Here is a 70837-nt window from a genome sequence, read left to right on the forward strand (position 1 = left end):
TTTATTTTATTTTTTTATAAACATATAATGTATTCTTATCCCCAGGGGTACAGGTCTGTGAATCGCCAGGTTTACACACTTCACAGCACTCACCATAGCACATACCCTCCCCAATGTCCATAACCCCACCCCCCCTCTCCCTCCCCCCCTCCCCGCAGCAATCCTCAGTTTGTTTTGTGAGATTAAGAGTCACTTATGGTTTGTCTCCCTCTCAATCCCATCTTGTTTCATTTATTCTTTTCCTACCTCCCAAAACCCCCATATTGCATCTCCACTTCCTCATATCAGGGAGATCATATGATAGTTGTCTTTCTCTGATTGACTTATTTCACTAAGCATAATACCCTCTAGTTCCATCCACGTCATCGCAAATGGTAAGATTTCATTTCCTTTGATGGCTGCATAGTGTTCCATTGTGTATATATACCACATCTTCTTTATCCATTCATCTGTTGATGGACATCTAGGTTCTTTCCATAGTTTGGCTATAGTGGACATTGCTGCTATAAACATTCAGGTGCATGTACCCCTTCGGATCACTACATTTGTATCTCCAGGGTAAATACCCAGTAGTGCAATTGCTGGGTCATAGGGTAGCTCTAGTTTCAACTTTTTGAGGAACCTCCATACTGTTTTCCAGAGTGGTTGCACCAGCTTGCAGTCCCACCAATAGTGTAGGAGGGTTCCCCTTTCTCTGCATCCTCGCCAGCATCTGTCATTTCCTGACTTGTTAATTTTAGCCATTCTGACTGGTGTGAGGTGATATCTCATTGTGGTTTTGATTTGTATTTCCCTGATGCTGAGTGATGTGGAGCATTTTTTCATGTGTCTGCTGGCCATCTGGATGTCTTCTTTGCAGAAATGTCTGTTCATGTCCTCTGCCCATTTCTTGATTGGATTATTTTTCTTTGGGTGTTGAGTTTGCTAAGCTCTTTATAGATTTTGGACACTAGCCTCTTCTATCGTTTTGAGTTTTCTGTCATTTATTTCTGCTCTAATCTTTATTATTTCCTTTCTTCTGCTAACTTGGGACTCAATTTATTCTTCCTTTTCTTGTCCTTAAGGGGTAGAGTTAGCTTGTTTATTTGTGATCTTTCTTGCTTCTTAATGTAGGTGTTTATTGCTATGAAATTCCCTCAGAATTGCTTTTGCTGCATCCCACAAGTTCTGGTAAGCTGTGTTCCCACTTTTGTTTGTCCTAGGAAATTTTAAAATTTCCCCTTTAATTTCTTTTTTTGACCCATTGGTTGTTCAGGAGTGCTGTTCAATTTCCATATGTTCATGAATTTTCCTCTTTTCCTCTTGTTTTGATTTCTAGCTTCATGCCATTGATGTCAGAGAAGATAAATGGTGTGATTTTAATTTTCTTGGATTTTCTAAGACTTCTTTGTATCCACACCTATGGTCTATCCTAGAATGTGCACTTGAGAAGAAAGTGTGTTCTACTGTTGCTCTAGTGTCTTTTTTCATCTACAGAATGGGCTGGGGAACACTCTGACCAGGGGACTCGGTGAGATCCATATCTGCCTGAATTGGATCCTTAAACAAGTTTTGTGTCTTTGTTCATAAAGGATATTCATCTGTGGTTTTCTTTTTTTAATGATGTCTTTTCTTGATTTTGATATCAAGGTAACGCTGGCCTTGAACAATAAATTGGGAAGTATCCTTCCTCTTCCAGTTTTTTTAAAGAGTTTTTGAAGAAAAGTTATTGAATCTTTTGTCTTCCTCTTCCAGCTTTTTTTTAAAGAAGTTTTGAAGAGGGGTTATTGAATCTTTTTAAAATGCTTAATACAATCACCAGTGAAACCATATGGGCCTGGTCTTTTCTTTATAGGAAATTTTTAATTTCCTAATTTAAATGCTTGTTATAGGTCTATATAGCTTTTGTGTTTCTTCTTCCATCAGTTTCATTAGTATCTCTACAAGACTTTAACTGTGTCATCTAAGTTATCTCATTTATTGGCATATAGTTATTCATAGTAATCTATAAATTTTACAATTTTTTTTTCTGTAAGGTTGGTTATCATGTTGACTTCATTCCTGATTTTGGTAATTTCTTCTTACAATTCTTCTTGTTGAGTCTAGCTAATGATTTTCCAGTTTTGTTGATCTTTTCAAAGAATACCCCATTCCAAGTATTCATTGTTGTTGTGGCTATTTGTCATTGCTGTGTTGTTGTTGTTGTTGTTGTTGATCTGCCAGATCTCTTCTGTGAAGTCTATATTCTGTGTAATCTGTGCATATTAGAATTTCTGTTTGATTCAGTTTAGTGGTCAGCTACTGATTTAACAGATATCTTTAAGAGCCTCCTCCCCCTAATAAGTCTCCTTCCATTTTGTCTTAAGTCATGTGCGTGTGCACACATTGAGCAAACTTTAATACTCTGGTAGTTTATGACTCTGTATTTCCTTTCTCTATAGCCTTTCCTTCTTCCTTGCACAGAGTCCTGAGATAAGCCATAGTTGAGGAAGTAGGAACTTCTCAGGTCTTTCCTGGGCACACATACAATATATACATATATGGCCTTCTAGATTCCCAGGGATATATTAAGAATTTTTCAAGATCCTTGCAGAAATCTCATTCCCGTTTTTTTCTTTTAACTATTTTTTTAATCCAGCTTTTTTTTTTTTAACTCCAACTGTATCACTGCGTCAGGAAGCTATGAATTAAACAATTTCTGATAATTGCTTTTGACAAACACGTTGGGGTTAAGGCTGCCATCACTGAATGAGCCTTGAGTCATACATATCAAGTAAAGACAAGATCTATGAGTAGAGCTTTTCCAGATGTTTTCCAAACAGGTCAAGTAGTGACAATTTCCTGGAGATGGGGTTTGTTAAGGATTTCCAATTTTATTTTAACCCCTTCACAGACTGTTAAGGGGCCAGTTTCTGTAGCTGCCATGGTTCTAAGGCTTCTAGTTTTCAGGGCTACCACAGAATTGGGAGAGGGTGATAGGAGTAGGATTAAGTTAAAACAACAATAGAGAAAATTGATGAAACCAAGAGTTTGTTCTTTGAAAACTATGAACAATTGTTTCCCAAAAACTTGGATAACCTAAATGAAATGGACAAATTCATAGAAAGACACAGCCTACCTAGACTTACTCATGAAGAAATTAGAAAGTCTGAAGAGGCCCATAATTAGAAAGTATATTGAATAAATAATTAAAAACCTCCCCAAAAAGAAAAACCAAGGACCAGGTAGCTTCACTGGTGAAATCTACCAAACATTTAAAGAAAAATTAACACCAATCTTTATCAACTTTTCCAAAACATTCAAGGGGAGAGGAAACACACCATAAGTCATTCCATGAGGTGAGCATTACCTTGTTACCAAAGCCAGATAAAGACATGACAAGAAAACTACAGAGCACTATCCCTTATAATTATTGACACCAATATCTTCAACAAAGAACTAAAAACCAAATTTGACAGTCTATTAAAAGGATTATATACCATGACCAGGTGAGACTTATACCTAGAATGCAAGGATAGTCCAATATATAAAAATGGATTAGTTAATATGCCACATTAACAGAATGACCTAAATAGTCACACATGATAATCTGAATTGATGCAGAAAAAGCATTTGACAAAATTCAACATCCTTTCCTGACAAAAACACTCAGAAAACTAGAAATAGAAGGAAGCTCCCTTAACATAATAAAGGCCATATGTAAAAAGTTTACAGTCAACATTGTACTTAATGTTAAAAAAAGAATGAAACCTTTTCCTCTAAGATTAGGAACAAAGCAAGGACCTGCTTTTGCCACTTTTATTCAGCATAGAAACAGAAGTCCCCGTCAGAGAAATTAGGCAAGCTAAAGTAATAAGAGGCATCATCAACATTGTAAAGGAAGAAGTAAAATTATCTCTGTTGGCAAGATGACATGCTTTTATATATAGAAAACCCTAAAGATCACACACACACAGCTGTTAGAACTAATAAATAAATTCAGGAAAAGTTGCAGGACACAGAATCAACACACAAAAATCGCCTGCATTTCTCTATACTAACAATGAACAACCTGAGAAGAAAATAAAGAAAACCAATTTATAATAGCATTGAAATAATAAAAGATTTCAGCTTAAACTTAACCAAGGAGATGAGACTTTCAATGCTGAAAACTACAAAATATTCCTCAAGGAAACTGAAGATAACACAAATAAATGGAAAGACATTCCATGTTCATGGACTAAAATTGCTAAGATGTAAGTATTGAAGAGAATTAATGCAATACTCAGACAAAGAAAATATTTTATACATATAATAGAATACTATTCAGCCTTAAAAGGAAAAGAAGTTTTGGCACCCGGCTAAACATGAGTGAAATAAGACATTTTGTTAAGTGAAATAAACTAGTCATCAAAGAACAGTATTGCATCATTCTCCTTATAGGAGTTTCCTGCAGTAGTTCAGTTCATGAAGACAGAAAGTAGAACGTTTGCCAGGAGAGGTGGAAATGGGAGTTTCAGTACAGAGTTTCAGCTGAGAAAATAGAAAAAGTTTTGGCGATGTATAGTGGTAATGCTTGCACAACAATGTGAATGGACTTAAAGCAACTATTACACTTAAAACTAGTTTAAATGGTAAATTATATCCTGTGAATCTTTGTGACAAAGAAAAAGTGACAAAGTTCAATATGCTTATCAAAATTCAACAATTGTCTTTGAATAAATGTTTTTGATTGTTACAAGATCTTGGTTAATGTCTAGAGTTCCAGGAAAGTTGATTTTCACCATTTTCCCAGTGTGATCTCAATGCTTTTAAAGAAGAGTGGATTTTCAGATGCCCTCAAACAATTTTGGAGGTGATTAGTCCTCTACGATAGTTTTTGCTTTCTGTCTGTCTCGCTTATTTTTCTGTTCATTTTATCTCCTTTCTTGCCTTTTTGGTGGATAGATTACATTTTTTTTCTTCATTTTCTCGTAACATTTTCCCTTCTTTATTGAAAAAAATTACATAACCATTTCTTATCTTTATCAGTAACTCTTGTTTTTTTCACCCTTATTGAATGGTGAGCCTGGTGATGGGTATTAAGGAAGGCATGTATTGCATGGAGCATTGGGTGTGGTACATAAACAATGAATTTTGGAACACTGAAAAAATAAAAAAGAAAAAGAAAAAGGTAAAAAAAAGAAAAGAAAGGAAAAGAAAGAAATCTAAAGTTACTATCTTCACCCATCTCCCAAAGAGCACAAGGACATTAGAAGACCAATTCTTATCATCCCAATCCTAAATTTTGCTTTTTGGGGAGTCCGGTGTTTTCTATTTTGCCCTTATGTTTCACCTAATGAATCAAATATTGTTGGTCTTATTTTGTACAAACAATACATATGCATACGTGTTTACCAATTTCTTTGCTAACCATTCCTTCTTGCATCAAAAAACAACCTTCTGGGACTCATGTTTCTCATTTTTTAAGTACATCATTTGAAAGTTCTATTTAGTGAATATTCTATTTGGTGGATGTTTGCCAGTGCTGGTAAACACCATCAAGGGTTTACTTATCTGAAAATGTCTTCATGTCACCCTTGATCTCGAAGCCCAGTTTTAGTGCACATAACAAAATTCTAGGTCTATCATTGTTTCCTCTCAGGTTTTTGAAAAATGTTTTTCTATGGTTTCCTGGCTTACGTTGTAATCAGTCTAATTGCTCTCACTTTGCACGGGATTGGACTTTTCGTTTTTACTACTCTTTAGATCATCTTTGCCTTTTGCTATCTTGTAAGTTTACCATGATGTGTTTGGATATAAATTTTTGAAATAAAACTGCTTGGTGTATGTTATGTGATCTGTGTCTGTGAGTTTCACATATTGCTAATTTCACCTATCCGCCATTTGTTGTCTCCTCTTTTTATAGGAGTCTATACACATCTCAAATTTTTAGTTTTGTACTTCTAATCTTTTTACATCTCTTCTCCTATGTCCATTTCTTTGTCTGTGTGACTTCTAGGTCATTTTTCCAGATTTATCTTCCAGTTCACAGATTCCCTTTTCTGTGTCCATTGCTGTGTAACACATTAACCAAGTATTTTTTTTTAATGTCGACATTGTTTTCTTTACATTTGAAATTTGTCACGTCACTTCAGCACTTTACCTATGTTTTCTCATTTTTGCATTTCTATTTTTATTTGAACATTTTGTCAATACTTATTACACATTGTATTTGATTATCATAATATCTGAAGCATTTGTTGTTCCTCATAACTAAATCTCTTGGTTTTTGTATACTTGGTGATCTTTGATTATGATGATATACTCAGATGATTCCAATCTGTAGGATTTCTTGGAGATTTTTGGCAAGAAGACTTGCTTCCTCCTTTGCAGACTCCAGTGTAAGAATTATTCAGAGACAGATGGCTTCCTACAAAAGTGGCTTTTTTGATGTGTTTTCTCTGCTATTCCCACCTTTTATGTCTCAGAACTATACTTGCCCAGGGAAGCTGCAGCTGTCAGCTGGTGTATTCATTCTCCGGATTATAAATAAGAGCATGTGTTTTATACCTCAGCGAGACTCTCGCCTTTGAAAAGTGTATGCTGAAATCTGTGGCGTAGTGTCCTGCTTCTTTGATACCCCTTCTGAATTTCCCCCAAATTTTTCTTCATGCAGTCTTCATTGCTTTTAACAAATACTTCATCTGAATTATGGTAATTTTTGTTGTGTCCCAGTTTCAAAATGGAGTTCTAATTTTCTCTGTATTACTTTTGGAAATATTCTAGAACAGAAGAAGAAACACTGACTTTTTGGTTATATCCTTTTATTTACTTCCTCATCTTAACTGTTTTATTCTCCTTCATATTATGTATTCCTTATGAATTACCAATTATATTTTTCTGTCATCTTATTTTTAAAGTTTTTGCTTTACTTATTATTTTATGATTTACGATTTTGTACTTTTCATTTTATTGCTTTCCAGAACTTTGAATACATTTGTTACTAAAATTAAATTAATGTTTTAAAATGATTAATATTTATTTTCATTTGGGTTGTTTACCCTTGCCTGTCTCTGAGATGGATTCATTTTTTTTTTCTTATCTTGGCCAGGTTTTTTTTTTTTTTCTAGATAACTAATAATGTAGTTCCCTTAGCCTATGGAGTATAAATATAGGTTAGTAATCCTTTCCTGAGAAAAATGGATTCTTTCCCAATACCAGAAAAATGTGTGTTGCTGAAACATTCTTTGATCTTGTGCTACCAATGAAAGAGCACATATCTCCAAACTGGAGGCTTTGACGGAGCCTCACCGAACCATGAATGGAATCAGAATTGATTGTGGCTTTGCAAAGTCTTAAGTTTCACTTCTGTCAAAATTTATGGATGTGAGCCATGCAACATCTGAACATGGATTCAAATGAGTAGATAAAGTGTTCCGGTGCTTTAAACTCACTTCCATATAACCTGACTGGGGTTACTAGATTGACGAGAGAAAGTGGCACAAGAGTATTATGTTTGTGCTTTGAGCCTCAAAAAAAAAAAAAATTTATGTGTCCTTGTCATGCATTGACAAGTCAGGTTTTAAAATATTTAAATGAGACAAGAGATTTAAATTCTCAGTGCCAGGATTACGACTCAGGATCATAAATTCCATCCACAAAGTCCAAAGTTTATAGGATAAAATCCAAGATTAAAAGAATTTATTAAGATGAACCTGGAGGAGTTTTCCAGCTCTGAGAATATAACTCTGCTCCAACTAGAAAAGGGAGACCATAAAACACTTTTACGATCAATGGGAACAGAGATGATTCTGTGTAGTTTATTCCTATTATAAAAGTTATCTTTCAAAGGGGAAATGGTGGGACGCCTAGGTGGCTCAGTGGGTTAAACGTAAGCTCAGGTCATAATCCCAGGGTCTTGGGATCGAGTCCCTCATGGGGTTCCTTACTCAGCAGGGAACCTGTTTCTCTCTCTTCCTCTTACCCTGCTTGTGCTCTCTCTGACAAATAAATAAATAAAATCTTAAAAAAAAAAAACCCAAAGGGGAAATGGCTATAATCAGAGAGATAATATGTGAGCACAAACTTCATATATTTGAGGGACCCAGCATATTCACCTCAATTCTATCTAGATTTCCTCTCTTCAGTACTTTCTAGCATCTTTTTTTTTTTTTTAAGATTTTATTTATTTATTTGACAGAGAGAGATCACAAGTAGATGGAGAGGCAGGCAGAGAGAGAGAGAGAGAGGGAAGCAGGCTCCCTGCTGAGCAGAGAGCCAGATGCGGGACTCGATCCCAAGGACCTGAGATCATGACCTGAGCCGAAGGCAGTAGCTTAACCCACTGAGCCACCCAGGCGCCCCAAGTACTTTCTAGCATCTTGATGACACATAGCATTTCTTTCTCTCTGTTTCTCTCCTTAAGTTGTTTCTTCCACTTTCCTGGCTGATGTTTGCAATAACTACATTTTGCAAAGATGTTCTAATAGCTGTTATAATAAAACTAGGGAATGTAGACCATAGTTTGTCCTGTCATTAACAGGACCTCATCCTAAATTACATTTCTTATTGTAGCTCCTTTTCTGCTGCCATGGCAACCACACAAGGACTAGAAGGGACCACAGGGGCTGGCCCTGATGTGCACCAGCCAGAGAAGTCTGTGGTTCTATACCCACATCAGTGGAAATGGATGCCAGAGAAGTTCTTGAAGGGGGAACCTAAAGTCCTCGGGGTAAGTCAGTTGCAGATCCGGAAGTAGACCAGTTGTATTGTAAACTCACAGCTGATCAGTTTTAATGACAAATACTTTGTCCCATTAACCTTATAATACATCAGCCTGCCCAAGGGACATTGGTATCTGACACTCAGGCCCTATTAGTCAAAATGGTACAATATTCTATTACATCATGCTTCTAATCTCATTGTATTTAAAACATAGTGACTTCAGATCTATTCTAAGTTTGTGGATCATCCATGATAACTTTAACTTCAGCAGGGAATAGCAGCAAAAGAAAAGGCCACATGTACACTAGCTGGTGTCCATCCAACAGTTTTTTCTGAAAGCTGATTACCCCACATTGTTACTGTCTCTGGGAAATTTTCTCAGACTGCTCCTCAGAGGATGAAAATTCTTTTATTCTCTGTGCATTTCTGTTCAGAGTCTCAGGTGAGTGTGCCTAAAAGAAATGGACAGTTTAAAGAAAGACAGATTAGTGCAGGTGGAAGGAGAGTGAATACAGACATTGATCTCTAGCCCAAGCTTTAAACCAATGGGACCAAATCATTATGACACTTTGTATCCTTTTTATGCCATGGGATAACTGTAATCTAATGCCTCTATTTTCAGATCCTAGATGCCGAGAAAAGCTCATATTGCTCTTTTCTTTTGCTTCACCTATACACATGCTCCTTCCTTCACATTATTTTTCCTTGCTTCCTAATTCCTGAGTCACTCCCATCTGAGCAAAGGAGAGCAAGAGCTGCTGTAGGAGTAACACCACAGGGGTCAGTAAAGCACCTCTGGGTAGGTCCTGGTTCATTCTTTTTACCTTGAAAATGACTGGGACATTTGGGATGGATATCCCAAGAGACAGTTTTAGTAATATACCCATAGATCTTTATATGAAAGAAAAATGACAGGAAAATATCAAAACCATCTATCATATCAGAAGATGGAGAAGAGGGGGAACTTAGTGGTTGGAAAGAGGGTGACAGATAATCAGTCTTTACTTTCTTCATCATTTCTAGGTTGTGCAGATCCTGATTGCCCTGATGAACCTCAGCCTGGGAATAATAAACATTAATGTCACATTTCCATTCAATGAGTATCATTATTTGTTAGAGCATGAGGTGTACAAAATTGTGGGGTCGCTCACCTTTTGATATCGTTGGAGACAACATAACTTTGTTGTTAATGTCTTGAGCTTTAGAATCATATCTAACTCTCTTTTGCTGTTCTATAACTTTGAGAAAGGTATCTAATCTCCTTTTGACTCCATTTTCTCACATTTAAAATAGGAATAATAATAAAAGACTCATAGAAAGCTGGGAAGATTAAATGTTTAGTATGGTATATTACAGCAGCATATAGCAAAAGACCCAAACAGAATGTATTAAACATTGAAAGCATTGATTTTTCACAACTAGAAACCCAGTGGCTAGTCATTACCAGGGTTGGTTAGTTCAGGAGTGCAAGAACCTCATTGAGGATGGCTGGCATATCGTGTCAGACTGGATACATCTCATTGTTCATAAATGTTTTGTGTGCATAAATCCTTTATATTCCCAAACCAACTCTGGGCAAAGGTAATGGATTTGCCATTGTTGGCTTGGACTAATTGAAATTTACTTCTCAGTTAGGCTGGGAAGGGCTCACTGACCTCATGAACAAAATGAGGATTTCATTAACAAGAAAGAAGAGACATGGCTGGTATGCAGGCAATTTATAATCAGCTATCAAATCTTAACAAATGGAGCTGCTATTAGATAAATTGTTTCATAAATTTAACAAAAATAACTGTAAGATTAAGTGAAAATTTAAGAAAGTTTTAAATTTTTTTCCCTTAACATAAAATGCAAGGGAGTTTCTCTGCAAATTAAGAATGTAAACAGAACGCAAAATATCAAGAGACAAGAGGAAAATAAGTTTATGTTAGAACCAGAAAACCCTGTTCAAGTATTGTAGGGTTTCCATTCATCTACAACGTTGAGAATGAGAGAGTTTAGAGTTTTATTACAGAGTTGGCTTTTTGTTCATCTTTGCCTGTTTACAGAAGAAGTGCAAGATTTAAAGAACAGCATACACTGTGTTACTCCTGGGCATTTGTACCATGCTTTACACGTCTGATGATACTAATGTCAATAATGGCTTTTATTCAAACTTACCATAATCTGGGCACTATTTTAAGTGAATTATGTATTCAGTTCCATTTGTGCAACCATCACAGACTTCTGAGAAAAGATTTACCATTGTCCTCATTTTGTGGATGAAGAAACTGGGACTTGGAGAAATTAAATGATTTGCTCAAGATCATGCTTTTATTTGGTATAGGAATCAGGGCTCAAACAGGGTCGTTCTGATTTCAGTCTTGCAGACATCAGCCACTCACACGTTCTGCTTCCCCTTTACTTTCCCTTTTTTTTTTTAAGATTTTATTTCCTTATTTGACACAGAGAGAGAGATCTCAAGTAGGCAGAGAAGCAGGTGGGGGGTGGGGGGGAAGCAGGCAGAGAGCCTGATGCAGGGCTCAGTCCCAGGACCCTGAGATCATGACCTGAGCCAAAGGCAGAGGCTTAACCCACTGAGCCACCCAGGCACCCCTAATTTCCTTTTCAACACTCCTTTGGAAACCAGTTCTCATAATTTATGTCCTCTACACAGGTTCCATAAATTTCCAGGAACTGCAGGAGCTATGTTTGTCAATTGAGCTATCACTCAAACCATCATAGGAATCCCACTAGATCAGTCTTTATTTAATTGGTGGAATATTTTTGCTGCGACCTTCCATTATTCTTTCAACCTTATTTTCCCTTTACTCTCTTATACAGTACAACAACCAATACCAAGAACGAATCACAAATATCTCTTATCTTTGACAATTTAGTTTCCAGTACAGCTGTATGTCTTTTTTCAGAATGCTATAAAATTATTCCCTCATGAGTCTATCTGTTCAAGTTTTCTTCTGTGGACTTTTGGAACACCGTAAAGTTTTACTCATATACACTGTTCACAGTCTTTTAAGTTTTTTTTTTTTTCTCTTGGAAACTTAATATATTTTTTGCTGTGATATTAAATTCTGTGTTTTAAACACAGAAATACAAGGGCACCTGGGGGACTTAGTCATTTAGGCATCAGACTCCTGATTTCAGCTCAGGTCATGATCTCATAGTCATAGTCATGAGACTGAGCCCTACATCAGGCTCTGCCTTCAGTGAGGAGACCACTTGAGATTCTCTCTCTCTCTCCCTCTCCCTCTGCCCCTCCCCCCCCTTTTTTTAGAATTATTAGATTTTATTTTTCCCTAGTACTTTTAAAAGCTCAGCTTCACCATGTAACAGGCCAGACTTTTGGAATAACAACTCTTTCCCAGGCTATAACCCTTTTGAGGAGAATTTATCAAGTATGATGGTTCCAGGATGTTTCCACCCCAGAATTCTAAACCGGTTACAGAATCTGCATCTTCTTAGGTCTTAATTGTAATTAATAACCTAGACACATGTAACATAATGAAAATAGCACATACCAAAGTTTTTCTTCCCTTGTGGAAGGCACTTCCCCCAATTTTCCCCAAAGGGTTTGATATGAAGAGATGTTTTAAGTATCACACTTTCCAAAAAATCTGTCTACCAACCAGTTCTAATTATTGGCTCAGAGAAAGGTACCCCTTATTCAAGAAAATAAATATTCTGAGCTAACTGATCTCAGCCACGGACAAATTAAAATTATTTTACTTTACACCTGACAAACCTTTGCTTTCAATACCTCCTATTTGCAAAACTCAAACCTTATCTTTAAAACACAGTTGTCATTATGACTTGGGAGAGCAGGGAAGGTTTAGGAAGGGAGCTGGCTTCTATTTTGCAGGAGGACATTCTGAAAAGGGCAGATACTTATTTCTGAAGTCATTAAGTGGAGAAATGGCAAATGTTCCTCTTATTCTGATACTGAAAACACTTGTAAGGCCAGGACCTTTCTAGTAAATGTAATTAAATTACATTGTATGTAATTTATGTAATTAAATTACATTAAAATGTAAATAAATTACATTGTTTTAAGTACATTCAAAATTTATATTACTCTGTAATTTCTTTTCCCTGAGTTTGGGTTCACAGTTTGGTAGAGATACTTTCAAGAGGTAGTTGGGTGGGGGGTGAAGAGGAAATCGTTTATGTCTAGCAGCACCTAGGGATAATATGAAACATCTACATTTTGATCTCAGTTAACATTTATCTTTCCCCCTTGAATCTGCAAATGTAAAAGAAGGAGATGATCATTTTCCTATTTTTTTTTCTTATCTGTATGGACCCTCTCTCCTATTATGTTCATGCCAGTACTGTCACTATTTATAAAAATAGTTCCGCCAAAGACATGCTAAAAAATAAAGCCTTCAAAGGTGGGATTGTTTAAGATTTAGAAGAGAGAGGCTCAGCTGAGTAACTTTTATTCCTACAGTCATTAGGGCAACTGAGCAAACCTTCCAGCACCCCCAACCACTGCCTTTTCTCCCTGGACCAGGTTTATTTAAACCATTCCTATCAATGTTGGAGCTGACTCTAAGTTCTGGGCTCTAGGAGATCCTGACATCTAACACGGGTGGAGACACTGGTCCAGGTCTCGGCTTCCAGTCTTACGATGGGCTGGTGGAATACTGTCTCATCAGATGCTCGTGGCAGGGATTGCAGGACTCGCTCAGGCTTGATACTTGAAGGAAGAGGCAGTTCGTTTGTTGAGCAGGCATTACAGAAGATCCCTCTGCAGTTCTTACACACATTCTTGGTTCGGCTGCCGTCTTCCCAGCATAGCTGACACGTCTGTGGCTTCTCAGAGAGCAGCAGCTGATTCTGTTCATCCACAGGGTGAGACGGCAGCCTGTGGCTTTCGTCCAGGGCCTCTTTTGGTTTAACATTTTCCTCTTGAATTCTGTGCTTCCCGTCCATTTTGGGTTGTGGCTTCTGAGGACCCTTTCCTGGGATGCTCCTGTTGTTCTGTAACCTTCTTTCTCTTTCCAGTTTTAGTTCTAACTCAAGCTGGTGCCGCTGCCTGGTGAGCTGGTCCACTTGCAGCTGCAGACTGTTTATCTTGTCTCCGAAGTCCTGCTTGAAGAGCCAGTTTTCTGACTCGGCCGACTGGCGGCCCCGCTCAGCCTGGCGCAATCTTTGCTTGAGTTGTTTGATGGTAGCAGCCATCTGATTAGTCTTCTCTTCCAAACGACTGTTTAGTTCACTTTTCTGTTTTACTCCTAAGTCTGAACTCTGCAGCTTGAAGGCAAGTTCATGCTTGAGAGCCCTGAGGTCATCCAGCTGCTGCCGCAGAGACACCAGGGCGTCCTGCTTCTCGCAGACATCCTTCTCCAGCATCTTCATAGCCAACTCCATCTCCTGTCTCATGCTGATCTGGATCTCCAGTTCCTTCTCCACATCCAGTCGCAATTGTGTCTCCTCCTTCAAATGCTTTCTGGCTTCACTCAGTGCTTGCCCTTCTGCAGTTCTGTCCTGCTTAGGACCCTTCCGACTGGATTCCAGTATGTAGGAGCTTTCCTCTTTAACTCGTTCCATTTCTTCTTGTAAGGTAATAATCCTGTTGTTTGCAACTGCAAGCTCCTCTGTCAGTTTAGTGTTGGATTTTTCTAACGCATCCACTTTTGCCTGAAGATTGTTTACCGTAGCATTTAGGTGTCTGTTGAGTTCTTCTACATAGTTCTTCTGATCCAGAATTGCAGTAATCTGGCCATCTCCTTCACTACCTTTACTGCTGTTCCCATCCTTGAGATACATTGAAAAATCTATAACTCCAAACTGAGAGTCCAAGTCTTCTCCTTTCATGCAAAAATTGGCATCAATGACATTCAGACCCACCAAGAGACCAGCAATTATGGCTCCTTCTTCTTCCATCATGAGGGCATTGGGTTCGTAGAATTCACTGAGAAGTTCCTTCTTATTGATCAAAGCTTTCATATATTCTGAGAGCTTCTTTTGCATTAATGCCAAACGAAGCCAGGCTCTTCCTCTGCCTACTGGTGTCTTAAGTCCTGGAAGATCTTTAACACTTGCTGTTATCTCTGCAGCTTCTGGAACAAGCTTTTTTTACCAATTCTAGAGGCCCCCAGAAGGATTTATTTTGTCCAAGAAAGGTTTTCTTAGCCTTCAGGCCGTGTTTCAGGCAGTGCTCCATCACCACGAAGAACTGCTGGAGGGGAGCGTAGTCGGAGTCCAGAGTTCTCCCCAGGTTCAGAGCGGATTCAATCTTTCTCCCTCTTTCTCTCTCAAATAGTTAAATCTTTACACACACACACACACACACACACACACACACACACACACACACACACAAATACATATGTATTTATATATAATTTCTGTATATAATGTTCTTCCCATATACCTTACTAATTTTTCTTAAAGTTTATAGTAGCCTTTAGTTGATATTCTTGGAGATCCTCAGCATAACGCATTCACATGTAAACAGCTGTAACTGTAAACATTTTCCTCAAATATTTTTCTTACATAGTTATTTTGGTTAATATACTAAGAAGAGTAATATCTGTTCATCTACACTTTTATCTTTTATCTTGATTTTGACTTTAATAGAGATGGCCCTAGTGTTTCCTCATTAAATATGATAAAGACTTCCAGACCAAGACAAATGTTCCATTATGTATGGAAGATGAAACTCTTTATATCTTATAAATTAAAAATAGAGCTTCCCTATGACCCTGCAATTACACTACTGGGTATTTACCCCAAAGATACAGATGTAGTGAAAAGAAGGGCCATCTGTACCACAATGTTTATAGCAGCAATGGCCACGGTCACCAAACTGGAAAGAACCAAGATGCCCTTCAACAGACGAATGGATAAGGAAGATGTGGTCCATATGCACTATGGAATATTATGCCTCCATCAGAAAGGATGAATACCCAACTTTTGTAGCAACATGGACGGGACTGGAAGAGATTATGCTATAGTGAAATAAGTCAAGCAGAGAGAGTCAATTATCATATGGTTTCACTTATTTGTGGAGCATAACAAATAACATGGAGGACAAGGGGAGATGGAGAGGAGAAGAACTCGCTCAGGCTTGATACTTGAAGGAAGAGGCAGTTCGTTTGTTGAGCAGGCATTACAGAAGATCCCTCTGCAGTTCTTACACACATTCTTGGTTCGGCTGCCGTCTTCCCAGCATAGCTGACACGTCTGTGGCTTCTCAGAGAGCAGCAGCTGATTCTGTTCATCCACAGGGTGAGACGGCAGCCTGTGGCTTTCGTCCAGGGCCTCTTTTGGTTTAACATTTTCCTCTTGAATTCTGTGCTTCCCGTCCATTTTGGGTTGTGGCTTCTGAGGACCCTTTCCTGGGATGCTCCTGTTGTTCTGTAACCTTCTTTCTCTTTCCAGTTTTAGTTCTAACTCAAGCTGGTGCCGCTGCCTGGTGAGCTGGTCCACTTGCAGCTGCAGACTGTTTATCTTGTCTCCGAAGTCCTGCTTGAAGAGCCAGTTTTCTGACTCGGCCGACTGGCGGCCCCGCTCAGCCTGGCGCAATCTTTGCTTGAGTTGTTTGATGGTAGCAGCCATCTGATTAGTCTTCTCTTCCAAACGACTGTTTAGTTCACTTTTCTGTTTTACTCCTAAGTCTGAACTCTGCAGCTTGAAGGCAAGTTCATGCTTGAGAGCCCTGAGGTCATCCAGCTGCTGCCGCAGAGACACCAGGGCGTCCTGCTTCTCGCAGACATCCTTCTCCAGCATCTTCATAGCCAACTCCATCTCCTGTCTCATGCTGATCTGGATCTCCAGTTCCTTCTCCACATCCAGTCGCAATTGTGTCTCCTCCTTCAAATGCTTTCTGGCTTCACTCAGTGCTTGCCCTTCTGCAGTTCTGTCCTGCTTAGGACCCTTCCGACTGGATTCCAGTATGTAGGAGCTTTCCTCTTTAACTCGTTCCATTTCTTCTTGTAAGGTAATAATCCTGTTGTTTGCAACTGCAAGCTCCTCTGTCAGTTTAGTGTTGGATTTTTCTAACGCATCCACTTTTGCCTGAAGATTGTTTACCGTAGCATTTAGGTGTCTGTTGAGTTCTTCTACATAGTTCTTCTGATCCAGAATTGCAGTAATCTGGCCATCTCCTTCACTACCTTTACTGCTGTTCCCATCCTTGAGATACATTGAAAAATCTATAACTCCAAACTGAGAGTCCAAGTCTTCTCCTTTCATGCAAAAATTGGCATCAATGACATTCAGACCCACCAAGAGACCAGCAATTATGGCTCCTTCTTCTTCCATCATGAGGGCATTGGGTTCGTAGAATTCACTGAGAAGTTCCTTCTTATTGATCAAAGCTTTCATATATTCTGAGAGCTTCTTTTGCATTAATGCCAAACGAAGCCAGGCTCTTCCTCTGCCTACTGGTGTCTTAAGTCCTGGAAGATCTTTAACACTTGCTGTTATCTCTGCAGCTTCTGGAACAAGCTTTTTTTACCAATTCTAGAGGCCCCCAGAAGGATTTATTTTGTCCAAGAAAGGTTTTCTTAGCCTTCAGGCCGTGTTTCAGGCAGTGCTCCATCACCACGAAGAACTGCTGGAGGGGAGCGTAGTCGGAGTCCAGAGTTCTCCCCAGGTTCAGAGCGGATTCAATCTTTCTCCCTCTTTCTCTCTCAAATAGTTAAATCTTTACACACACACACACACACACACACACACACACACACACACACACACACAAATACATATGTATTTATATATAATTTCTGTATATAATGTTCTTCCCATATACCTTACTAATTTTTCTTAAAGTTTATAGTAGCCTTTAGTTGATATTCTTGGAGATCCTCAGCATAACGCATTCACATGTAAACAGCTGTAACTGTAAACATTTTCCTCAAATATTTTTCTTACATAGTTATTTTGGTTAATATACTAAGAAGAGTAATATCTGTTCATCTACACTTTTATCTTTTATCTTGATTTTGACTTTAATAGAGATGGCCCTAGTGTTTCCTCATTAAATATGATAAAGACTTCCAGACCAAGACAAATGTTCCATTATGTATGGAAGATGAAACTCTTTATATCTTATAAATTAAAAATAGAGCTTCCCTATGACCCTGCAATTACACTACTGGGTATTTACCCCAAAGATACAGATGTAGTGAAAAGAAGGGCCATCTGTACCACAATGTTTATAGCAGCAATGGCCACGGTCACCAAACTGGAAAGAACCAAGATGCCCTTCAACAGACGAATGGATAAGGAAGATGTGGTCCATATGCACTATGGAATATTATGCCTCCATCAGAAAGGATGAATACCCAACTTTTGTAGCAACATGGACGGGACTGGAAGAGATTATGCTATAGTGAAATAAGTCAAGCAGAGAGAGTCAATTATCATATGGTTTCACTTATTTGTGGAGCATAACAAATAACATGGAGGACAAGGGGAGATGGAGAGGAGAAGAGAGTTGAGGGAAATTGGAAGGGGAGGTGAACCAGGAGAGACTATGGACTCTGAAAAACAACCTGAGGGTTTTGAAGGGGTGGGGGAGTGGGAGGTTGGGGGAACCAGGTGGTGGGTATTAGGGAGGGCACAGATTGCATGGAGCACTGGGTGTGGTTCAAAAACAATGAATACTGTTACGCTGAAAAGAAATAAATAATTAAAAAAATAAAACCTCTTTTATCTTCTTTCAACTGTCAAAAAAAAAAGAATGTTTAAGTCATAATAGTGTTGAATTCTATTAAATGTCTTAACATTGTAAACATGAATAATAATTTGATGTGAATTTTCTCCTTAAATTTGTATTTATAAATTATAATACTAATCAATATTTTAAAAACCTGGACATTTAAAGGAATATCCCACATAGTCATGATTCATTTCATATAATATAATGGATGATTCTTGCTGCTATTTTTTTCCGGAGGTGACTTAGTTAACCTTTACCATCTCCATGTCTTTGAATTTTTAAACATTTTGAAGAAATTTACCAAGCTGTTTCATTAGATCAGTCTTTGTTTGATATTAAGATGCAATTTTTGAAACTCCTGAAATCAAATTGGAAAGCAAACCCAGAAATTCAAACAGGCAAATAATTTAAGGCAGGGGCGGGGGGGGGGGAATCCAATCAACTTGATTCTAGCTGTTTTAGGTAAATGGAAAACAATCACCCAACTGATGGAACCAAATGGAATAGTATATTATTAAAAACTTTTTAAAATAATCAGCATCTAATATGGAATTTTAAAACTTTCATTGCTACGACTTTGTTTATAACTTTTAATAGTCATTTTAAATAAAAACGATCTTTACTTTCTTTTCTTTTCTAAAATCTTATTAAATTTGGGTACCATATTAGGGTTCCTTCATATCAGGAATTTAGGAGCTTTCTTTGTATTTCAAGGACCTCAGATGTTTAAATACAATTGCAATTAGACATTTTTCTGAGAGGCTTGAAAACTTCTCCTGTGAATCTATCTGGTAGAGTTTCTCTGTTCTTTCCGGGAGAAGAGGAGAGTTATTTACAATCTTTTGTGTTTCTCCCAACATGATTGATCTTTTTACAAATTTATCACAGTTAGGGGTAAGTTTTAGTAAGTTTTGACTTCAAATATTTGTTTAAAGTTTTTCTACCCACATTTATTTTTCCTCTTGTTACTAGTTTATTGTTTCAGGGTCCTTGTCAATTGTAGCAGGGACTAAAACTACAAAAGGTCTGGTGAGTAATATTTCCTTTTTTTTTTCTTTTAATCTGTTTGCTTATTTTGGTCCCAGAAGAAGAAGGACTATTCAAATGTTTGTTCTGCCAGAGTACAAGAGGGGTTTTGTTTTTTAAAAATCAGGAGAGATTGTTTTACATAGTTGCATTGGTCTTTCAGAAATGATAATACAAAAAAATTGGCTGCTCATAAAATTAATGATGTGACCATGAAGAGTTTGGGAAGGCAGTGTTGAGAAAATCTTTATGAAAATACAGAGAATTTCTGAAAAGGAATCTCTAATGGAACTGACCAAACAGACGTTGCAGCTTGAGATCCAATCCATAACAGTGACACCAAGTGTTGGTGGGTTATAATCTTTGTTGATTTATTAATTAAAATGTGTATTCTCTCTGCTTATGGAAAGGATTTTCATTTGGTTTGCAATGAAAGAAATTCCCAATAAGGCCATTAAATAAGGAAAAGCAAATTTACAATACAACTCTCATGCCGATAGGTCTTTCACAAAGCCAAGAAAAGTTAAAAGCCCAGATCTCAACATATGTTTTTGCTCACTAAAGGCCATATTTGCATTTTCTTTGCTCAAAGGATAAAGATCAGATTACGGAGCATGATCTTTATGGCTTTTTCAAATCTGACCTGTGTGTCTCCATAGCATCTGGTCCAGCTATGACCATTAAAATCCCCCTCGTGCTACAGCCACACTCAACTTCTCATGCTTTCTTGGAGAATTTTCATTCTTATAATAAGCTTCCACAGGAAGAGAATGCAGGAAAGGAATACAGAGCAGAGGGAGGTCGTACGCAAAAAGCGTGGAGGCCACAGTTGGGAAATAATGCGCAGCCAGGTACCCAGCACAGAGCAGGGAAGGAGATGGGCATGGACAGAACTGTCTAGTTAACATGGAAAAAAGAGTTTATCTCATGTGCATGGGGGTTGTCTGAAGGATTCAAGCTTGGAAACCACAGGATCATGTTTGTGCATGGGCAGCTGTGAGGGGAGAGACCAGTGAGGAAACAGCACAGTGACTGTTTGTGATGGGTCAGCTGGACTGTGGAGACAGAAATGAGGGGTGTGGAGTACCTGTTGGTGACACCCCTGGGGATACCACCAGATTGCTGAATCGATTTTCCTTCCGTCCTAGATCAGAAGTAGCCTGGGGTTAAACATCTCCAGCTCTGTCTTGGCTGCACTGGGGACCTATTTCACTACAAGCCACTTGAATAGTTTCCGATACAATCTCTTTCACTGCGGCACTTTTGAGAAGACAGAGAACGGCTTCATGTCCCTGTATGTTTTCATGGTGAGTACCTCCTCTTTTCCTGGGGTACTGGGATGGAAGCAAGTTACAGGAGCTCTGGCTCTGGCAAAAGCAACACGCTGTAGTTCCTGACCGATGAATGAATCACTTTGGGAAATTGAAAATGATTGAAGAAGAGGAAAATCTTGTATTTGGAGCCATGCCCATGTCTCATCTCTCTCTTTGTTCCTCCGTAAGTGATGAGGGAAAATGGGAAGGAAGCTCATAGTTATGGAACACCTACTCTCACTAGTTAGTACACTAAGCACATTGCATATTTTTTTGTTTAATTTCAAAACAACAATTCTGTTGTCCAGTCTAAAACGGGAGCCCAGATGTCAATCCCTCTGTGTCCCCGGAGCTCCCTGGTGGAGTTTCCTGGTTCTCTAATAATAAAATAAAATTGTCTTCAACACTATCCAACAAGTGGCAAATCACCCATTACCCTCCTCCCCCACCCCCAACATCTCTGAATGTTCTTGCAAGATTAAGCACTTTGGGCCTCAACATCCAGCTCCCAGCAAATTCCCAATTTCCATTCTGTATATCACTACTTCTCTGTACCACTTGCCCTCATTTAGATGTTATCCTAATGTCTTTAGTTCTCCAAATTGCCACTAACACAAGATATTGTAGGCTGTGAAGCTGTGGGCCTCTGGGTAAGTGCAGGGAGGGAGCACTCTTGAGGTACAGCCCTGGACAAAATGCAACTGAAACTTTACTCCTAAGAAATCTTAAAAAAAAAAAAAAAAAAAGTCTATTAGCTATTCTCAGCACCACAAAGTTTCCTGTTGTCTCCCCTCCATGCAAGCTTCCTTCTGGCCTTTCTCTGTGCTCCCTGGTTAGTTCTCTGTCTCACCGTCTCTTGTCTGCGCCCAAACACGGAAACTCAACACTCTTCCAGACTCATTATAGTTTTTCTTCATTCCCAGCTAATCCTTGATAAGTCCTGAGTGCTGCATCATCACAACAATACAACCCCTTGACTGTCTCTGCTAAACTAACACATACTTCCCTTGAGGTTTCCCACATGGCTTATAGTAGGCAAAGCTTATTTCTTGCCTGTTACCCAAAATAATAGAGTTTTTCAGACAACTTTCATTTTTGCCCGAAGATCATGCAGTTGGGAATTGGCAGAAGCAAGATGAGATTCTGTGCTTTCCTGCCTCCAGTGTCCCTATCCATATCTATATTTTATATTGTTCTGTGTTGTTATCCTGAAGAAGAAGCCTACTTTCAGTTTCTGCAGTTCTGTCCATTTGCAGTCTGTCAGGGTACAGTGCTAAGGACAAAATGTGGAACAGACCGGCTTCTTGGGGCTGGCTGCCTGGGCATGGGACCTGCGCAGACACACAGGCTTACCAGTTAAAAGAGACCTACACCTGCTTTACTATTCTGCTGTTGCTGTCTTGAAGTCCTTAATGATTTTTTAACAAGAGGTCTTCTAAATAGGGTAGCCAGTTCCATGTTCAATCTCAATCACATTCTCCCAGAGGTAGTCTTGGTGCCTATTGTGAACATTTTTCCTGCCTGTCCTTGGGGGGTAAATCCATAAGGGTTACTTGGGATCTGAACTCTCGGGTCTCCTCCTGCCTGGGCACCTGCACAGTCAGTCCACAGGTCTGTGAGCCCATACTATACTCCTGGTCCTAGCATTGACACTCCAGGAGACTTAAGGAGACCAGGCCTCTACCTTTAGGTGTTCCTTGTAGGAAAGTTTAGAAATATTGGAAAGCAGCTAGCGGTTTTGAAGACCTAAGATCTTACTTTTGAGTACGATTATAAGAAGAGGCTAGAAAAGGTGAGCTCTTTGAAGGAAAGAGGACAGCACATACTACTTGGAATCATTAGGCAGAACAGTATGAAATTGCCAATGATCAACTCTGCTTGGTCTAAAAGGACAATGGTTTTATATGGCTTAAACTCAGATTTTTTGCTCAAACTACTTTTTGCTGGAAATCCAGCCTGACCACTGTTTTTTTGTAAATTAAGCTTATTGGAACATAACCACACCCATTTGTTTACATATTGTCTGTGGCTGCTTTGGTACTCTAAGAGCCTGAGTATTTATGACAGAGACCTTATGGCCTATAAAACCTAAAATATGTGCTAGCTGGCCTCTTACAGAAAAATGTTTGCCAATTCCTGGGCTACCCCATCAGATGGTAAGATCCTTGAGGTTAGGGAAATCGTCTGTTCTATTTGCTGCTCTGTCTTCTGTGCCTACAACAATTCCTGAAACATAGAGGCTACCGTATGTTGAAGAGATGAGTAAATAGATTTTTTAAAATGACGAATGCCAATATTCTCAAGGCCCAGTTGAGTCTGTGTCACTTGTGTCCTGGGCTCTGATCTGTTGACACTTTTTCAAGGTTAGGGATAGATACTATGCCCGTCCACGGAGAGAGAAAGAGAGAATATTTAGACCAAAGAATCCCAGGCCTCCAATTCAGATTTTTAGGAGTAAGAGTACTGCCCAGTGTTTCTCAAATCTGACCATATGTTTTGGTTAAAGATGAAACCTAAAGCCGGTTCTCTGGGGAGATGGCTTAAAGACTGATTAACTTTGTTTTTATTGTTACTTCAGCTTCTTTCTGCTGCTGTAACAAAACTATTGCCAACTTAGTGGCTCGAGACAACATAAATTTATTATAATTCTGGAGGTCAGAAGTCTCAAATGGTTGTCATTGCGTTAACATCAAAGTGTTGGCAGAGTTACATTCCTTTCTGGAGGCTGTAAGGGAGAATCCGTTTCCTTGCCTTTGCCGGCTTCCAGAGGCTGCCCTCAGTCCTTGGCTTGTGATCCCATCCTCTGTCATCAAAGCAAGCAGGGCAACATCTTCAAATCTCTCTTGGACTTTGACTCTCCTGCCTCCCGCTTCTACTTAGAAGGATTCTTTCATTATTTTGGGCCCACCCAGGTAATCCAGAATAACTTTTCCATCTCAAGGTCAGTTAATAAACAACCTTAATTTAATCTGCAAATTTAATTCTCCCTGGCTATGTAACTTGACATATCCCTAAGTTTCAGAGGTTAAGATGTGGACTTCTTTGGTCTTTTAATATTCTGCCCACAATTATTATTCTGCGTCTAACTACCAAGATAGGAGGTGATATTATTGTGTCAACTATATGGAATGTCTGGTGTTTGAAAAACCTAAATTATCTTTATGATCCCTTACCCCTCTTTAAAGAGTTTTCACATTCTGTATCTACAATAGCACTGGAAGGTAGAGGATGGGGAAAAGTGGTTATTTCATTAATGAAAAAAATGACAGGATAAGTGGCATTCAACAGGCCCACACTGGCCAAGGGCGTATGACTGCCACGAGGAACCAGTTTTTCTGACAGCAAGCCAGTGCTTCTGGTTTAGCCTTGTAAACAGATGGTCTGTATTTTTCATCTTGTCATCTCCATTTCTCACATTTCCTGGCTATAAATTCATTTCTAGGGTTTGGATGCTATGATGATCCTGTTAAGTATGCTAGAGTTCTGCGTTTCTGTGTCCCTCTCTGCCTTCGAATGCAAAGTAACCTGCTGCCATCCTGAGGGGGTGAGTGTTGGGCTTGCCTCCAAGTCAAGTGTGCTAGTTTTCTGTGGCCGTGTAGTACATTCCAGAAAATTAGAGGTTTCAACAACACACATTCGTCACTTCTCAGTTTCCATGGGTGAAGAGTCTGGGCACACCTCAGCTGGTTCCTCTGCTCAGGGTCTGTTATCAAGAAGCTGGCTGGGGCTGCGGACACAGCTGAGGCCTCTACTCCCCTTCCATGCTCGTGTGGCAGAACTGATTTCCTTTCAGCTGTGCAACTCAGGACAACTGACTTCTGCTTTTGAGGCCAGCAAGAGAGTGAAAATCTCTGATGCTCTAAGTTTCTTTTAAACAGCTCATAGGATTAGGTCTAATCTACCCAGAATAATGTCCTTTTTAAACTGAGGTATACAGCTGAGTGATTTGACAGTTTTTTCAGTACCCAGTGCTCACTGTGACGTCACCTGTCACCACACAAGGATGTTACAATACAATATATTCCCCACGCTGTACTTTTCATTTTCATGACTGATTCACTTTATAATTGGACATCTGTACCTCTTAACCCCCTTCATCTATTTTGCCCATCCTCCCCCCACCTACCTTCACTCTGGCAACCACCAGTTTGTTCTCTGTATTCAAGAATCTGTTTTGTTTGTTTTGTTGTTTAGATTCCACATGTAAGGGAGATGATATGGTATTTTTCTGTTTCCGCCTTATTTTACTTGGCATAATAGCTTCTAAATCCATCCATATTGTCACAAATAATAGGAACTCATTCCTTTTTTTTTTAAGATTTTATTTATTTAACAGACAGGGATCACAAGTAAGCAGAGAGGCAGGCAGAGAGAGAGAGAGAGAGAGGAGGAAGCAGGCTCCCCGCCGAGCAGAGAGCCTGATGCGGGGCTCAATCCCAGGACCCTGGGATCATGACCTGAGCCAAAGGCAGAGGCTTTAACCCACTGAGCCACCCAGGCACCCCAAGAACTCATTTTTTTTTATGGCTGAGTTGTATATATCCGTCTTGTTCACCCATTCATTTATCGAGGATATTACAGTTACTTCCGTATCTTGGCTATTGTAAATAATGCTGCAATAAACATGGGGGAACATATAACTTTTCAAATTAGTGTTTTCATTTTCTTTGGGTAAATACCAGTCATGGAATTACTGGATCATGTGGTATTTCTATTTTTTTTTTTTTTTTGAGGAACCTCTATACTGTTTTCTGTAGTGACTGCACCAATCTACATTCCCATCAGTAATGCAACAGGCTCCACATTCTTGCCAACACTTGTCTCCTGTCTTTTTTGATAGTATCCATTCTGACATGTTTGTGAAGTGGTACCTCGCTGTGGTTTTGATTTGCATTTACCTGATCACGAATGACATTAAGCACTTTTTCCTATTGGCCATCTGTATGTCTTCTTTGGAAAAATGTTTACAGAGTAATGTCCTTTTTGATAAACTCAAAGTCAACTGCTCAGTACCTACTCATAGCAGTGATATCCCATCAGATACACAGATCCCACTCATTTTCAAGCAGTGGGTATCACATAGGGGCATGGGTCACTGGGTGTCTTTTTAGCATCTTGCCTCCCACAACGAATAAAGACAAATTAATTTTCTCCATCCTTACTCCCCCTAAGGGCCTCCTCTATTAGTCCAGATCAGAAAATACTTCATAATGGAGAGGTCCCCAGAGAGGGCCAGATTTTGCTTCATTATCCTATCATAGCAACATTCCCTGGACTACTAAAGAAAGTCAGTGTTTCAAACTTCTTTACCAATGTGTGCATACCTGCCTATCTCTTACTCAGAGACCTGCAGCAGATCCTCCTGGCCACTGAAAGAGCATCACATAGAGATAATTGGTAAATGGGAAGAGAGAAGAGACCAAGAGGCACTGGGAAGAATAGGACAAGGATATCTTCCAAGAATTGAATTAAAATGCCAAGAGTTGCTCATAGTTTTATTATCCAAAGGCAAATCCTAAAACAGTAATAGTTTGATGAGATTATTTTTCTCTTGCTCTTCTCTACCATTTTGTGCCTCTTTACTTTCTTTTGGGGCTGCTGTGGTACACTGCATCTCCTGCCCCACAGAAGAGAGCTGGACTAACTCTATGTGTGGACTTCTGTGTTATAAGACCCTAGAAGTTAGAGTTTTCAGCAATTCCTGATGACTTTGTAATTTCATTAAGTGAAACTTTTTTATTTTCATTGACCAAAACATCTGCACAAGGGAGCAAATTCTTTAGTAGCCTTCCTATCATAATGTCTAGGCCTGTGTGCCCTTCTGCTCCTGAAGTTACAGAGTTGGGGAAAGCTGCTCCCACAAATCTCTTGGGGCAAATCCAGAAGAGCAGTGTCTTTGAGGCATTAAGGCCAAAGTTTTATCTCTTCCTGTTTCTATCCTCCCCCAGCCCTCACACACATAAATACTCCATTTCACACTTGAGTTTGTGGAATAAAGACCAGAATTTTCCTTAGTTTGCTGATGGTTCCTGCCTTTCTGGGTCTCTGTGGTTTTTGAAATGATTGAGTCATGGCCAGCAAATCATGATTTGGATATCTTGTTGCCATCAGCATAAAGAACTGGATTTGGAAGAAGAGCTCTAAATTTTCCATAACACTTTGGTCTGCAACTTGCTGTGCACACTGATCCATATGTAAGATCAGTCCACTTACAGAGTCACAAAAACAGCCACAAGCTATCACTGCATGTTTTTCCAAGATCCAGTCTGAGCTCCAGAATGTCAGAGAAACCCCACCAAGTTAATATGGAAACCAAATTCCAAGAAGAAAGAGTAGACTCTGATAGTGATGCCATTATGTGGATAGGAAGGAGAAGCCCTGTGGTTTTTTTGGTTGACTCACCTATGGCACTCTGATTGACTTCACAGGTTATGTTGATTATGCCATCAAATCCTCACATGGCAGAAATTGCATTTCCTGCACCATTTTCAGGAGGTTTGATGCCACCAACAGACCAACAACAAAATGTTCCAGAAAATGCATCCTGACAGTTGTGCAAGAACCCCATTTGGGAAAGTACCAGAATCCAACTCTGGTATATACATGATTCAAAGTGATGTTCTCATTTTTCCCTGAGAACTCGACAGCTCATTTTACTGGCTCTTTATCAACAATAGCAGAAATTAAATAAATAAATCATGCATTTAATGAGTTAATGGTGCTTGAAAGTTTTTATCCATTGGGGCGCCTGGGTGGTTCGGTCGGTTAAGTGCCGACTTGATTTCAGCTCAGGTCATGAACTCAAGCTCATGAGATCAAGTCATGTCAGTCTCCTTACTGAACCTGGAGCCTGCTTGAGACTCTCTTTCCTTCTCTCTCTGCCCTTCCCCTCTTGTGCTCTTTCTCTCTTAAGAAAAAAAATTTTAACCATCTTCAGAACTTTATATAAGGACATTAAGTTGGTAAATTAAATTCAGCAGAAGAAAGTCAAAAAGACATCGCTGAAATGAGGGCTCCTTAAAGACTACATTTTTCTGCTTCCCTGGCCAGTACTTCTCCTATTTGTTTGACTTTCTTCTCCTACCTTTGGGAATGCAAGGTGTTTTTACTTTCAGAACATTGAGATGCACAGCTTTCCCCTCTCCTTCCTTTTCCTGTTTTTCTTCTACCATAGAAATACCTTCTAATAGTATATTCAGTCCTTGTATGTATACAAGGACTCTTTCTCTCTCCTTCCCTACTTTTTCTCTCTCCCCCACTTTTTTTTCCCTCTCTTCACCCCATTCTCTCTCTTCTATGGGGCAAGATTATATCTTAATCAAATATGTATCCAGTGTGATACTATGTGTATACATATGTGATTGTGCAGTACATGGTATTTTCTGAATGCTCATTAAATACACTTGATTTATTACAGAGCAAAAATAAATTAAATTAGAAACACTACGTTCATGCACTGCCTACTTCCTAGACAGATGAAACTTAGAAGAAACTAAGTGATGATATCAGGAAATATAGTGTGGTGGTAAATAATGGGAGCTTGTAAATCAGACAACCCTGGGTTTTCATCTCAAAAATTCCATCTCTCCCAGTTGCCATGGACATACCATGAAATGTCTCTGTGTTTCCTATTTCTCTTCAGTAAAATAGTAATAATATCACATGGCTCGTAGACTTGTGATAAAATAGGTAGAGCAACTACTACTCTGGTTGGCACAGAATGAACCATAGAAGTTTTAATACACACACACGTGAATACATATGTGCATGTATATGTATTTGTGTATATATCCATTCATTGTCGTTTTATTAAACACATATTTATAAAGTGTCTGTTTTGGGCAGGCATCCAGAGAGTGAAGTGCTTCCTCTCATGTAGGTTAAACTGATAGGGCAGGGCATAGTTGAACATGTAAATAATCAGTCAAAATATTTTCATGTGTTGTTAGGAGCTGTGATGATGAAGCAAGTTAGTGGGCTAACCATGAGGTAGACACTAGAAACAGTAACCAGGAAAGTTCTTTCTGAGGAAGTAACATTTTCATGATAGAAATACTATCATTGCATTTTTTTAAAATATTTTTTAATTTATTTTTTATTTTTTATAAACATATAATATATTTTTATCCCCAGGGGTACAGGTCTGTGAATCGCCAGGTTTACACACTTCACAGCACTCACCATAGCATATACCCTCCCCAATGTCCATAACGCCACCCCCCTTCTCCCAACCCCCTCCCCCCAGCAACCGTCAGTTTGTTTTGTGAGATTAAGAGTCACTTATGGTTTGTCTCCCTCCCAATCCCATCTTGTTTCATTTATTCTTTTCCTACTCCCTTAACCCCCCATGTTGCATCTCCACTTCCTCATATCAGGGAGATCATTTTTTAAAATTATGTTCAATTACCCAAGATATAGTACATCATTAGTTTTTGATGTAGTGTTCAACAATTCATTAGTTACATATAACACCCAGTGCTCATCTCACGTGCCCTCCTTAATACCCGTCACCTGATTACCCCATCCCTCCACCCCCTTCCCTCTGTAACCCTCAGTTTTGTTCCTGGAGTCCAGAGTGGTTTGTCTCCCTCTCTGATTTCTTCCCATTCAGTTTTCCCTCCCTTCCCCTGCGGTTCTCTGTGCGATTCCTTGTTGATGGACATTTTCTTTCTCCTTTAACTTTTAACTTTTAAACTTTTTCCAGCTTTATTGAGGTATAATGGGCAAATAATAACTATAAATATTTAACGTGTACAATGTGATATTTTGATATATGTGTATATTGTGGAATGATTATCACATACCCATCACTTCACAAAGTTATCTTCTATTTTTTGTGTGTGGTTAGAGCACTTCAGATCAACTCTCTTAGCAAATTTCAAGTGTACATTTTATTAACTGTAGTCAGCATGCTGTACATTAGATCACCAGAGCTTAACTCATTCTGCTTAACTGAAACTTTGTCCTGTGACCACCATCTCCTCATTTCCCTCACTCCCCAACTTCTGACAACTCTCTTTTTACTTTCTGATTTTATGGGCTTGAATTTTTTTAATTCCACATGTAAGTGAGACATACGACATTTGTCTTTCTCTGTCTGACTTACTTCATTTTACATAACATCCTTCAGGCTCAACATGTTGTCATTAATGGCAGGATTTCCTTCTAATTCTGAAATTCCATATGTACACACACACACACACACACACACACACACACACACACACACACTTCTTAATCCATTCATCCACCGGTGGACACAACCAGTTTCCATACCTTGGCTATTATGAATAATGTTGCAGTGGACATAGGAGTATAGATACCTCTTTGAGATTGTGATTTCATTTTCTTTGTCTATATACCCAGAAGCAAGATTGCTAGATCATACAGTAGTTAATTTTTAATTTTTTGAAGAACCAACATACTCTTCCATAATGGTGTACTAATTCACATTCCAAGCAACAGTGCATGAAGGTTCCCCTTTATTCACATCCTCATCGACATGTGTTATGGCTTTTTGGTAGCAGCCATTCTAACAGGTGTAAGTGATATTGCATTGAGGTTCTGAATGTGCATATCTCTGATGATTAGTGATGTTGAGCATCTTTTCTCATTCCTGTTTGCATTTTGCATCATAACTTCTTTGGAGGAATGTCTATTTAAGTCCTTTGCCTCTTTTTTAAATCAGGTTATTTGAGTTTGGGTTGTTGTTTTGCTTTGTTTTCTGTTTGGGGTATTTTTGCTATGGAGTTGTTTGAGTTTCTTGTATGTTTTGGAAATTAGCTACCCAATGCATATATCAGATGAATTGTCTTACAGATATTTCTTCCATTTCATAGGTTGTCTTATCATTTTGTTATCTCCTTTGCTGTGCAGAAGCTTTTCAGTTTAGGTATATAAAAAGAATTTGACAAAATTAAGCTTGATTTCATGGTAAAAATTGCCAAGAAATTAGGTTTAGAAGAGGGGCATCTGGCTGGCTCAGTCGGTAGAGCATTTTACTCTTGATCTGGGGGTTATTAGTTCGAGCCCCACGTTGGGTATAGACACTATTTAAATAAATAATAAATAAATAAGTAAACTTAAAAAAAAACAAATTAGGTTTAGAAGAAATGTACCTCAGCATAATAAACTCCATATATGACAAGCCCACAGCTAATAATGAAAAGCAGAAAACTTTCCTTTTCAGATCAGAAACAAGACAAGAATGTTACTCTTGACATTTCTATCCAACATAATACTTGAAATCTTAGAGCAATTGGGCAAGAAACAGAAATTAAAGATATATAAAATGAAAAGAAGAAGTAAATGATCTGTTTTTAGATGTTATGATCTTATTTACAAAAAATTCTAAATACTCTACCAAAAAATTTCTAAAACTAATAAACAAATTTGTTAAAGTTACAGATTAGAAAATCAACATACAAAAATCAGCTATATTTGTATATACTAATAATAACAATGCAAAAGAAATTAAGAAAGCAATCATATTAACAATAACATCAAAATAAATAATATACTTTGGAATAAATTTAACCAAGGTGTTGAAAGATGTGTACTGAAGTCATGCCTGGGTAGCTCTCAGTTGGTTAAGCATCCATCTCTTAATTTCAACTCAGGTCATGATCTCAGGGTCATGTGATCGAGCCGAGCCCTGTGTTATATTCTCTCTCTCCACCTCTCCCTCTGCCCCTCCACTTCATCATTCACACACAAACACACACACACACACACTCTCTCTCTCTCTCAAAAATTTTGTACACTGAAAACTATAAGATATTGATTAAAGAAATTGAAGGAGACACAAGTAAATGGGAAGATACCCTGTGATTGTGGATTAGAATAATTAATGTCTTAATGTCTATACTGCTCAAAATGATCTATAGAACCAATGAAATCCCATCAAAATTTCAATGGCGTTTTTCATGGATATAGAAAAAAACAATACAAAAATTGGAACCAGAAAAGATCCCAAATAGTCAAAGCAATACTGAACAAGAAGAACAAAGCTGGAGGCATTTTATCTTCTGATTTCAAAATACATTACAAGACTACAGTAACCAAAAGAGTATAGTACTGACAAAATACACACAGACCAATGGAACAGAATAGAGATCCCAGAAATAAATCCATGCTTTTATGACCAATTGATCTTTGACAAGGGTTCCTAGAACACACAAAGGAAAATGGGCATTCATAAAAATGTAAGGCCTCCTTCTCTCTACACCAACCTGTACACTTTCTCCAGCACTACAGATTGACAATAGTTAGAAAAAACCAAGCAAGACATTCCTTTTTCTGGTTAAAGATTGAACAGTGATCTAGCAAGATCCATCAAGGTGGAACCTCAAAAGCTTGCTTTTATGTTAATATAGATATTCTATTTGTATTGCTGGGCATCAGTGTGGATACTGATAACCTGTTTGATTACTGGCAGATGTGTTTATCTGTAAAGGAACTAACTTTAAGATAAAATTCAATAAAGAGAAATAACAAGACATGGAAATAAGATGGGCCTTTGATTCCACAGATGAGAAGCTATATCCCAAAGCTTGTTTTAACTATGATTTTTAATAAATAGTTTCTATGGTTTGAGCCATTTCAGTTGAGTTCCTTATTTATTGTAACATGGATTTTTGTCCTTCTTCATCTTGTAGTTATTTGTTTGTGTTCTTTGCTTATTTCCTTTTTATTTATTATGTATATGTATTTTCATATTAGTGTTACTAGTCCATCATCTATATTTATTCTATGATGCAATTATGTTTTCTTAGTCAGCTATTTCTTTCTTACATTTGTTTTTGTTGTCTCTTGCCCTAAAGTTATTTTTAGATTTAATGTAGAGTTTTAGGAATCCATCAGAATCCTCGAGGAGAACACAGACAGCAGCCTCTTTGACCTCAGCTGCAGCAACTTCTTCCTAGAAGCATTGCCAAAGGCAAGGGAAGTAAGGGCAAAAATGAACTATTGAGACTTCATCAAGATCAAAATCTTTTGCACAGCAAAGGAAACAGTCAACAAAACCAAAAGACAACTGACAGGATGGGAAAAGATATTCACAATAACATATCAGATAAAGGGCTAGTATCCAAAATCTATAAAGAACTTATCAAACTCAACACCCAAAGAACAAATAATCCAATCAAGAAATGGGCAGAAGACACGAACAGACATTTCTGCAAAGAAGACATCCAGATAGCCAAAAGACACATGAAAAAGTGGTCAACATTACTTGGCCTTAGGGAAATACAAATCAAAACCACAATGAGATACCACCTCACACCAGTGAGCATAGCTATAATTAACCAGTCAGGAAACGACAGATTTTGGCAAGGATGTGGAGAAAGGGGAACCCTCCTACATTGTTGGTGGGAATGCAAGCTGGTGTAGCCACTCTGGAAAACAGCATGAAGGTTCCTCAAAAAGTTGAAAATAGAGCTACCCTATGACCCAGAAATCACACTACTGGGTATTTACCTAAAGATATAAATGTAATGATCTGAAGGAGCACATGCACCCAAATGTTTATAGCAACAATGTCCACAATAGCCAAACTACAGAAAGAACCTAGATGCCCATCAATAGATGAATGGATAAAGAAGATACAGTATACACACACACACACACACACACACACACACACACACAGTGGAATACTATGCAGCCATCGAAAGAAATGAAATCTTGTCATTTGCAATGACATGGTTGGAACTAGAGGGTATTATGCTGAGTGAAATAAATCTGTCAGAGAAAGACAATAATCATATGATTTCTCTGATATGAGGAATTTGAGAGGCAGGGTTGGGAGTTTGGGGGGTAGGGAAGGGAAAAAATGAAACCAGATAGGATCGGGAGGGAGACAAATCATAAGACACTCTTAATTTCACAAAACAAACTGAGGGTTCCTGGGAGGTGGAGTGGTAGGGAGAGGATGGTTGGGTTATGGACATTGGGGAGGGTATGTGCTATGATGAGTGCTGTGAAATGTGTAAGCCTGATGATTCAACTCTGGGGTAAATAATACATTATATGTTAATAAAAACAATTTTTAAAAATTTAATGTAGAGTTTTTAAAAGTAATTTTATTTATAAATTCTCATATTTTATTTTATTTTTTTAAAGATTTTATTTATTTGACAGAGAGAGATCACAAGTGGGCAGAGAGGTAAGCAGAGGTGGGGGGGAGGAAGCAGGCTCCCTGCAGAGCAGAGAGCCCGATGTGGGACTCAATCCCAGGACCGTGAGATCATGACCTGAGCCGAAGGCAGAGGCTTAACCACTGAGCCACCCAGGTGCCCCCTAAATTCTCATATTTTAAATTTCTCATTTCAACTTTATAATATATTCTTTAGTATTTTCTTTTCTTGCTTCAGAGACTTGTCTCTAGCATTTATTTTTATTAGTACTGTTGAATATTATAAAACACTGACATTAAATGTTAGTATTTTACCATGCAATAGAACATTATTTGTCTCTATTTGTACTAGCTACAATCTTCTAATTATTTTATACATGTTGATATTTTAAATGAAAACTCCCTCCCTCACTTATTATTTTTTCTCCCATATTTCATTTACATTTTATATTTTTTAATACACAGTATTTATTCCCATTTGTTCTGATAGTTGTGACCTAAATTTCTTCGAAGGAACACCCCATCATTCCATTACTCCCAATTTATCTACAAAGGTGGAGCTGACTCTACCCTCAATTCCTCCTAGATCTGGGCAATGGCAGAATTGCATCAACCCAACTAAAGTGGCTGATTCTGTCATAGGGACCCAAGAAAAACCAATTGTATAAATGATACATTTTCAAGCAATGCTAATTCCAGTATTTTTGCTTTATTGACCAGGAAAGAGAATCTTACTCTTTTCTCTTTCCTGTTGTGTTTAGAGCTGTGTTGGTATAAATCTAATGCTATTAGCAGTCATCATGCTACTGTATGAATCCTATCAGAGACAAAAGGTTATAGAAGAGAGAAAAACTGAGAGGTTCCAAGTGATAGATCAGTCCCTAACAATGTCCTTTGAATCTCTTGAGTCAAGGTGTACCTGGAACTGAGCTAACATCTGGAGTCAAGCCAATCCCTGAAGTTTTAGACAAATAAAGGAATTAAAATAGCTCTATTCAAGTAGTGCAGTAACTGGACAAAATCCTACTATGGTTTCCTCTTTAATTCACAATAAAAGCCGAAGTTCTTACTAAGTCCTACAAGTTCTTACTAAGTCTTACTAAACACCACATCATTCAATTCTTTGTTATTTCTTGGATTTAATAAAATACCTATACTTGTATTTGTTGAGATGTTGCTTTGGGTTTACATTAAATGGACAGAGAATGTCTTCCTTTGGCAAGAACTTTTGCATCCATAAAACTTTCTATGATTTTATTTATATAAGCAATCTAAGAATAGTGCATTTTTGATTATGAAAAGTTCATACAAACATTCCAGGTTAGTAGAGCAAGATGTTACGATTCTAACTTTTAGAGAAGACTACCTGTATTTCATATCGTATCATTTTAAACTTTTCATGAATGTATAGGTCTGTTTTTATTGATTGGTTTTTCTCCTGATTTTTGGTTTTTATCCTTTTTCTGCTTCTCGGCATGTACAATAATTTTTGATTTGATGATGGATGTAGTCATTTTTATGTGGTTGGCTGCTCAAATTTTCTCTTTTCAGAATATTACACTTTATTTTTGACAGCCAGTTAAACTTGTAGATCAGTTTGATTCTTCTGAGGCTTTTTTTTTTTTCTAATCTGGACCTTTATTGTAACAAAATATAATTTGGTAAAGTTCTAAAACTTATAAGAGAAAGAAAGTATGATTTGTGATATTTTCCTTTAACTTTCTTCCAATTATAATACTAATACACTGCAGAAAAACTAGAAAATCTAAGAATATATGAGACAAAACCCACCAATAACCCTACCATTAAAGATAAGCATTGTTAATATGCTAGGATATTTACATATATACATATATGTACATACATTTTAAAAGTAGAGTTCAGTTATGTGGCATTTCTAGGCCTACATTTTCGTGTTTTTAAAAGCCTTTATAGGGAGGATTTAGAATTATTATTATTCTGGACTAGTTCAGATTTATCTTTTTTTTTGTGGTACATTTTTCTTAATTTTATTTTTTCAGTGTTCCAAGATTCATTGTTTATACACCACACCCAGTGCTCCATGCAATACGGGCCCTCCTTAATACCCATCACCAGGGTAACCCATCCCCCCACTCTCCTCCCTTCGGAAACCCGCAGTTTGTTTCCCATAGTCCCATAGTCTCATGCTTCATCTCCCCTTCTGATTTACCGCAATTCACTTTTCCTTTACTTCTCCTAATGTCCTCTATGTTAAGGCTTAACTCTCTGGAGGTCCTTATATCCTAAGTATTCATGGAGACTCTGTACTTCCACATATGGTAATCATTTAGCTTGCAACTATCTATTTAGTCTTTGATTGGACTTTGGAATTCCAACTTGTAAATGTCAGCTTAGTATTTGACAACAGAGTCAAGGAGACCTTCTTGCAGACTTCAGGAAATCTCTCTGCTTAGGTACCTCCCTTTCTTGTTCTGCACTCACTAATTCAATTTCAGCTACTTTAGGTCCCTCCCCTTCTCAATGTAGCAGGATCAGTAGGGATCCATCTCCCTGACCATGGTCTAGAAAGTTTCTTCATGCAGAACCAGACCAGTTGTTATATTCACATTTGTTTCCATTTTCTCCATGTTGTAAGCCCTGCAGTGACTACTGTCCAATGTCTGAAAGTAGTTGTTTAGAATTGTTTTTAGTTTTGTAATTGAACAGAGTGGTCTACAGAGTAAGTCTGGTTCCATGATGACAGGAAGAATTGATTTTTTCCAAATTTCAATACCAATAAACATATATGTTTGTATTTCTTGTTTCTTTTTCCAACGTTTAAGATTCATTTAAGGATATCTAAAGAGGACATTTAATTAAGTTAATACTTGCCCAATCATTTAAAATCTTCAACCATAAAGTTCAAGTATAACAATTTTCATATGCTCATTTTCTTAAGTCACCCTCTTTAGATTTCATGAGAAACAACTCATAAAAGACACTTGCATATTTCAGTTGTTATTTTATATGTAAGTTCTGATATTTTCCAATGCCTTTATATAGTGATACCTGACAGTTTTTATCCATGTTCAGAGATTTTTGTTCTCACACAATACAAATAGTGGCAACAAAATAAGACAAAGCTATACAAATTTCAGGGCAAGTATTTAAATTTTTGAATTAATCAAAATATGTTCCTTGGTTTGATTTTTTAAATAGCTGTATTATAAACACAGAAAAGATATAAGAAGTCACTTTCTTTTGATTTCTTGGTGGATAAGGAAAAAATATGACTTCTAAATTTGAGATACGGTTTAAACAAAGCTGATAAAATGTTTGGCTTCCTTTTGGAACCTCTTCAAGGTCAGCAATTTGTTGTTTACTGATCGACATTTGTTGGGGTTACTGCAGACCATTAGATTTTCACTAACTTAGCAAACTCTGATTAACTTGTAGGGCTAAAAAGCTAACTCTGATTAACTTTTAGGGCTAAAATTTAGACATTTTTTTCTTCATGTCCAATAAGTGCGGACATCAGGCAGAGGAAGTTCAAAAAGTCTCTGTGGTTGCTCCCTGGTTATTCCCATTTTATTGTCAATTTTAGCAATGTGTGGTATTTTCCCCCAATGAAAAGTTCGAACAGCTTGTTCCAATTCTTCTCTACTAACACATAGAGCTTCACCAGAATCACCCATATCTTGAGCGGACTTCTTCAGCTTGGCCAAGGGTATTGACTGTCAGGAGGAGAAGAGTCATGGGCGAGCTGGGGGTCAGTCACCTCATAGTACTTTGCAGCCCAGGTGTCATCCAGGCTGTTTTCCTTTGCCTGGCTACAGACCAGAGCACCATTCTGATTACCTTTGAAAACTGAATTTTCCTTCAGTTGTTTTTTTTTCTACTTAGTATTCCTTCCCTCCCAAATTTGATTAAAGATGATGGAGAGCAATGAAAATTTTTCCATTTTACCTCTAGCTTTGAAGCCACAGAAGCTATGTCCATATCAAGGTCTCCAGATGACCTAAGTTGCATATTACATGTATACATACCTACATATGTATGTGTATAATATATATGTAATATATACATATACATAAATTTTAAGGATACTCTGTGTATTTTTTCCCTTAAGTTATAAAGCCCTGGCAAGTTCTGGGTGTAAGACCAGAGTCCTTCTTTTTTGTTGATAAAGACTGTCTTTACCAAATGAAAATTATATCTAGACTACAAAATTTAGTTATTTAGCACTTAGTTAAATTATCTCAATAGCATTCTAATCAAATTTATTTTGTAACTAGGGACGAGTTTGTGATACAATTGATACAATTTTGCTTATAAATCCATTATGTATATACAATTCAAATATTCACCTTTCAACAATGCTCTGGAAGTTTTATACGAAACTTGTTTTAAGGGCACGTGGCTGTCTCAGTTGGAAGAGCATGCAACTCTTGTTCTTGGAGTTGTGAATTCAAGCCCCCTGTGAGGTGTAGGGATCATTTAAATCAATTTAAAAACTAAAAAAAAAAAAATCGTTTTAGTTGACCTAGTGAATGCGGGTTTCATATTTCAAGTACTTTTTTATTTCTCTATCCGCAAGACATCTGGTCCAAAAAGAAAATCGATTCAAATATTGTCTGCAAATATTATCTCTTGTCTGCAAATATCATTTCTTCTTTATTATTAATTGGATTACCTGAATCAGACCTGTTTCTTGAGTTTGGATATTTGAAAGGGCTCACCAGACTCTAGAGAGTATTCTCACATAAGACTTTTATCTAAAGACAAAAAGCACGATGCAGCGAGAGAAAGTACAAGCAAGCACTGGAGACATTCCACAGCACATCCTCATGGACCCAACCAGAGGCACAAACTATGCTAGCTCTGGCTTGAACTGCTCAGATTTGTGCAAGAATCTCTCAATGTCTCATTAAGTACTTAAGTCAGGCTTATGAAACCAGTTAGGTTAGTTTTGCAAAGTAGTAGTAAAGAAACTGACAGAAGGGTCAGCCGGGCAGTTTGGGATTCTAAACAGCACATTGTGAATTCCAATGTTCTTGTCTCGACCAGGAGTCAAAGTCCAGACATTCAGCTATCCCCAACGATAAAGATAGATCTTCTCCAGTACAGCAGCAAATTAACTCCATCTCTACCATATCTTTATTCAACAAATATTTATTGAGCATCTACTATCTGGCAATGAACTAACCAGGCTGTCCATGACCTCAGAGCGGACATTCTAGTTATTTCCAAAGTTACTCTTCAAAAGGCAGTTCTAACGTATTCAATGCAGAATCCTCAGTTAAAGTGACAATAAGAACCTGGCATCATCCCTAAACTTCATTTCCCCCTTATAATTAGCTTCCCTTTACCATACTAAACACCTCTGACCTACAAACTCAAGAGAGATGATACACATTCAATTTAATTCCTGTTTGGGGGTTACGTGTTACCCAACAACATGACACAATAATAGTGAAGAGAAGGCTGTTAAACAACAAAACTCAGCAGAGTAATTTAAAAGATCAAATTGGCTTTATTGACCCAGTCATGAGTTGGGCAGCACACATTCCTGCAGATAGAAAAGAGCTCTGTCAAGCTGCAGGAAAGGAAAGTCTTTTGAAGACAAAGAAGGGCCAGAAAAAGAAAATTATTAGCAAAGAATGCATTGTTTTAGACAAGGTCATCCTCTTAAGGGGGATGGGAGTGGTCTATCAGTAAATTTCCTAGTGCTGACCAGGAAATTCCATGTTGACTGGTTGGAGGTTCCATTTCTGGGGTTGGGGTTGAAACTTAGATGTTAAGTCTTGGTTTGCTGATATGGGGCCTTAACATAAATGACTGATTCAGGGCCCATGGTTTTGTTTTTTTTAAAGATTTTATTTATTTATTTGAGAGAGATAGAGTATGAGCAGCGAAGGGACAGTGGGACAAGCAAACACCCTGCCAAGTGCAGAGCCTGACATAGGGCTTCAAGTGGGGCTCAATTCCAGGACCCTGAGATCATGACCTGAGCCCAAGGTAGACGTTTAACCAACTGAGCCACCCACGTGCCCCTGTACTTTTCTTCTTTAATGGTGCAAACACAAAAGAGTACATGCTCTATGATTCTATTTATTGAGACACCAAAACCAGGACAAACAAATCAGTGGTATTAAGAAGTCAATAGGATTGTTACCCTGGGGGTGTGATGGCTAGAACGGAGCTCAAGGGTTGTGTGCCTCTGGGTGCCTTCACTTTTCTAACTTTTGATCTAGGAGGGGTTAACAAGTTGTGCTCCCTTTGTGTTTCCCATTAAGTTTTATATTAAGACTTATGCAATTTTGAGGTTCCTCCAATGAAAATATCCACATTAAATCCCCTTCTCCAGCTCTGTTTTCTGGAAACTTGGACTAAGACTATTGAAAGTTAATTTTCAAAAGAGGTGCTTCTCATCCTCATGCAGTTAGATTACATATGAAGAGGTTTACCTCTACATAACATACACATAAAGTGGTCTGTGCATTGATCATCTTCTCTAGGCTGTCTGTGCAGGAACAAAAAGTCACACTATCATTTAAGTTTTCATTCCTAGCTTAAAAGGAAAGGAAAAAAGCCAAACAAACAAATCCAAAAATCACCAGTGCAGAGCTTCACATAAGGGCTTTGGAGAGTCAACATGACACATTTTTTTTTCTTAACTTTCTGGTTTCCAAGGAAACGGGACTCTGAATCTACTTCTAACCCAGGTTTGGTGGTAACCCCCATATACACAGCTCTGCTTTGTTTTAAGCCAATCAAAACACCACATCTAAAGTTTACCTAAATTCCACCTTTCCCCAAATCCTAAAATAATCCCATTTTTTCCTCTGATTAGGCGTCTCCTAGTTCTTATGTGTGCGCTACACTTGTGGCAATGAGTCAATAAACCCACTCTGTTGGACAACATATTTGTCCCTGGCACTGTTTACTAGATGGGCATTATCTGTCTACTATAGATAATATTTTATATTATAGACTAAGCAGGAACACACAGACTGTAATTTGTAGAAATACATTATTTGGTCACTCAGATAACCAAAATATATTCCATATATATATATATATATATATATATATATATATATATATATTCAGTCTTCATTCACAGTTCTTAAATCACTTTTCCCAAAACCCTAGGAACTTCCTGAGTGATAAGATCAATGGGAGCATGTTTTGTCATAATGTTTGGTGTCTTGTCCTTGGTTCCTAAAATCCCTTCAGAGAGGTAAAGGTGAAATGGGTGTCTTGTGATTTGTAACAAGCCACTTTCCACCAACTGGGTTTATATTAATGAGATGACTTGGAAGTTCTTAGGGAACTTAGGAACTTAGGGAACTTAGGAAGACCTAAGGAAGGGAGCTGATTACCAGAGGAAATAACCACATGATTAGAAGGTTGGAACTTTTAGTCTACCCTTCTGACCTCCAGGAAGAGGAGCGGAGCTAGAGGTTGAATCAATTAATAATGGCCAATCAATCATGTCTGAATAATAGGGACTCCATAAAAATAAAAACTAAAAAAAGGAAAAGATTAGGATAGCTTCCTGGTTGGTGAACGTGGAGGTTTGGGGAAAGTGGCATGCTCAGAGAAGACAGGGAAGCCCCGAGCCCTTTCCCTTCACCCTGCCCTATGTGTTTTTTCCATTTGCCTATTCCTGAGTCATGTCCTTTTGTGATAAATCAGTAATCTAGTAAGAACAGGGGCACCTGGGTGGCTCAGTGGGTTAAGGCCTCTGCCTTCGGCTCAGGTCATGATCCCGGCGTCCTGGGATGGAGCCCCGCATCACGTAGTGGGGAGCCTTGCTTCCTTCCTCTCTCTCTCTGTCTACCTCTCTGCCTACTTGTGATCTCTATCAAATAAATAAATAAAAAATCTTAAAAAAATCTAGTAAAAACAGTTGTCCCTTGGGCAATGCAGGCTTGAACTGTGTGGGTCTACTTATACATGGTTTTTATTTTTTTATTTGAGAGAAAGAGAGTGCAAGCTGGTGTGGGGGAAGAGACAGAGGGACAAGCAGACTCATGCTGAGCATAGAGCCCAATGTGGGGTCAATCGCACAATCCTGAGATCATGACATAAGCTGAAACCAAGAGTTGGATGCTTAACCAACTGAGCCACCCCGGTACCCCATGCATGGAATTTTTTTTTTACAATACATACTGTAAATATGTTTTCCCTTCCTTATGGTTTTCTTAATAACATTTTCTTTTCTCTATTTATTTATTGTAAGAATACAGCACATGATACACATACAAATATGTGTTAATCCACCATTTTCGTTATTGGTAAGGCTTCTGGCACACAGTAGGCAATTATTAGTTAAGTTTTTGCAGAGGTAAAAATTATACATCAATTTTCAACTGTGCAGGAGTCAGTGTCCCAATCCCCGCATTATCCTGAGTCACCTTATAAAATACTTCTGAGTTTAATTAATCAAACCCAAGGTGGTTGATCAAATCTCCAAATCCGTAGGTAGTGGGTCAGTAGCACAAGTAACAACCTGGAATTATGGCTGGCATCTGAAGTTGTTCGTTGTGGTGGGGATTGGTTTTGTGGGACTGAGCCCATAACCTATGGAATCTGTTGCTGTATCTGAGTAGATAGCATTAGAATTGAGTTGAATTGAAGGACACCTGCTGTGCAAGAATTGCCTGGTGGTGTGGGAACCCTCTCCCACACACATGTTGAAATGGGGTCAAAACCACTTACAGATACACACATACCTGCATAGAGTGCCGAATCATTTGAAAGCAAGTGCTTGACATCATGATACTTGGTCCCTAAATACCCAGGACCTATCTCCTAAGAATAGCATTCTCCTATATAACTTACTAGCATAATTATATCACCAAATTTGTTCATATAATAATCCAGCATGTAGTTCCACAGAAACTCTGGGATCAAGCTCTAAATGTTTATCTTTCTTGGGAAGACAAAATGGTAAGAAGCTCTCAAATACATCAATCCTAATTATGTCCCAATGTTTATTATTTCATGAGAAAATTAGCCTATATCTTGTGTTAGTTTGACATAGACAGTTTAAACCATCTGTATATTTCAGATAAAGCAAGGTTTCCCCCACACTGGTATGTTAAATGCAGATACTGATTTATTCAGAGAGACAGAATCCTTGGCATGACTATAAAACTACTATTTCTTTATCAGCTGGCCCACATTAATAATTTGAAGAGAGATCTTTCAAAACATTTTCAGATATAAGCCATAAAACAAAATACCAATAATAAATGTAGGACACAAATATCTCATTCTTTTTTATGGCTAAGTAATATTCCATTACACACACACACACACACACACACACACACACACACACACACCATACCTTCTTTATCCATTCACCTCTCAATGGACACTTGGGTTGCTTCTGTATTTTGGCTATTGTGAATAATGCTGCAAAAAACATTCAGGTGCATATATCTTTTCAAATTATTGTTTTTGTTTTCTTTGGTGAGTGCCCAGTAGTGGAATTACTGGATCATATGGTATTTCTATTTTTAATATTTTGAAGAAACTCTATCCTGTTTTCCATAGTGACTACACCAGTGTGTATTCCCACCAACTGTGCATGAGGGTTCCCTTTTCTCCACATCCCAGCCAACACTTGTTTCTTGTGTGTTTACTCTAGTCATTCTGACAGGTATGAGGTGATAGCTCATTGTGGTTTTGAATTACATTTCCCAGATGATTAGTGATGTTGAGCGTCTTTTCATGAGTCTGCTGGGTATCTGTAACTCTTCTTTAGAGAAATGTATGTTTGTGTCTTCTGCTCAGTTTTTAATTGGATTATTTGGGATTTTTTGGTGTTGAGTTGTAGAAGTTCTTTACATATGTTGGATACTAACCTTTTATTGGCAAATATATTCTCCCATTCAGTAGATTGTCTTTTTGTTTTGTTGCCAATTTCTTTTGCTGTGCAAAAACTTTTTATTTTGATGTCGTTCCAAGAGTTTATTTTTGCTTTTGTTTCCCTTGCCTCTGGGGACCTATCTAGAAAAATACTGTTAAAATTGATGTCAGAGAAATCACCGCCTACGTTCTCTTCTAGGATTTTCATGGCTTCAGGTCTCACATTTAGGCCTTTAGTCATTTTGAATTTGGTTTTGTGTGTGGTGTAAGAGAATGGTCCAGTTTCACTCTTCTGCATGTCGCTGTCCAGTTTTCCCAACACCATTTGTGGAAGAAGTTTTTTCCCATTGCATATTCTGTTGAAGATTAATTGACCATATAAGCATGGATTTATTTCTGGGCTATGTTTTCTGTTCTGTTGATATATGCTTCCGTTTTTGTGCCCATACCATTCTGCTTTGATTAATACTTTAAAATATATCTTGAAATCTGGAATTATGATACTTCCGGCTTTGTTCTTCTTCTTCAGGATTGCTTTGGCTATTCAGGGTCTTTTGTGGTTCCAAACACATTTTAGAATTATTTGTTCTAGTTCTGTGAAACATGCTGTTGGTATTTTGATAGGGACTGCATTAAATATGTTTATTGCTTCGGGTAGTATGGACATTTTAACAATATTTTTTCTCTCAACCCATGAGCATGGAATATCTTTCCATTAGTTTGCATCATCCTCAATTCTTTCACTAGTGTTTTACAGTTTTTAGAGTACAGGTTTTTCACCTGTATAGGTATTTTATTATTTTTTTGGTGCAATTCTAAACAACGGGATTGTTTTCTTAATTTCTCTTTCTGTTACTTCATTATTAGCATACAGAAATGCAATAGATTCCTGTATATATGGGACACAAATGGAAAGCAATTGACCTGAGGCTGTTCCTTAGCTATAACAAACAAGGTTTTTTCCCTTTAGAAACACCCTAATGCCCACAGAGATCAAGTCGGGGGCTGTTTGTTCAAATCAAAAAGATCCTGTACACTTCAGTCTACTTAATTCTCAGTTGGAAACATTTTTCCCCTTTCTTGCTGCCCCCTGCAGGCTTCTTCTCCATTATGGGAAGAAACTCCTCACATAGGAGCATCTCGGTCTATGCCATGAACTAGCCTGTGCTGGGCTCTGGCCCTTCCTTCTCCAAACATCTTGAAGGGCGGAGCAGGTGGTCAGGCTGTGTTTTCAGCTGCAGACTTCCTGTTGCCCAACAGCACTTTATCCACAGACTGTGAGCAAGACTAAAATTCTTGCAAGATAATTTTTGTTTTTCCTTTCTCAGTCCAAGCATTTTAGGACTTTCTTAGCTTTTACCTTAAGATAACCTATTAATTGGGGGGTGAGGAAATGGTGGGGGGGAAGTACAGGCATATATAAATGGAGGAAGGAAAAGGAGATTCTGCCTACTAGTTTATAGCTTTTGTTTTCCAAAAGTACAAAGAATCAGCTCGCACTAAAGAAGTTACGATAAGTGCTTCAGAAAGAGAAGTGTTCCTATTGTTTAGGAACAAAGGGGGATACGGAATGGAAGGAGTAGTCATGATAATTAAGAGAATAACAGATGTCTTTGGCAACTTTAAGAAGATTCCTGTGGTCCTGAGAAGAGAGGGGGCAGAGGGTCAGTGACAAAAGCTGAGACACAGATGGGGGACCTGGCTAAAACAATGAAGACCCAATGGTTGTTTTAGGTCCAAAGAGTTTGGGCCTTCTTACATTACAAGTGGATCCTTGGATAACCTGTTTTGATAAATGGTATGATATGATTTTTTAAAATGCTTTGATAAGTGGTATGGAATGATAAAAAAATAAATTTTAATAACCAAAATTACTCCCCAATCCAGCTCTCCATCGCTATATTAAACACCTGCTTTGCAGATTATGCCACAGGTAATAGGGAGACTTTCCACCTCTCAGCAGACAGAATAATATCTTATAACAAGAAATTAACTTGAGTGACATCAGCAAGATGGTGGAATGGGAAGCTCCCAAGCCCCCATTCTCCCATGGAGACACCAAATTAACAACATATGGACCAAAATGCCTTGCAAGCCCTCTGGAAACTAGTTAAGAAGTCATAGCACACTAGACAAGCCCATAGCCAAGAAGAGATGCATCTAAATGGATGGGAAAACATGTGATACTTTCTTTACCCACCTGGCACAGTGTGATATAATGGGGAGGAAACTCCCAACTCCAGTTTTTTCCTCAGGAGGGAAAGAAGAATAGAAGCCCAGAGGCATGTGTCCAGCATTCTGGATTTTTGAGGGGCTACCAGAAGGATCGGTTTCTGTCTCATGGATTTGGAGTGCTGAGGCAAACTGGCAGAGTTTGGGTGTGAGATTGGGGGGTTGCTAAGAACATAGCAAGCACTGTGGCTTGTCACAGCTCCAGAGTGACTGTGGTACCTCAGACGGATGCAGAGGAAGAATGTGTGGGTTTCAGAGAAGAAGCAGGCAGACCTCTTTAACTGGGAGGTTTACACACACTTGCCCAGAGCAGATGCATCTCCAGAAAATATTGGAAAGGTCCCCAGAATCTCTAGCCATGCTGATTGGCAACAGTCTTCCCCTTTATGAAGCCAGTATGAAAGACTGGAGGAGGTGGTTTTGGTTTTGTTTTGTTTTCAAATGCCCAAATCTCACCAAAAGATCCCAAGACATGGAGAGAAACAGGAAAGCATGGCTCAACCAAACCAAAATAAATCTTTAGGAACTGACCCGAAGGAAAAGGAGAGTTTCACACTCACACTTATGACAACATTATTCACAACAGGCAAAGAAACAACCCAATATCAATGGCAGGTGAATGAATTAACCACAAGTGGCGTATGCATACAGTGGAATATTATTCAGCCGTCAACAAGGAGATCCTATCACATGCTACAATGCAGATGAAACTTGAAAACATCACGCTATGTGACATAAGCCAGTCGGAAAAGGACAAACAAGATATGGTGCTATGGTTGTGAGGTATCTAAAGTAGTCACATTCATAGTAACAGAGCCAGAATGATGGTTGCCAGGGGCTGAGGGGAGAGGAAATGGGGAATTGTCATTCAATGGGTATAAAGCTTCAGTTTTACAAAAAAAACTGAAAAAGTTCTAGAGACCTGTTGCACAACAATGCGAACATACTTAACACTACAGAACTGTATACTTAAAAATGACTAAGGTGACAAATTTTACGTGTTTTTTTTACCACAATTAAAAATGAAAACTAAAGGGGCACCTGGCTGGCTCAGTGGATTAAGCCTCTGCCTTCAGCTCAAATCATGATTTCAGGGTCCTGGGATCGTGCCCCACATAGAGCTCTCTGCTCAGCGGGGAGCTGCTTCCCCCGCCCCCGCCCCTGCCTGCTTCTCTGCCTCCTTGTGATCTCTCTCTCTGTGTCAAATAAATAAATAAAAATCTTTAAAATAAAAAAAATTATAAAAAAACTAAAGAATTAATGAGCTAAAGAACAATAATGATTTGTTTCTTGCATGTTTGCCTTTATGCAGAAGTCACAGAAAAACTTTATTCTTCTAGATCAGTAGTTCTCAATGAGGAGATTTTGTCCCCTCTCCATCGGGGGACATTTGTCAATATTTGGTGACCTTGCATCTGGGGTGGGCAGCGTTCCTGGCATCTAGTGAGTAGGGGCCAGAGATCTTGTTAAACACCCTACAATGCACAGGACAGGACCCCTTGCTCTGCAACAAAAAATTACCCAAATCAGAAATTCATTAGTGCTTCTTTAGAGAAACCTGAATTATTAACCACGGTGTTAACTACTCTCTCATTCCTTTCCCTCCAGGTTGAGTTGACAGAGTTCAGACTCTGGAAACAACAGATAGTCAAGGTGGGACGGGTCTAATTTGAGAGAATAGAGGGAGAAGCCTCTTGTTTGGATATTACTGAAGCCCCCCCAAAAAAGAAAAAGAAGGAGGAGGATGCAGAGCGGGAGAGAGAAGCAGGGAGGGAGATTGGAATTGGGAGTTTGAGTGGGGGGGGGTGTTGAGGGAAGACTGTTGATAGACTCCTTTTGGGCCACTTGTCTGTAAAGTTCCGTAGCAAGCACCTTGAAGTGTCATCTCGTGCAATCCTTGTAACTCCTCTGAGATCATTTAAAGTTATACTAGTAAGAGAGGAAGACAGACTGTGAGGGAATCTTTGCTTGGTCAGTAGATTTAATTGGTTATTACCACATTCCGCTGAAGGGAAAGAGGTTGCAGTTGTCCCTTACGGAGCTAGGCTCCTTCTTTGTCAAAGCCTGGGGGAGAGCTGTACCCCACTCTTTTACCGGATGCTGGGATGGTGATAAGGGCACAGGGCATGATGGGAAAACTCCAGCAGACACCTTGGGAAAGGAGAAGGCATACCAGCAGCTCAGGAGTGAGAGGGTAAAGGTTCTTCTGTGGCTCTTCCACCACTTCTGGGCGGGTCCGTTCCCTCTCTCTACTCATCTCTAGAATTTAAGAAAAGAGAATTGCATTTAGTAATCTGTGCCATCTGGTCCTGGGAACTAAGCCAAACTTAATGGTGTTTCTTAATTCTTTTCTTTGAAGTATGGAGTTAACGTGCAGAACCCACGTCCCCCTGAGGTGAGAGTGATCATTCTGGTGTGTTCCCAGGTTCCTTTTGGCACTCCCCCAAGGGAAGGAGGAAGCTTATGGGATGGGGCTGTTTAGCTTCCTTGACTGGCTTTGGTGTCGGTATCCTTGTCTGGCGTATCAAAGTCGGCTTCCAAAGAACACCCACCTGAGGGCTTGAGGGGGCACAGGACCTCTCTGTTTCACAAAACTGCCCCAAGTGTGAGTTTGCCAAGTTTATGCAACCCCATCTGGTTTCACCATTTCCTAGAGGTGTCCAACTTTTTCGGGGGACAGGGATCTATTGCTAGAGAGAGAAGCCAGAGAAGAAAGATAATTCTGTAGCAGCCAGTATCTAGGTAGTGGGTGCTGAGAGACTGGTTCAGCCTGTCCAGAGCCCAGGGAACTGGAAGAAGGAAAACATACATAAGTAACAAAAAAATATCTTTCTATATTCTATTATTACTATTATTAGCTCTATATTATTGAGTGCTCCTTGAAAGCAGTGTAGTCAGACTATGGTTAGCTATATATTATCGAATATTATGATTTATCAATATCACTATTTCAGTCAATGTTACTATTATTAGTTACATATTATCGAACGCTCCTTGGAAACAGTGAAAGACCTTCTATAAACATTTTCTCTAAACTTTATAACAAATCTCCCATGTTGATATTGTTTCCCTATCTAAGAGATTTGAAAAACGGAGTCACAGAGAAGAACACAGACTTGTCTAATGACAGAGCTAGTAAGTATTGGGCTGACAATACCCACACAGAGCTCCAGGAATCCCATGTCCTCACAGCCATTAGGTGGTTCTATGTGTGACTTTTCTGAAGATGCTAGGAGTTTGGAAAAAAAGGAAGTGCAGACACATTTCACAAATCTACGATCTGTAAGTATCACATCCTGTGTGGCTGGAAACTCTGGACTAAGGAAGGGCTGGTGACTTTCAAAAGATGAAGACAAGTAGAAAATTCTACAGGACTGTGTGACAGCCCAGAGTCACCACCTCCCGGGAGTTTGTGAGCACTCGGCTGGAACCAGCAGGCTGGTCCACGGGCACAGGTAGGCAGTGCTGAGAGACTGGTTTAAACTTCCCACTCCCCTGCTGTGTCTCCCTGTGGAAGATTTGATTGGAAGCTCCTGGAAAGAAGTTAAGAGGCAGGAGAGTATTTTGGAAACAGAATGAGCAGAGGGAAGGAGTAACGTGTTGAACATTTTCTGCTGTTTTCTGTGTGATCTTGGGCCCCTTCCCTGAGGTCATGTGATTAATGGGAGCATAGTTCTTACTTCTATGGGCCCTGTGCAAACCAGACAGTCCCTGGGCTGAGAACGGTGCTGCAAACAGAGAACCAAGCTGAGCTTGCCGCTAAGATGGCTAATAGAGCTAATATCACAGGTACTGGTCCTTGAGGCCAGCAAACCGAGGGTCTGACCTTGAACCTGGGTTTCATGACTGCAGGTCCTGTTTCCATATTTCTGACTGCTGCTGCTTCTCCATCCTGAATCAACTCGGGCACAGGCTACTACTGCAAGGTGGGATGACGAAGAAGTCGCGTGCTCTCATGAATTGTACAAAGGCTTCAGATTCAGAGAGACCTGGGGCCCTGTCCCAGTTCTTACATCTCCCCAGTCGTGTGAACCTACCTGAGTAGCCATTATAACTGCAAATATTTCTTCAGCATTAACTCTTATAGGCACATAGGAAAAGCAGGTATTATTTCCATTCATAATAAACTTTTGGATTCCAAGTTTCCCTAATTATGACATGGTTTTACTAACTAAAGAACTAACATACAGAGTTGTTGAAAGATGAAAGGCGCTATAGGATGGGGTGGCCTGGCTCGCTCAGTCAGTAGAACACATGACTTCTGATCTCAGTGTCATGAGTCAAAGTCCCAGATAGGGTGTAGAGCTTACTTAAAAAAAAAAAAAGAAAAAAGAAAAAAAGGCACTACAGGATAATGTTCAGTAGAATACAATAAAAAATACCTAGGATCAGTCCTAGTAAGTATTATTTATTGGACGAGAAAATGAACAGTTAGTGTGAGATGTGCAGAACCCGAATAGGAAAACGTTGACAAAGAAACCCTTACTGCGTCTCATGACTGGTAGGGAAGTTTGGGGGTGAAATCCATGGAATATGTGGCAATTCAGTTGTTGCAGGTAAAAGCAGAAGAAAGAGAGATTTCTACATATTGTAAGTTTTTTGTGACCATTTGCCTCTGGACATTGAGACCTCTCACGATTGGTTCTTCTGCTTCCCTGTGATATGTCTCTTATCTCTAATGAATAGACTGGGCCAAACACTGTACAAAAAAATATTCATGGTGGGGTCCCTAAGTGGCTCAGTGGGTTAAAGCCTCTGCCTTTGGCTCAGGTCATGATCTCAGGGTCCTGGGATCTAGCCCCACATTGGGCTTTCTGCTCAGTGGGGAGCCTGCTTCCCCCTCACTCTCTGCCTGATGCTCTACCTACTTGTGATGTCCCTCTCTCTCTCTCAAATAAATAAATAAAATCTTAAAAAAAATATTCATGGTACCAAATTTTCGTGCTTTTCATAGCTCTCTATGCTGTCCGTTTCCTTCCCAAGGATAGATCAAGTCAGGACTAAAGGGAAAATACTGGCTCCCAGTTTGAGGAGACTTGAGAGCTCTATACTTTTTAAAAGTTGAATTTATTTTCTTTTCCAGTGCTAGTGGCACCATCATATCACAACCCATGGCCAATCAGACCATCATAGTTCTGACACCAAATGGCATCAACTTTCCCAAAACGGAGGATCCCAAACCCACCAACCAGAGGCAAGACAGCCTAGAGAAACATCTAAAGGCAGATGTCAAAATTCTTGGGGTAAGTCCAATTAAGAATTTGCTGGACTGGCATGGGGAGGGGGTGCAGGAAAGTCTTGGGACTACACGGTGAGCACAGAGGCTCTTAAACTTTGCCTGAGGAATTCCAGGTTGATGGGCAGACCAATGGAAGCCCCCTGGAGGGCCATCTGAACCTTCCCCAGACATAAGATGATATGAAAATTGTGTTTCTCCTATTCTGAATCTGATCAACTCACTTTTTGTTGATGTTTCTGTATTTTTGCAATAGCACGCTTCTCAACATTTTCTTAAAAAAAAAAAAACACTTTATTGAGGAATAATTGGCATACAAAAAGCTGTATATCTATTTTTTTTACAAAAGTAATGGGGCAAATAATATGTGTTAATAATAATAATAATAAAGTAATGATAAATAATTACATATTTTAGGTACATTTTTTTCTGTGTTTACCAACTGCATGCTTAATAATATGATTTTTTTAAGGGAATTTTTCCCTCACCACAAATTATAGGACAAATAAACCTCCTTCCCCTTTTTTCTCCTTCCCTTTTGAGAACAGGGATATTTGCCTTTTGCTGGCTTCTCTCCTCTTGTGCTTGATTTATTAAAGAAGCTCTGTGGGGACGCCTGGGTGGCTCAGTCGGTTAAGCGTCTGCCTTCAGCTCAGGTCATGATCCCAGGGTCCTGGCCCTACATTGGGTTCTCTGGTTGGCAAGGAGCCTGCTCCTTTCTCTCCCTCTGCCTACTGCTCCCCTTGCTTGTGCTTGCTCTCTCTCTGTCAAATAAATAAATAAAATATTAAAAGAAGAAGAAGAAGAAGCTCTGTGAAGCAAAGGAAGGAGGGTAGGGAGGGCTATATCTAGGACTGGGGAGGGAACTAAAGAGTTCTGCCTCCTGGAATCATCTCTGCATTTATATGATCTAAGTTTGCACAACCTAGTGGGAGTGATTGCCTTGCCTCTAATATACGATCCTGTGGATTACTATGAGGCTTGTGGGACATAATGTTTGGAAAACTTTGGCTTGGTAAATGTTAGCAGAGCCATAAGTATCTGAGGTGGACTTAAAGGAGGAAAACTTGGTCACTTGGAAGCCAAGATCCTCAGCTGCAGGGACATGGACTGGAGGGGTCACAGAACTCAGAACTGGCCAGAGGGCCAGGCTCTCTGTTGTGTCCAGTGGGGTCTGGGGGATGTAAGGAGGCACGTCCACACCACCAGGGCTAAGACAGCATGAGGGGTTTCAGATATCCCCTGTTCCCATAAGAGGTAGAAAGAGAGTTATTAGCAACAGATTCAGAGAGCCAGGGGAAACAGTGTTGCAGGGAGCTGGGAGCTGGCGCCATGTGAGCAGACAAGGGCAGAGAGCCAGAGATGCCTGAAGACTTGCTGAACACTTGCCAGGTGTCCTGAGACAGTAGTTGTCTGTGGCACAGCAACATCTCTTCCAAAGTATATTTGCAGAGTTCTTACTCCGGAGCTTTTCAAAGTCTGTATCCTTCCTTGCTGGAGTCCTGCAGAGAGTGATAATGCACGAGCACCGTGGGAGAGAGAAAGACATCTTGCCTTTCCAAATGCTGATGTTAATTCTCCATCTCCCTTCTTCTTCCAACAGACCATCCAGATCCTGTGTGGGGTGATGGTGTTGAGTTTGGGAATTATTTTGGTATCTGTTCCCTCTTCTCCACAATTTGCCCCGACGCTTTCCGCCCTGTTGAAGGCTGCTTACCCATTCATAGGAGCCTTGTGTGTAAGTAGAGATCCTTAGGAGGATGGAGGGAAGTTGGGGCAGAGGGAGAAGGGGGAAGAAATCCTTGAGGATTTCACAAGTTTGTCCTGTTATCTGTTCCAAGGTCCCATCAAAGATACTACATTACATTAATCATTGTGTTTCCTTCAGCTCCTCTATACTTTCTCAGACTTCTCCTTGGGGATGTTGGTGGTCTTGAGTAGCAAGGGCCAGGAATTTTTTGAATTTTAGCATGTTCCTAAATTGAGGTTCACCTGATACTTTTTTCTCATATTCAGACTAATTGTGATGGATTTCCAGGTGGAAGGGACAGAGGTGAGATGTCCTATTGAGGACATGATGCTATCAACATGATTTGTCACTGAACACATTAACCTTAACCCTGAGGCTGAGGTGGAGTTGGCAGGTTCTTCTGCTGTGGAGTCACCTCTTCCCTCCTCTTTCCATACTCTACTTTTCGAGAGCAAGTCATGAAGCACAGCCCGTGTTGGTAGAGGCACCTCGTTCAATTTTGAAGACCCAGGCTTTATTTAGGCAGATCTGAAGTACTTAATGCTGGGGCTGTGGGATCTACAACTTTTCTTTTCTCCCTGTTTTGCCATTATTAAAGGATTTTCTATTACTTCACTGCCCCAAATCAATTAGGTCATGAATATTGTAAAATAGTATCTTTGACTTTCAGAACACAGCCTTAATGATTCACTGTGTCCAGCTTTGTCTTCTCTCTGATCTCAGCCACCACTCCACCTAAACCGGGGAGCCACCAACTTAACATGTGTGTCTCTGTCCTCCCATATCTGTTAACTGTCCTCATTCTTTTCTTTTTCTGTACCATTGCTTTCATATTTTTCTCTACATAATGTCTAACTCCAAAACTTCCTTCTGTCATTAAAAAAACACCCCCTTTCCTGGCTCATAACGCCCTCATTTTGGTTACTGGGATATATTCTTACTTGTATCTGCCTTTGTTCATGCTTTTCTGAATACTTTGTGGGAAAAAGAGTCACATCTCTGTAATTAATTGGGCCTTACATTGTTGGTCAATGGTTTCCTAAGACTGTTTCCATAGGAGTTTTCCATAAACACCATGATAATAACATTGTAGCTTCACCTGTACATAGAAACTGACCTCACCATTGTCTCTCCTTTCTGAACAGTTTGTCATTTCTGGAATTCTATCAATCATCATGGAGAAAAAGTCAACTAAGCCTTTGGTGAGTATGAGAAGCAAAACCCATAACTCATGGATTGAAATGAAACTGAAGGAGAACTCTTCAAGATCAATCTCTTTACCTTGCAGAGTTGGAAACTGAGTTTCAGAGCAGGCAGTGGCATAGTCAGGAACTGAACTTGGCTCATTGATATTCCTGTCCAGTGCACACTCCTCCAACCACTGTGCCCTTAATCACACTCTTCATTCAGGGTGTTGTATTATCCCCTAGATCAGCTCCCAGGAATCTATTCTAGAAAAAGTCTGTCTCCTTATAATGTCCTTTTCATGGTAACTGGACTTCAATTTTAGATCTTCAATGACAAAGATGACAGCATTATAAAGAGGTCTATTTGTTGTGGATTCACTGTGTAAGCCCATCTGTCCAAAAAAACCCTTGAGAACACCCAGTCAAAATGTTATTCATGTTAGGACTTATCTCTCATTCTTTTATCTATCTAATCTAAAAATTATTACTTTTCTTAGATTTGAGTATGAACTCTCAGGTCCTGAAAGTTGTCATTAGTCATTGGTATTGGCTAAGAAGACAATTTTACCTGCATTTAACTCTTCCAGGAAAACCAGAACTGGGAGTGGCAGGGAGAAGAAAGCTGCGTTGTAAGGAGAAGATTTCTAATCTGTAAATGTTCACCAAGTCTTCACTCAATCCTAGACCCCTCAAATAGTCTGATGTTGGAGGTCATGGGTGAGAATGACATATAACACAGTTGCACAGAAATTCAATTTGGAAACTCTGCCTACAAATATTTCCTGAAGATGGCAGGAAATTAGAGAGAATGCTCAAGGGCATGTCAATCTATCTCTTTTTTTTCCATCAGAATTTAGAGAGTGATCACTTGGAACCCTCACTTATCCTCCAAACTGCTGGATCCGTGCTGTCCAGTAGAACCTCCGGTGACGATAGAGAGGAGGGTAGTCTTATTGCCCAGGCTGGTGGTCACACGTTGCAACTGATAGCTTGAAATGTGGCTAGTGAAATCAAGAAACTGAATTTTAAATTTTACTTAAGATTACTTTAAATACAAGGAGTCCATGGTGCTAGTGACAACCATGTTGGGTAGCACAATTCAAGAATAATGTTTCTAGATTTGTGGGGGGGGGGAGCTTATGTGGTTCTCACTTCAGAGAAGAACAAGACCAGAGTGAATAGGGCAGCAAACTCAAGGATATAGGGTGTGGGTTTGGGATATGCTCAGGCCCACCAAAGTCAACTGTCCTGTAGTAAATTCTACTGTGGTCACACATGATACCAGCCCTTTTGGAGCCTGGGGAAGAATGCTGTCCCAGAGCAAACCTAAATCATTCTAAGAAATATATCCTCTGGAATTCATGACTGTTGCTGGCTGTCAGGAGGCCAAGGGGCATATACTGTAGTCATTGTTTTAGGAAACTTGGGGTTAGGAGGAGAAAAATACCCCGCCTCTTCTCTTCTGTGCCCCAAAGCTCCAACTGCTGAGCCCCTGGATGGGATTATGTAATATTCTAATTTGTGGTTACTGGGTGTGCCCTGGATTACACTTACCCATAAATAGAGATTTCAGGATAATCCTAGATCAATTCCCCCTTCTGTGAATTGGGGTAGGAGGGAACATATTTCTGAGATCATTTTATTTATTCCCCTCACTCACCTTATAAATGTAGAAATGAAACCAGAGAGGCAAGTGAAATTAGGGAACTGAGCACTCCATAAAATGGAGAGGGTCTCAGGCAAATCTACCACAGGTACCTCAGTTTCCTGACATCCAGTCTGATCCTTTACCTCACACTGCTGCTAACATGTTATACCACCCTTGGACCGGGGCTAGAAGTCCAGCTACACTCATTCATATGGAGCCCTGCCTGTGACCACCAGAGCCTGTCCACTCCAGGACTCACCTAAGCCTGAGGACTATGTTCCCACACTCATCTTTGGGAATATGTGTGCATTTAAGAGAGTCATATGCTAGGAAGAATAGCTTGCTTCATCTGCCTCTTTTGTGTGGTTGACGGCTTCCTTGAGAGGTTTCTGAATGAGTCGGGGGAGAGAGAAATCATATCTGCCTTTGGTCATACTCTTTTGGGGATTCTGCAGGCACGGCCCCATGGAGCCCTGCTTTCAGTCCCAAATAAAGAATTTAGAAGAGCAATATTCTCTGCCACCTACTCAAGTCCTGCCTAGGGAGAAACATTTCATACATTCATTCACTTAGCCAAGATTTACCTGCTAGATTCAGAGATGTTGCTGAGTACTAGGGAAGATGCCTCCTGGTTTAAGTCTACCGATGCTAGAACCCCCCAGGGACAAAAATAAGAAACAAAATTTTGCAGTGCATTGGCAAAGAGGGATAAGAGGCACGTGTTGGTCATTGACGGTGATTCTTACTCAGCCTTTGTCTTTCAGGCTCAGAGCAGCGTGGCTGCAAACATTCTGGGTTCTCTGTTTGCTCTTATGGGTTTTATTCTCCTCTCGGTCAACCTGGCTGCTTTGGATCCTGCCTTTTGGAAGTGTGAATTGAACAAAGAGGACAAAGCACCTATAGGGGATTACTTTTACCATTATATGCACCCATATATTAAGAATGAATGTTTCATGGCCAAAACTACTCTGGCTGTAAGTATTTTTAGACTGGTTTCCCAATCTTATGAGATTTCTGAAATCCTTGATTTTTGTTATCCCTTCTTGTAAGGATCTAATTCTTTCTGGTTTGGGCATGTGGGGGAAGGCTGGGGCTATGTGAATGGGAGGGGACCGCTTGGCTGAGATAAAGGGGTTAGGCTCTAGGGTTACATACCAGTGATAGGGAATGGAAGAGTAAATGTCAAATCAAGTTGATGATGAAGAATGAAAACTTACTGTTGATAGAGTTTCTTAATAAAGTAATTCTGTTGTTAGAGGTATAAAATAGGAGTTTGTCCAACCAAAAATCTTGGCACATAGAATGGTGAATTAAGAAAGGCAAAGACACCAGGAAGACCTAAGTGGTCAAAAAGCATGGAAAGTATGTGTGCTGGGCTTTAACTCAGTCTGAGTGAACTCAGTGCTGGGCTAACTCAGCCCAGCACTGGGAAGCAAAGAGTAGGAACTGTGGCTTCAGAGATGAGGCTCCCCTCCTTCCGGGGACCACAGTGATGAACAGGACTGATCAGGGGAGAATATATCACTGTTGTTTGTGATAACTTATAGGGGTGGGATTTATTAAATTGGGAAATAAGGATGTAGGAAGGTAGAGAACGGGAACTGACTATGATTGTCATTATTGGAAAAAACAAAAGAATTAAGTTTGGCTAATAGAAATAATGTCTTCAGTTGGAGCATTAAAGAGTATGTGTATGGTCAGAAAACACTGAGAAAGACCCAGGCAACATACGAGTAAAGAGGTTGCTGCCTATCTGTTGTCCCACAATCACAAAAGTGAGTTACATCAAGGCACAGTTGGAGGATGGCCAGATGCTAACAGAGCTGGTCAAGCACACAATTGCGCACCACTCCTTGTGGACCTGGCCCCAGGCGCTTCTCTCCAGGTTCATGATATTACAATGAGAAAAGGTACATGCAAATGAGGTTGATAGCAATTGGCATAAAACAACACATGGAGTAGGCAGCCCCACCTTGGGAAAAATTCTGGAGAGAAGTTTGGGAGGGATTTGTGGAATGGATAAAATATGAATTCATGAGGGATAATTTTGCTTTATAAATAAAGGGATTATACTGCACCTGCTTGCTGGGACAGTTTCTAATTAATGTAAACAAGTTGTACTTCCTCTTGAACTGTACATAAATAGGCTAGAGGTATATGCAATCACATTTTCTCTCCTGTGCTATCAGGTTGCCAGGTCTGCATGAAGGATGCCTCAGGACAGAAATGGTAGAACCTGGTCTCTTGGCATAGTATCTTTTTTGAGTTGGTGTAGGTTGTTAGCAATGGAGGCCGCTCTGTTTATGCTACATTTATTGCCTTGGTTTTTCTTTCTCTTACCAACATTAAGAAAGGCTAAGGAAGCCCATCCAGCCCATTCAAAATGTTGAATTTTACAAAGGGTTTGCACCAATGAGGTCAAAACCTCATTGTTCTCAGGTATCTCTGAGAAGGAAATATCATTGTGCACATTTGATAAATGTGGAGACTTCAGGTTCACACACTATTTCTCAGTGGGATAAGAAACAATGCACAAAGTGGGTTATGTGTAGCTGATGTAGTTCTGCTCATCTGCCTCTCAAGGGAATAAATAAATGAAGGGATTAAATGAAAGCCAATCACTAGGCTAGGAAGGAGCATTGTTCTCTTGCTGAAGATGTTCTGCCTTCATCTTCTGAGGGTTGAGGCAGTCTTCACCTCTATGGTCAACACTGAACAAGGCATGAAGGTGTCAGTTGACTTAAGCACCACCAACCTTGTATTTCCTGAATTTCAGGGAACTCTGTCTGTGATGCTAATTTGCACGGCACTGGAGTTCTGCCTGGCCGTGCTCGCTGCTCTGGTTTGGTGGAAAAAGGCTCACTCCAACTTCACTGGGGTGAGTGTGCTGGCCAGCCTCCCTGAGTCCTGCCAGGTGTATCTCCAGTTCTGGGTTGTGTTGAGCAATGTCAGCAAGAGTTGCAGAAGGGTCAGCAGTTGCCTGTTACAAGATACACATGAGAGATGGCTTGATGGGGGTGGAAGACTGAGGAGTAATGCAGATGGCAATTGAGTAACTGACTGGCTAAGGGTGAACCAAATGGTATGGTTGAGCCTGAAAAATTGACTGGTTCAAGCTTTCTGTTTTATAGATGCAGAAACCTGGAAATTAAATGACTTGCTCAGCATTGTGTATGAGTTTGTACTCAGGTCCCCAGACCTGGTTTGTGTCTTTATCAGACAGGAACACTTTCTACCATAGACCTTGTCTCTCTAACAGCCTTGACTTGATCAAGGGCATTTGCATACATGACTGTATTTGCTACATGTCCTTATGCTCTGGTTTCCCTTCCTGTGATTTTTTTAAAAATTTAATTTAATTTTATTCATTTTCAGTGTTCCAGAATTCATTCTTTATGCACCATACCCAGTGCTCCATGCAACACATGCCTTCCTTAACCACTAGGCTCACACAACCCCCCAACCTCTTCCCCTCCAAAACCCTCAGTTTGTTTCTTAGAGTCCACAGTCTCTCATGGTTCATCTCCCCCTCCAATTTTCCCCAATTCAGCTCTCCTCTCCATCTCCCAGTGTCCTCCATGTTATTCCTTATTCTCCACAAATAAGCGAAACCATATGATAATTGATTCTCTCTGCTTGACCTATTTCACTCAGCATAATCTCTTCCAGTCCCATCCATGTTGATACAAAAGTTGGGTATTCATCCTTTCTGATGGAGGCATAATACTCCATTGTATATATGGACCATATCTTCTTTATTAATTTGTCCATTGAAGGGCACCTTGGTTCTTTCCTCAGTTTGGTGACCGTGGTCATTGCTGCTATGAACATTGGGGTACAGATGGCTCTTCTTTTTACTACATCTGTATCTTTTGGGGTAAATACCCAATAGTGCAATTGCAGGGCCATAAGGTAGCTCTATTTTAAATTTCTTAAGGAATCTCCACACTTTTTTCCAAAGTGGCTGCACCAACTTGCATTCCCACCAACAGTGTAAGAGGGTTCCCCTTTCTCCACATCCTCTCCAACACTTGTTGTTTCCTGTCTTGTTAATTTTGGCCATTCTAACTGGTATCTCAATGTGGTTTTGACTTGACTTACCCTGATGGCTAATGATGATGAACATTTTTTCATGTGTCTGTTCGCCGTTTGTATGTCTTCTTTGGAGAAGTGTCTGTTCATGTCTTCTGCCCATTTTTTGACGTGATTTTCTGTTTTGTGTGTGTTGAGTTTGAGGAGTTCTTTATAGATCTTGGATATCAGCCCTTTGTCTGTACTTTCATTTGCAAATATCTTCTCCCATTCCATGGGTTGCCCCCTTCCTGTGATGTTAAAATTCTTTTCTCACTTAAAAGATACTTTCAAAAAAATAGTTGTTTCAAATTCCATGGGACAGCACTCTACCACCACCATGGACTTGTGGCTTCATTTCACTGAAATAAAAAGCATTAATTTATCCAGATTGTATTACAGAAAGCAGAATGACTATTGAGCCACACTTATTTAAAGAACTTAATGACATACTATATTCATCTTGTAATATATATGTATACACACACACACACACACACACACACAAAGATGGAGGAAGTGACATTGATATTTATATCTAGATATAAATGTAGATATAAGTATATATACATAATATATATCTATTATATGTGTATGTATATATATGAAGCTGAACCTGAGTGAAGTCTGAAGAACTAATATAAAGAACTAACATATTTTGTTTCTTTTAGAGTGTGCTTTTCTTGCCTCAGAGTTACAAGAATAAACCCTTGGCAAAACCCTTAAAGGCATCTTCTGACCCTGGATACGAAGAACTATTGACTTCTTAGGAGAAATATTCATCAGGAATTTGGTTTTATGATGCTATATAAAAACCAACCAAAGAAACTCAACTCAAGAAAGCAAATTTTGAATTCTCTGAAATGTAGGCTTTTTTATAATGAACACTGAAAATATATATCTTTGTTTTCTTGTTATTGAATATATGTGTTCAATGCGGGTCTCTTCATTTGCCATTAGGCAAAGTGTAAATGTGTAAATTACCATTGCCTAGACTGCCAAACAGACATTTCCCAAGAAACTAGACAGAACTGTGATTCGGGGTCATGGTGAAGTAAAGGAGACAACTCCTTCTTGTCCTCCTTAATTGTCAATGGGAGTTCACCGAGTAATGGTGGTGTTCAGACTCTTTCATGGTAGACACTAGTGTTGCATCACATGATTATCCTCGTTATAGCCTGCAGACAAGCCCCCCACAATCAAGTCTCAGGAGCTATGTGAGTAACTAGCTTCAAAATAAAATCTTTATTCAATTTCTATGATGTGAGTTTTTTCAACACCACCAAGCCATTAACTCAATCCTCACACTATCTATCTACCTGGAGATAGCATCAAACACCACACAGGTTAAGGGCTCAGTGGCTACAGATGGAAGTTCTCAAGACCCCCTCCTTGGCTCAATTAATTTGCCAGAGTGGCTCACAGAACTCAGAGAAACATTTCACTTACTGGATTACCAGTTTAGTATAAGAGGATATAACTCTAGAATAGCCATATGGAAGAGAAACAGAGGGCAAGGAATGGGAAGGGGTGTGGAGCACCACTGTCCCTGAATCTCCCTGGGTTTACCAAGAAGCTATCCCAATCCTATCCTTTCGGTGGTTTATCAAGACTTTGTTACATACATATGATTGATCAAATCATCAGCCCCTGGTGATTAAACTCAAATTTTAGCCCCTCTTCCCTTTCTAGATGTCGAGGGTGGGGGGTAGGTGGACTTAAAGTTATAATCCTCTAATTGTAAGGTTGGTTCCTCTGCTCGGAGGGCTCTGCAACCCAACCTTATGTTCTCTGAGGTCTTTCCCAAAGTCAACTCATTAACATAAAAAAAATACATCTTTACTGCTCTATCACTTAGGAAATTCCACAGATTTGTTCCAGGAACTGGAAGGAAGGCTAAATATATGTATTTCTTATTACAAATATCACAAAATCATCATTACATATTTTTGGAAACTCATTTTTTTTTTTTACTTTTCCTTTTAAATACTGAGTAAGTCAACAGTGATAGATATAAACCTAAACTTGAACTCCCTTATCCCTCACTAGCTACTCAAACAAAACAAGCAAACAAAGGCTAACTAGAATATTTATGAAGAAATAGCCAGTTCATATTTTTCTTGATTTCAAAATAAGAAAGAACAATGGTTCGAGCATAAATGTTAAGCCTACACACACATGCTCACATGCTGGTGTTGAAAGATTTCTCCTAATTTTATACAAGCCCCATTTCTTTGAAAGATTTTCTCATGTTTTCCCAGCCCTGACCCACTATGTCAGGGTCATACCCACTGTGTCAGATCTGAAGCTCAGTTTCCCCATTCTGTTTTTCATTCTGAGAGTAAGATGTTGGAGCTTTCAGCTCTTTCTTCAAACTCTCTCCTCATTATCATCTCCCTTTCTTCTGCCCTCCTTCCCTATGCACACATTTCTACACCATTCCTCTTCTTTATTTGCTTATTATGGATATCAAACATTTATGGGGACTTTGGGGTTACCCGACACTATGCTGGATGCCAGGCTTACAAAGATGAATAACATGGAATGTTGGCTTGGCTTCAGGGAATTCATAATCAACTGGGGAAATAGATGACTTGTAAAGGTAGAGAAGCACCATTCAGGGCACTACGAGCTATTTAAGCACAGAATAAAGAACCCTCTTCTCTGCCTGAAAGAATGTAGGGGATAAATGTGCGTGTGTGTGTGAGAGAGACAGAGAGACAGAGAGAGAGAGAGAGAAAGAGAGAATGATTCCTTCTTTTGAGAACACCCCAGTGGACACTCGAAGTGGGGCTGTTAAACACATGGGGCCACTGTCCTTCCACACACAGTTGACTCCACCGTACCCTCATCTCGCCACCCCACCACTTCCATCATTCTAGTGCTGGAGCTCCTCCTGGGTCTCTCCTGTTAGGTCCATAATCGAAGGAGTGAGACTGATACAAAGCGAAAGTCAAGCAAAGCTTTTATTTCTCGCCAAGCATCGAGAATCAAACCGACCATTCGGGGCTGCCTCTTACAGAGAGGGCAACCCCTCCCTGCCTTACAGACTAACTTTTAAAGGGCAAAGGCCATGTGGTTGGGCCCGGCCACACACAGGTGCCCAATGAGATTGCAACACACAGAGAAAGCTGCATAGTCATGCTAGGTCACACACAGGTGACCAATTGAATCACAATTTACTCTATAGTAGATATTTGAACTAGCCTATCACCTTGGTCAGAATTGGCACCCAAAGGGCCCAAAAGGCGGGGCCCACACTCTTTGGTAGCTAGGGAGATAGTATGCGTGCCCCACTGATTGGATATCTCCACCTGGCCTGACCCGCCCTTGTATTTGGGCTTTGTTACCTGGGACTGGTTTCCCGGACTTGCTTTTAAGTAAGTCCCCTGGGGGGCAGAGGGCAGGGTCAGTTTAAGTTTTACTGCATAAACATCAAAATCACTGTTTAACCGGATGGAATTGCTCTGGCTAAATAAGCCCTTACACTCCTAGCTTTGACTCCTTTCTCAGAAAACGTAGCCAACCCTTTAGGCAACCATCAAAGTCAGTTCTCACCATAGGTTCAACATAACGGCTAAGCACCCATGCCCCTCTAGCATGAGTGCAATGAGACTGCCATCTACATTGAGATATGAAGATGTATTGAAAACATGTGTGTGAAGTGCTTACCATTATATCTATCTAGTACATAGAAGATGCTCAGTTAACTTGAGTTTTATTTTCTATTTTCTTCCACCCCTCCCCTAACTCCCCTACACCACTCTGATCCTCTAATCAATTTTAATCTCAATCCACCTCTAATTTGGAAACTGATCAATGTCATAAAACCCTTCATTTCTTCAAGAGTGTCTGTATACCTCTAAATAGGGAATCTTAGGCCACAGTAATTTATTTTCTCTTCCCTTTGCTACAGAGTAGAGAGCCCAGATATGGACCCTCAACTCTATGGGCAAATAATCTTCGACAAAACAGGAAAAAATATACAGTGGAAAAAAGACAGGCTCTTCAATAAATGGTGCTGGGGAAACTGGACAGCTATATGCAGAAGAATGAAACTCAACCATTCTCTTACACCGTACACAAAGATAAACTCAAAATGGATAAAAGACCTCAATGTGAGACAGGAATCCATCAGAATCCTAGAGGAGAACATAGGCAGTAACCTCTTCGATATCAGTCACAGCAACTTCTTTCAAGATATGTCTCCAAAGGCAAAGGAAACAAAAGTGAAAATGAACTTTTGGGACTTCATCAAAATCAAAAGCTTCCGCACAGCAAAAGAAACAGTCAACAAAACAAAGAGGCAACCCACGGAATGGGAGAAGATATTTGCAAATGACAGTACAGACAAAAGGCTGATATCCAGGATCTATAAAGAACTCCTCAAACTCAACACACACAAAACAGATAATCATATCAAAAAATGGGCAGAAGATATGAACAGACACTTCTCCAATGAAGACATACAAATGGCTATCAGACACATGAAAAAATGTTCATCATCACTAGCCATCAGGGAGATTCAAATTAAAACCACATTGAGATACCACCTCACACCAGTTAGAATGGCCAAAATTAGCAAGACAGGAAACAACATGTGTTGGAGGGGATGTGGAGAAAGGGGAACCCTCTTACACTGTTGGTGGGAATGCAAGTTGGTGCAGCCACTTTGGAGAACAGTGTGGAGATTCCTCAAGAAATTAAAAATAGAGCTTCCCTATGACCCTGCCATTGCACTACTGGGTATTTACCCCAAAGATACAGATGGAGTGAATACAAGGGAAGGTTTTAGAAGTAATGGCTTTTCAGAGCCTCTGCCACACGAGACTCTACTGACACCCAGTTGTGATAAAGAGAAAAATTTTCCCCCCAAATAGAAAAGGCAGGCCAGTATTCCGTATCCCTGGAGAATTTCCCTGTAGGCAGCTAATCTGACAGCACGAAATCATACCCGCAAACTTGTCTGCCCATGTCATTAGTGAGGTGGGGACAATGTGCCTCTAGAAATTACTTATTATTTGCTTCTTCAAAAAGATACAAACCATAACCATAAGGGTGCTGGAGGGGCTATGTTCATGTGAAATAAAATATACTTAATATGAAACATTATTAGAGAGAAAGAGGGGTATTTTGTAATGATAAAAGGGACAACAGAGCAGGAAGAAACAAGAGTAAATAAATGTGTCCCCAAATATAGGAAGCAAAACTGATAGAATTGAAAGGAGAATTCAGCAATATTGGGTTTCAATATTTTATCCTCAATCACTGATAGAAAAACTAGACAGAAAATCAAGAAGAAAATAAAAGACTTGAAAGCTATTAACCAACTTAACCTGATGCATATATTTAAAAAAACTTAACAAAATATAATATATATTAATAAATAATAATATTAATATAACATTATAATATATAAACATAATCATAAATACGTAAAACATTATAATATATAAAATATAGTATACTATTAAAACCCTTCACCCATTTTGTGAAAATGGGTTTTGAGTGAAACTAGTGAAATCACCAAATATCACTCCCAGAATTATGCTGTTTGGCAAAAGGACTTTTAAGGGTATAATTAATATTCTAGGATTTGATTTGGGGTTAGTCAAGGACATTGTCTGAGCAGCCCCAACCTCATCACACAAGCCACTTAAATCTGGGTCTAGAGATCAGGGACAGGGCAGCTGCCATGTCTTGGATAGAGACATGTGGCAGTGAATGGCAGATGGCCTCCAAGAGGCCCCTAGTTGACAGCCAAAAAAAAATGGGACCTCATTCCCAGTGTTGTTAGGAACTAAACTCTGTCAACACCCTGAATGAGCTTGGCAGATGCTCCCATGCCCAAGATGATATGGTAGCTCTGGCCAACACTTGACTTTAGCCATTTGACCCTGGACGGAGAACCCCATCCTGCCATGCTCAACTCTGGACCCAAGGAAACTGTGAGATAACCCATTTGAATCGTGTTAAGTCACAAAATTGGTAATATTGTATTGGTAATAATGTATTTACCAATTATTGTATATATATAATATAATATATAAAATAATATATAAAAAATATATAGAGAGATTATAGAAGATTCATAGGACTCAGTAGGACTATGTGTACAACCAGGATCTATTGGAGGGACAGGACATGATATCACAATAGCATATATATATATATATATACATCAAACACCAATAATTTACCAATTATTACAATATTGGTAATAATGTATTTTTCTACAGTGATAGAAAACAAATACCAATCACATGCTAGAACTTAAAAGACAATAAATTTTAAAAGATTGAAATACCACAAAGTAAGTTCTCTACACAAAACAAAATTAAATGAGATATCAATAGCAGAATGACATTGTGGAATCCCCCACATAACTGTAAATTTAAATTACTCACTTCTCAATTGACAATGAATCAAAGAAATCAAAAAAGAAATTGGAAAATATTTTAAAAATTTTAAAATTTTAAATATTTTAAAATATTTTAAAATTAAAATATTTTAAATTGAATAGAAAAGAAAACATATCAAAGTGTATGGGAGATGGCAAACCCTGGGCTAGAAGAAAATTTATAGCTTTAAGTCCTTATATCAGAAACAAAAATGTCTCAAATCAATAACCTAACCCCCTCCTACAAAACTAGAAAAAAAAGAAGGAGAGAAAACTAAATCCCAAGTAAGGAGAATAAGGAAATAATTAAGTCTAGAGTAAAAAAATCAAGGAACAGAAAACAGAAAAATAATAAAGAAAAATCAATGAAACCAAAAGTTGGTTCTTTGAAAATTCCAGCAAAACTGATGACCATCAGCTAGGCAGACCAAGTGAAAATGAGAGAGAAGACACACATTATCAAAATCAGTCATGGAAGTGGAGACACCACCACCAACTCCACAAAAATTAAAAGCATTATAAGGGCATTAAATATAATTCCAGACAATTTCATGCCAGCAATTTATACAAGTAAATGAAATTATAAAATAGACATAAGTTACCAAAACTGATCCGTAAGAATTAGAAAACACCAATATAAGTATAACAAATGAAAACACTGAAATAATATTTGAATACTTTGTCACCGAGAAAAGCTCAAACCCAAATAACTTCACTGGTGAATATATCTATCAGATAATTAAAGACAAAATTATAACAATCCATGATAAATTTCTTCACAAAAGAAAGGAGGGGGACACTCTCAACTCATTCCATTAGCCAGGATTACCCTGATACCAAAGCCAGACAAAACATTAGAAGGAAAGAAAGCTACAGAAAAATATGCCATCTTCCATCTTCCATCTTCCTGAGGTCACAATGACAAAGTCAAATAAGAGGGCTGTTCTGGTGGGACGTCTGTTATCACCGTATCAGCCATAACCTAGGTAAGGGGCATACCACTTGGGAGCTTGTTTCATAGTCTTTGTGGAACAATTCTGATGCCACTAGCTTCTACAGTGTTTCTGTGGCTTCAGTAGCCACTGACCATCATAAGGCAAAGGAGAGACAGCAGAGCACGTGCCCTTTTTTGAGTGTAGAGGATGCATGTCTCCTTTAATCCATTGTAAGCTAAATTCTCAAAAGCCTATAGATGAAGACAATTTATCAGTGTGGGTTGTCCAGATTCCTTTGACTGGCACTCCTCCTGTTGGCCAAAAAGGGAAAAACTCACCTTTGTTTTTGCTAAGCAGGAACACTAAAAATGAATTTTTAGCTGACCTACCACTTTTTTGCAGTTTCTTACTCATTCATTTTGCTAGATCCTAAGGTCAAGTTTCTATCATTTCCATATTATACCTGGAAGTTCTGTGATCAGTAACTGATTTTAAAGCCTGTGCTACTTCATGCCACAGTGGTTCAGTAACCACCTCTCTACCCCCTTTATCAAAAGCATCCTTTTTTTCTATAAATAAATCCTGAGCAGTATTTTTAGTTAAAGATGAATCTTGGTCTTCAATGCAATGTCACTTCTGATGCCAATGTTCCAATGGAAAGAGTTAGGGTTTAATTTGTAAAGAAGATTCATAGGACCCAGTAGGACTATGTGTACAACTAGGATCTATTGGAGGGATAGGACATAATATCACACTAGCATTAAACTAAGGATAGATGTTCCAGCTAAGAACTGCCTCACAGTCCATAATGCCAGGCTTGAGTTTCAGCTGTCTTCCCCTTTCCTCCGGAATGCACGTTCTGTTTTTGACAGTGAATCCCAACAGAATACCTCAGGACCAGGGAGCCCAAAATTGTAGTGGTGGTTGGACTTCTTATACCTGCCTTGTCCTGTGGGCATGTTATGCAACCAGCCCCAACAGCACACATTCTGTGTTCTCCCTGAAGCCACGTGCAAATCACCAGTCACACTGTTATCAGTAAATAATGCTGACAAGCTGGCACAAACCACCCAGAAACTCCTCAGACCCATGGTTACAAAGCAACACAATGAGTCAATGTGTTCATGCCTTGACCAAGGTCAGCGCCTTGCAGGTACTCCCCCAAAAACAGCTCTGGGGAATATAGACATGCTGAAATTAACCCTGACAACACAGGCAGGCGTTTTGATAGACTTGGTTTGAATAATCATAGACTTGGTTTGACTAAGCCTTGTGATCTTCGATCCAGTTCTCAGCTTCCTTTAAAAAAAAAAATTCTAAAATACATAAGTAGATCCTTGTGTCATGTAAGGACTGGAAGAAGAAATTCTGAATGCCATTAACTATACTGCTCTCTGATGTTGGAGATAAGGGAAAGGAAACATTTTTAACCTTTCAAAAGTGTCTTCTCAGCAAGGAAAAAAAGCATGTGGCACTGGGGAAGAGGCCAGGGTTTGAAGTTATCTTTTTGATAGCAGCACGTTGAGAACATCACAAGAATGAGCACAGAACCATTAATGTAACTGTCAGCCAGGGAGCTTGAGCCTAAATAAAGGAATCCATTGAAAACAAACGTGATAGAATATGTACGGTCAGAAGAGTCCAGGAAGCTTTGTTTCCGAGCTTGGGAGATTGCTGACTATCTTCCAATACTATTAAGGCTTGCTTATCTCTACTGCCCGTATATGTAAGTGGAAGCTGGAAATGAAGAAGTCTAGAGTAACAAGTCTGCCATAACCATCCTTCTCCAGGGCAGAAGGCAGTGGGGCAGCTGGGTGAAAGAGATGAAACACAAAGTTGCAAACCAGGATAGCTTGTTGCTTAAAAGCCCAGCAGCCTAGGAGAGAGATCAAGGTAGGTGCACAGCATTTTCGGTTTCATATATTCTGGTAGAATTTGGCAATGATTCTGTGATGAGTCTGGGCTGGGGATACACAAAATCCTTGGATTGGGAACAGATCCAGGCTTGCAGAGTGAGGACCCAGGGAGGGGAGCAGGGAGCAGGACATCCTTTCTCTGCCAACAAAGCGGTTGTTGTGTTGTATTTGGTTGTTGTATTTTCTTGCTGTTATCTCTTTAATAAGGTTATACATACAGACAACATCGTTACAAATACTTCACCTACTGCCCAGAGTCAACAGACCGCTTTTGGCTTCATTTGCTTCAATGTCACATAATAAAAATAAATAAATCTTTGGAGGCAGAGCTAAAGCCTTAGCCCTGAGCCTTCAGTCCCTTTTCCCCTCTTCTGCACTCAGAGACAATCATTATTATCCCCTTCTTATCCCTGTAAAAATTTTAACCACAAGCATATGCGCTCATACACAGGTTAGGGCAGTGTTTTATTTTGAAATTAGAGTTTTGGAAAATAAAATTATCTTCTTCACCAAAAGGTGAGTATGCCATTTTCTTAAACTCTGAAATACACAGATAAAAGGAATTCACAGAGGCCAATGTACACTCCATGGTCAAAAGTGATTCAGGAAGTTTCTAGAGCAACATGTGTTGTCCTTAATTCTATCTGTCCTTCCACATCAGAATTCATGTTTTACCCGTAAAAGAATTACTTGCTTTTGTTTTAGAATTTCAGCAATATCTTCCTTTCATTGTTTATCATTAATTCATTTAAAAAGTAAAGGTTTTTCTCCCATTAGATGCCAAACGATGGTCTAGATGCTAAAGAAACGATAAAGAAAATCTTAAATTACTAGAATGTCACAGCCAGAAAAAGAAAAAAAAAACTGCCACTATGTTTTACATTTAGTTTGAAATATTTTGTAAATACTTGATTTAATCTTTAGAAAAGAAGTGTTTCAGCGAGGGTGTCCTAACCTGATAATCCAGGTATTTCCAGTGATGACGAAAACAGAGAAAACCTTCTTGGCATGAAATTTGGGCTGTATAACACATGCTATATGATCCTTACTCTTTGATGCAGTAATCCCACAAAAGGAAATTTTATAAATATTAATGTTAAATGGATATTTATTTACAGTAACAAAAATGTCACTTTAATATATGGCATCTTGAGAATGCTCAATAAATTATACCATTAGCCTTTTTATCAAATACTGTACAGATGTAAAAGTGATGATTAGAAGACACTTGGAAAGATTTTTAATATATAATGCTAAGTGTAAAAAATTTAGAGATAAGCATGCACATAAACCATAATTAAGCTCTCAAAAACCATTTATATCTATATCAACAACTATTGAGATGGAATGGAAACAAATGTCCTTAGTGGTGTGTAGTTAATCTAACTTTGCGTGAATTTTTCTCTATTTTTAAAAATCTTATAATGCATTTATTATGTTAAGTATATAAAAATAGTATAGCTTCGGGGCACCTGGGTGGCTCACTCAATGAAGCCTCCTACTCTTGATTTCAACTGAGCTCATGATCTCAGGGTCTTGGGATTGAGCCTCATGTCAGGTTTAAGATTCTCTCTTTCCCTCTTCCTCTGCCTCACCCACCACCATGGGCTCACTTGCTCTCTCTCTCTCTCAAAAGAAAAAAACAAAACAAAACAGTGTAGCTTTCTTTTTTTTTTAATTTTTTATTTCTTTTCAGCGTAACAGTATTCATTGTTTTTGCACCACACCCAGTGCTCCATGCAATCCGTGCCCTCTCTAATACCCACCACCTGGTTCCCCCAACCTCCCACCCCCCCCCCACCTCTTCA

General features: G+C 39.1%; 2 protein-coding genes across 2 annotated transcripts; one reads left to right on the forward strand and one right to left on the reverse strand.

Moving 5' to 3' along the window:
* Positions 1-13103: 13103 nt before the first annotated feature.
* Positions 13104-49935, reverse strand: LOC111149513. The gene is given in 8 exon segments (XM_022506611.1): positions 13104-14742; positions 14744-14920; positions 15727-17124; positions 17126-17298; positions 47981-48145; positions 49044-49115; positions 49713-49836; positions 49924-49935. Coding segments are annotated over 8 exon segments (3651 nt in total). The 3' UTR covers positions 13104-13212.
* LOC111150205 (membrane spanning 4-domains A6A) lies at positions 49135-60548 on the forward strand. The gene is made up of 7 exons (XM_022507622.1): positions 49135-49172; positions 50976-51129; positions 52726-52860; positions 54018-54074; positions 56472-56681; positions 58484-58585; positions 60450-60548. The coding sequence occupies exons 2-7, from the start codon at positions 50998-51000 to the stop codon at positions 60546-60548; spliced, it is 735 nt and encodes a 244-aa protein (XP_022363330.1). The 5' UTR covers positions 49135-49172; positions 50976-50997.
* Positions 60549-70837: the final 10289 nt, after the last annotated feature.

This window comes from Enhydra lutris, unplaced genomic scaffold (assembly GCF_002288905.1).
Source record: "Enhydra lutris kenyoni isolate GAN:26980312 unplaced genomic scaffold, ASM228890v2 scaffoldscaffold22, whole genome shotgun sequence".
NCBI lineage: Eukaryota > Metazoa > Chordata > Mammalia > Carnivora > Mustelidae > Enhydra > Enhydra lutris.

Coding starts and splice junctions, on each gene's coding strand:
- LOC111150205 (XM_022507622.1), top strand. CDS start 50,998: ATGGCCAATCAGACCATCATAGTTCTGACACCAAATGGCATCAACTTT. Junction 51,130..52,725: donor CAGATGTCAAAATTCTTGGG/GTAAGTCCAATT, acceptor TTCTTCCAACAG/ACCATCCAGATCCTGTGTGG. Junction 56,682..58,483: donor TGGCCAAAACTACTCTGGCT/GTAAGTATTTTT, acceptor CCTGAATTTCAG/GGAACTCTGTCTGTGATGCT.